A 65053-nucleotide genomic window follows, 5' to 3' on the forward strand; every position below is an offset into this window, starting at 1 on the left:
CTATTTTCTGTGAAGATAGCATCTAGGCTCACAAATACTTTGTGATCCTTTGGGACGAAAAGTCGTATCCTAATGACTCTTTAGGATATCCTATAAAACGAGCATTAATTGTCATCGTAAGGGAGGAATATTTTTGTGTTGTATATAAAAAAAGGACTTTCGATTTAGCGTTGTAATTTTGACTAAGTTTTAGATATTCCTCGGGGGGAGTTGTTTGTTCCGAAGTTTCTCCGATCGGAGTTGTGTCGGAGAAACTTCCTTCCCTATCCCTATAGTTTATAGTCCGTTCCTCTAGCTTGTCTGCCTATAGTCGCTTGACATGGGCCGGACATCCCCAAATCTTGAAATGACCAAGACTTGGTTTCTTACCATGTCATATCTCATATGGTGTGGTAGGAATGGACTTTGGAGGGAACTCTATTCAATAAGTAAATAGCTGAAAATAGGACATCTATCTAAAGAAACAAGGGTAAATCAGTGAAGCTCATCATGGACCGGACTACATCCAATAGAGTCCGATTCCTCCTCTCTGATACTCCATTGAGCTGAGGTGTACCAGAAGGAGTCCATTATGAAACTATACCATTCTCCTTGAGATAATCACGAAACTCTCTATTAAGGTGTTCACCTCCTCGATCTGATCGAAGAACCTTAATGAGTTTTTCTGTTTATTTTTCTACTTCATATCTTAACTCTTTGAAACTTTCAAAAGTTTCAGATTTGTGTGTCATACACATATCCATACCGTGAGTAATCATCGGTAAATGAAGTAAAAATTACAACCCCTAACTTGCACATCGAATGGGCCACACATATCAGTGTGTACTAGGGTAAGTATTTCAGTGGACCACCCTGTGTCCTACAAAGGATAATTTGGCCATCTTTCCTTGAAGGCATAATTAACAAATCGAATATGACTCGAAAGTCAATGAGCCCAAAAGTTCATGTTTCTCCAATTTGTTTATTCTGTCTTCTCCTATATTGCCAAGCCTGAGGTGCCACAAATACTTTAGATTTATCTCATTTCTAGATCTATTAGATCCTATGGTATTCACTGTTTGCTCAGATGCATTCACAGATACATTCATATGTATGTGATAGAGACTGTCAATCATAAAACCACATTGAATCAATTTATTTCTCAAATAAATGGAACAGTAGTCTTATAAAAATCTTTCTGTGCCAAACAAGATACATAAATCAAATTTCTGCTAGCAACAGGTAACAGTCCCTAAGTATCCTGAGCATATCTGACATACCTTCTGAAGGTCTGTCACCCTTCATGTTTTTATGCTTTCCGTGTATGTAGGACAGTTCCTCTTCCAATGGCCGTCCATGATGCAAATGAAAATATTTTTCCTTGCAATTGGCCTTTTTCTTGGAACTTCCTTACTTGGCATTTTCTCAGTCTTCTGCTTCTTCGCAGGCTTCTTCTTCTTCCAAATAGACTCTCTCTTGGAATGAGAAACCAATTCGACAGCGAGAACGATGCCCCTTGAACTCTTCAAGGTCCCTAAGGTAGTTACCAATTTATTTAACAATTCTGTTTTAGTGCATACAATCTTGTTCATATGATAATTTACTATAAACTGTTTATATGAAGCTAGAAGGGATTGTGGGATCAAATCCGTTTGCAATTCCTTGTGCATGGTCATGCCGAGCTTCTCAAGCTTCTCTAAGTCCTTTATCATGGTCAAACCATGATCATGGATAGACTGCCCATCACGCATCTTGGCCTTGAAGAGCCTCTTGGACATTCAAACCAAGCTGCGTGACTCTGATCACCATACAACTCTTGCAGGTGTTTTAATGTATCCTTGGCAATCTTCATGTTCTCATGCTGGCATTATAATTTATTGGACATGGATGTCATTATGTAGCACCTAACTTTATTGTCATCGTTCGTCCACTTGGCATGCATCTTACGCTAATCAGTGATCGGACAGATTGGTAATACAGGGATTCCATGGTCTAGCTCATACCCTAATTTCTCACAATTCAAAACTATTTTGAAATTTGCTGAGCCAGTCTTTATAATTGGGTTTGGTCAAACGGTTGTTCTATAGGATATGAGTTAAAAATCTAGAAGCTGACATTATAATTCTCATAGAGTAAAGATTCTAGTTAGAATTTTGTACTTGATCCTTATTTGTTCTAGGGTCTTTTAGAACAAATGTACCTCCCACTATTTTCTCGAATTCCTCACACTCCCCTGGTAGAAAAACGGAAATCCTACGCGACTAGGGTTTCTAGTAGGTACTGCGGTCTCACCAATCTACATGGCACCTCACCTAACAGTTATTGGTGACATATAGATGGATGAGTGTACAACTCTTGTACAATGCTTCTCAAGCATGTTGCAGTGCAACTTGGTCTCTAAGCCATGAAGACCTCACCTAACAGTTATTGGTCCCATTTCTTAGTTAAGTCAGACCCACTGTATAACCGTAGGAATAAAGTCGTCATTGGGTCCTCACCTAACAGTTATTGGTGCCCAACCCCACCTTTACCCTACAACATCTCATGTCTATAGAGAGGTCCAGCCCCCCGATGCAACTTGCCCACTGTATCCAGCTGAGACAAATCAACATCAGAAAGACCTTAGCAGCTCTACTACAGTGGAAGACCTATTGACTTAATATTGGTTAATCAGGTCTTAGTGTTTGTAACTTGAGCTCTTCATAAGAGGTAATCGAACAATTGGCCAGGTAAGCAGGTGGGAGGCTCCCCTAGTAAGGTCCTAATTAAGTAACCACCTTTCATGCTTTCCTAGACAACAATTAGATCAATTAATCTAATATGACTTGCTCATGTTGGTTCACTCTCGACTTGATTGAGGAGGTTTTAATTTAGTCTCATTGGGTTTGCTACATCACATGTAAACCTATCTACCCGACTCATTCACATCACATGCAAACGGCACATCACAGGCAGTTATAATCGCAGCATCAAATAAAGCTAAACTTTAAATAGGTGATGATCATGGATTCTAATTAGGTCATATTACAAGCACATGCACGTCAATCGATCAACTGGTCTTCAACTCTTAAATTGGTTCCAAGCCTCCTTGATTCGATCCTTGACCAACTCTTGATCCAATCACCATCAACCGCTCAGATCGCCGTTCATCTCATGCACTATCTTCAACTTGATCGTTGACGTACATCACATCACAGAAATACAACCAGATATTAAATAAAAATAATAATAAATTACATCCCCTTTTAGTAGGCACGCAGGCCTCTCAAAACATCAAATAAGATGCATGCAAGCATCTGAAAAATTACATGACATTACAGATCACATCGCAGGTCATTACATTTGATACCAAAAGGGTTTGAATCTTATGATCATCACCACATGCAGCAATTATACTTTTCAGATCTGAAACTTAATTGATTATGTTATGACATAGGTTGCTGATCATGCTAATCATGATTCTAAACTTTGTAATCCCATTAACAATGCAATTAGAATCATCAATTTATCACATAAAAATCAGAATGCAAAAATCAGCAACCCTGAAAACTTCTACATGCAGAAAATTTCAGCATACATATCCTTTTATTTCAGATTTATCAAGCTTGTTTATAATTAATTCTAATCTTAATCTATGAAGCCTAAGCTCTGATACCACTGTTGGGAGCCTGCCCATGTCGCAGAAAATTTCAAAAAATTTCAGATGCAGCGGAAGAGGCATAAGTGGGATCAATCATTCATCCTATGAACGTTGTTCAATAACCGTTCGTAGATAGATTAGAATTAAAAACTTTTAAACTAATTATGAAGATCAGATCTTCACCTTGTGCGGGTAGATGATCACCGCAAACTGAAGTTCGTGGTTTAGGATGAAGGTTCGCTTGAAGCCGTTCACGCGTCCGGCCTCTACGGGTATCCACACGAAGTAGAGATCCGATCAAAGCTTCCTTGTCTCACCGGGGTGCTAGCTCCCTTGCAGAGACTTCTTTTAATGGCTGATGTCCTCCCTTTGAATCAACCTTTGATTGTGCTTGGGAGGAGGAAGAAGAAGGATGAAGTTTGAAGAAGAATCAAAGCCCCTGCAGCCTACTTCCTTTTCCCTGCGTTGGAACCAAGGAGGAGGGAAGAAGATGGCCGTCAAGCTTTCTTTTCTTCTCACCTTGCTTGCGGCTGAAAAACAAGGGGAGAAAGGGTGGCCACGAATTGGAGAGGGAGAGGGCTTCTAATCCAATGCCCTAGGTGCCTCCCATAGCCCTTTATAAGCAAGTGGAGCTCCTAACTTTTAGGAGCTCCTTGATAACCTTCCAAGAGGGGCGCCGACCCCTCTTGTTTGCCGCACCAAGCAAGGAAAAGGAGGAGGGGCGTGTGCCCCTCCTTCATGGTTAACCTAATCCTCCTCTAAGGAGGATTAGGAAGGTCACTCATGGTTAGGTCCTAATCTAATTAGGCTTGGACAAAGGATGAACCAATTTGGGTTTAATCTAGGTAAGTCCTAATCCAATTAGGACTTAAAGCAATTTTGACTCAATTGAACTCTTCAATCCTAATCCAATTAGGAGTCTTGTTAATTCATTAGATTAATAATTAATTAGGACTTAAGAAATTCTAATCCAATTAGGATTTATTCAATTTTAATCCTAATCCCATTAGGACTTTAATTTGAATCCAAAGTCCTAATTCAATTAGGACTTCTAGGAATCCTATTCTAAGTAGGAATCCAAATTGAATTCAAAATCCTAATCTAATTAGAATTGTTGGAATCCTATTCTAAGTAGGATTTCTAGTCCTACTCCAAGTAGGATTCCCAGTCCTAATCCAATTAGGACTCCCAAAATCCTACTCCAAGTAGGATTTGTGTTTAAGTCCAATTAATTAATTTCTATTGTTCCTTCTTCAACTGTTCATCAATCAAATTGATTACTCGTGATTCATAATCACATTTCAACCATCGGATCGGTCAATACTTCTAGTGTGTGTGACCCCATAGGTTCTATTCTGACTGGTAGTGAGATATATTGCGATCCCTATCACAATATCATTGAAAACTCATTTCAATGGGTTGGAACGATTCCAACTCAACTCATTAGGGTTTATCGATCATCGAGATATTCCCTATGAGTCTCACCATCCTCCAGTGACACCTAACAGCATGTAGTGGCTACCCAGCAGAATGGAATAATGAACCTCTAGGTGTAGTTATCGTATGATACAGTCCTACTATCGTGGATCACTACAGGACGGATGTCATGGATAACTCGTCAAACCCCTTCGTCTGTCATATGTCAAGATTTATTAGACTTAAGTTCGAGAGTGGAAAACTCTTTGTCCACTATGCAATCTGCCCCGGCCGAGGTCTTACGAACTCAGTCTTATAAATCACATAGGATCTCCCTTATCTATCAAGGTCGATGGATTCCTTATAGGTGATACCCTACTCCTACAGTGAACCTACTGCATCCAATCTACACTGCATGGACCCATATGGCTAGAGACCATGTTTGTGTGCAGTCAAACTACAATAACTTCACTGTGAGTAGCCGAAGCACCGTAGGTCAAAGGACCAGTCACACTACTGCAACATCAAGCAAGTCACTAACGAGTGGATAGACATCCAAGTGACTTCTTGTATTGGTCACGCTCAGTACCCTTGTTCTTAACAAGCACCTGCACTATTACTTCAGTGTCGCTACACTGTGGACTCGAGTCTCGTCCATCCATAAGGAAAGCAATGTGTGCACTGATCGGATCGATCACCATCCTCGTGATGATCCATTGATCAGGAGCATTCAGAAATTAATCATCAATGATGCATGGCTCAAATTCTTAACTCTTAAGAATATGCATCATCATCTTATTAATTTCTTGAACGATTCACAGACACATAAACAATATGAATGAAAAAGAATGCCCAAGTTAATAATAAGGTCAAGTACAAATTTATGTTTCAGAATAAAAATGCGTCAGCCTAATTGGCTTCTAGGGCACACTTCTAACATCCATCCAGCTCGGCTCGGTCTCGATGCAGAGGGCAGGCGCATGCTCCTTGGTGTTAGGCAGTTGGAGGTACTCGAGCATTGTGGTCCTCAGGAGCTCGCTCATGCGGAAGGTCGCCAGCTTTGATAATTGGTCTGCCCTCGCATTCTCTGCCCTGGGGATGTGTTGAATGTCGAAAGAGCCAAGTGAGGAGGTGATGTCTCGCACCTTTTGGAGGTACTTTTGCATTGATGGCTCTCTTGCCTCGAAGTTTCCTAAGATCTGGCTCGTGACCAGTTGGGAGTCGCTGAAGGCCTTCAAGTTCTTGACCTTCAGCTTCTTTGCCAGCCTCAGCCCGGCAATAAGTGCTTCATATTCCATCTCATTGTTCGAGGCGGGAAACTTAAGGCGTAGGGCTCGCTCTGCAACTACCCCGTCCGGGCTGGTGAGGATGAGGCCTGCTCCGCTACCCCTCCGAGGTTGAGGAGCCATCTACGTGTAGAACCCATGGCTCCCCCGGAGTCTCCTTTGTTGGCGTGAGCTCAGGCTCGGGATCATCAGGTAGAGTGCATTCAACAATAAAGTCGGCGAGCACTTGGGCCTTAAATGTCGGCCTCGAACGATATTCGAGGTCAAATTTTTCGAGCTCGACCGCCCACTTTGCGACCCTTCCCGCGTGATTTGACCATCGCAAAACTTGCTTTATGGGCTGGTCGGTGAGTATGGCTATGGTGTGAGCTTGGAAGTAGGATCAGAGCCTTCGGGCCGAGAGGACCAATGCATAAGTTGTCTTCTCCATATTGGAGTATCGGGTCTCGGCATCCCTCAAAACTCGGCTGGTGTAATATACTGGCCTTTGAAGTTTGTCTTCTTTCCGGACCATGACTGAGCTTACCGCTACAGGGGAGATAGCCAGATGTAAGTAGAGGAGCTCGCCTTGTTAAGATTTTGTAAGTAATGGAGGGGAGGCAAGATGACATCTGAGCTCCTCGAAGGCTTGCTGGCATTCCTCCGACCATAGAAAGTTCTTCGGCTGCTTAAGGACCTTGAAGAATGGAAAACACCGTTCGGCCGACTTGGAGACAAACCTCCCTAGGGCTGCGACTCGCCCGTGAGTCGTTGTACCTCCTTGATCGTCTTTGGAGGCGTCATCTCTTGCAGTACTCGGATCTTGTCGGGGTTCGCCTCGATTCCGCATTAGGTTAGTGTTAGAAATATGCCCTAGAAGCCAATTTGGCTGACGCATTATTTTGTTTTGGGACATAAATTTGTACTTGACCTAATAATAAATTTATTAGGATGGGCATTCTTTTCATTCATGTTCTTATGCATCCATGAATCGTCCAAGGAATTAATAAGATGATGACGCATATTCTCAAGAGTTGAGAATTTGAGGCATGTGTCATTGGTGATTAATTCCTGAATTGCTCCTGATCGATGGATTCATCACGAGGGACGGTGATCGATCCGCTGAGATTAGTGCACAGATCACTTAGTCAGATGGATGAGTCTTGAGTCCACAGTGTAGGGACACTGGAGTGATTGTGTAAGTACTTGTTAGAGAACAAGGGTACTGAGCGTGACCAAAGCAAGTAGTCACTTGGATGTCTATCCACTCGTCAGTGACTTACTTGATGCTGCAGTTGTATGACTGGTCCTTTGACCTGCAATGCCTCGGCTATTCACAGTGAGGTTGCTGTAGTTTGACGAGCACATAAACATGGGCCCTATCCATTTGGGTCCTTGTGGTGCAGATTGGCTGCAGTAGGTTCATTGCAGGAGTAGGGGTGCATCTAGATGGAATCTATCGACCTTGATAGATTAGGAGAGATCCTATGTGATTTATGAGACTGAGTTCGTAAATCCTTGGCCAAGGTAGTTTTTGGAAAAAGAGTTTTCCAATCTCGAACTGGAGTCGAATAAATTTTACATATGACAGATGATGGGGTTTGACGAGTTATCCATGACCTCCATCCTTGATGAGAGCACAAAAGTACAATTTTCATACCAGCTTAATTAATATTATAGCTAATAATTATTGATAAATTTGATTAATTAGTGTTTTATTTGTGTTTGAGTGCAAGTAATCCAAGAGACCCAATAATATTGGGTTTAAGCCCAAATGAGCAACTCCCCATTTCCCTCTTCACCGAAGAACAACAGCATCAATCCGTGAGGAGCTTCCCAGCATCTTCAAAACCGTCCGTGTGGCTCTCCAAGCGGCATCCGATCGTTTCATCTTCGAATTCCCTTCCCATCAAAACAAATTCCCAACGGCATCAAGGGAATTCCGAAGACCAAACCGTCCGCATTCAAGCTATCAGCCCATGTCGCTTCCACGTTCAACGTTTCCAGCATCCTTCGGTCTTCCCAGCCACACCGCTAAAGGTGTCTATAAAAGGAATCGGGAGGAGGAAGGAGGGGATTCATTCCTACACAGCCGACGGAAGAGGACGGGCGGCCAGCAGGATCCATTCGGGAGCATCTCCTCTTCCGATCCATCTACTCAACCGAGCGTGTGAAGAGGAGGAGGCCCGCAGCCGTGCGACGGAAGAGGAAGAGGCCAAGGGAACCAGCGAAGCAACCATTTGCATCTCCTCTTCGATCTTCCCATCCGGTGGAGGAAAGGGAGAGAGGAGGAGGCCACTCGGGAAGGAGGAGAGGCCAACGGAACCGGCGGAAGAGGAAAGAAACAAGAAAAGAAAACAGAGCACTCTGTTTTCTTAAGAGAAGAAAAAAAAAAGAAAAAAAGCAAAGGGGATTTATGTTTTATTTTATTTATTCTATACTAATCCCTTTTATAAAATTGCTTGCATCTCATATGGATAGCTAAATTTTTTTAAGCTAAGGCTAGAGAAAAGCCTAGCATTTTCTTCATGTATTTCCTTTAATTATCAATTGGATTTTAATGTTTTTGATTTGATTTATGGTGCAGTAGATTGATAGAAATTATTTCAAACTTATATATTTTCTTTGATTTGTTATTTCCTTCGGGTATAACAGATGCTTAGAAATCCCTGTAGTTTAAAATAGAATTACTGTAATGCTGCCCATAAAACTAAATCTATTTTACTATGATTAATAGGTGATTTTAAGAAAAGCATGATGAAATGCTAGGCTGAATCCTGATGCCTTAGTTATATTTTTGTCAATCCGAATATTATTCAGCCTTTAGTTTTTGTTCACTGTCAAATCCCTGTGGATTCGATCTCGGACTCACCGAGAATATTACTTTGCTACACCCTATACTTGGGGTATTCTACATTTAATTTTCCTTTTTAAAAGAGCAAGATTAAAATCGTAGCAAGTTTTTGGCGCCATTGCCGGGGATTTGCAACGTGCAAACGAGAACAAGGCTAAAAATTTCAAATATTTAATTTCTAGTTCTTCAATTTTTCTTTATTTTTAACACAGCTGAAATTTTAAATCTTTTCAGATTCAAGGACGACAAAGCAGGACCAGTAACGAGGAAGATCAAGATCACATTTTTGGATTCCCGGAGTGAACGAACTCCGGCCGTGAGTATTTAAATTAATTTTCCTGTTTTGCTCAGACTAGTCCTATTTTTCCTAGATTAGAATTTTACTTTTGTTTTAAAAAAAATTAAAAAAATTATTAATTAAAATAATAAAATAATAAAAAAAATAAAAAAATAAAAAGAAAAAAAAAATTAGCTAGTTTGTTTGATCAACTATTCAAATGCAATTTAATGTCATGACATAAAATGCTAAAAATCTTCTTGATTGTTGCATATAGTATAAAGCATTTGCATAAAATAATCTAAGGGTTGAACCCATTAAAAAGATAAGGTCGGGATTTCATCACTCGTCCTTAGCCCAAAAATCATCCCAGTGCATCAATATCCTAAGCTTAATTAAAATCAACTAGACGTTGGCCCCTAAGGATAATCGAGCTCAATAGGACGAAGACCATTGAAAGTTGCACCAATTTCGCTCTATGACCCCAGTCGATGTCTAGGCAAGCTTTGTCCCTTTAAGTGATTAAAGGGAGACAGTTTCTGTTCGAGGAAAGTGGGTTTTAAGTGGGACCTTTGCTATACGCATCGTGACCCCTCCACTTTCCTGGGAGCTTACCTGGTCGACTAGGTTATTAGACCGGATTGGAGGCTTAAGTGTACTCTTCAAACCAGTTAGGAGCTGTCTAGAAATTTTTAGGAAAACATTAGAAATAAAGGTGCTATGCTTTGATATTGTTTGATTGTAAATAATTTTAGTAGCAGGGTGTCAATATTCATAGCTTTAGGTAATATTCATACTCATCCAAAACTCTAAAAATATATATATATATATACAAAATAAATAAATAAATAATTAATAATAATAATAATTAAAAAAAAATCGACTGGTTAATTGGTCAGTATATGCGGTTGTGGCAAAGGGATAAAATGAAAAGATTATTTCGAGTTGAATCAAGGGATAAAAGTTCAAATAATCAAATGGAAGATAATGGTAGTAATCAGGGAGATAATGAATTTCAAGATGACTTACCTATTAGAACGCTTCGTGATTATCTACAACCCATTAGGATCAGTACCCCATCCTGTATGGTTATTCCTACTGCTGCGGGAGCCTTTGACATGAAACCAGGAATAATCCAATTACTCCCAAAGTTTCATGGACTTGATTCTGAAAGTCCCTATTTGCACCTAAAAGAATTTGATGAAGTGTGTTCAACACTTCAATTTAATAATATCAATGAAGAGGTAGTGAAGCTTAAGTTATTTCCTTTTTCTTTAAAGGAAAAAGCTAAGTCATGGTTACATTCTTTAAGACCTAGGACCATAGCTACCTGGCAAGAGATGACAAGGGAATTTTTAAAGAAATTCTTTCCAACACATAAAACGAATACACTTAGAAGAAATATCATGAACTTCGCACAAAAAGATGGAGAAACATTTTTTCAGTGTTGGGAAAGATTTAAGGACCTTCTACTTGCTTGCCCACATCATGGATATGAAATTTGGAGGGTCATTAGTTTCTTTTATTATGGTTTGTCCTCCAATATGAGACAATTTGTAGAAATGATGTGTAATGGTGAATTCATGAGTAAGGAACCAAATGAAGCTTGGGATTATTTTGATCTTTTAGCAGAAAATGCACAAGCTTGGGATACAACAGATAAAAATGAAAAATCAAAAATAGCACCTAATGCAAAAGGAGGAATATATCTTATTAAAGATGATAATGATGTCAATGTAAAAATTGCTAATCTGACTAGGAAGGTTGAAGCCATGGAATTAAGCAAAGCCAATATAGGAAAAGCACAAACTATTGTTGAAAGTATATGTGGAATTTGTGAGAGTAATGCACATGTAACCAAGGATTGTCCTACAATCCCTGCTTTTCAAGAAGTGTTGCATGATCAAGCAAATTTCACTAATACTTATAAAAGACCATTTCCAGAAACATATAATCCTAGTTGGCGAAACCATCCTAACTTTAGCTGGAGACATGGACCCACTGCCAATGAATCTCAAGGAAATTCTGTTCCTACTCCTTATGTGCCACCACATAGGAAATCCCTTGAAGATACTTTGCAAACCTTCATGCAAGGGCAGACTCAAATAAATCAGAATACAATGCAATCACTCCAAGAACTTAAAAATTCTGTAGGTAGAATTGAGGCTCAACTCAATGTTAGGGAAAAAGGGACATTTCCAGCCCAACCTCAATCTAACCCAAAGGGTCAACATGAGGTCCATGAAGCAAGTTCATCCCAACCTAGATTTGAACAAGTTAAGTCTGTTACGACCCTTCGTAGCGGAAAAATAATTAACAAAGAAATTCCGACAAAAGATGACAAACCTGAAAAATCTATTGAAAAGAAGGATGAAAATAATACTGAACAAGATGATCCAATACCTCATCATAAGATAGTTGCTCCATTTCCTCAGCGCTTGCTTGCAGCTAAAAAGGGAATACCTGACCAAGAAATTTTGGATATCTTTAAACAAGTAAAGATTAACATTCCTCTATTAGATGCCATTAAGCAGATTCCATCTTATGCAAAATTTTTAAAAGATCTTTGTACCATAAAGCGAAAGCTTTACGTACAAAAGAAAGTTTTTCTAACTGAACAGGTGAGTGCTATTCTCAAACACAACACCCCACCTAAGTATAAAGATCCTGGTTGTCCTACCATATCTTGCATCATAGGAAACTTCAGGATACAACGAGCCCTTCTTGATTTAGGTGCAAGTGTTAACTTACTGCCCTATTCAGTTTATGAACAGTTAGGACTTGGTGAATTAAAACCCACCAAGGTTACTCTCCAACTTGCCGATCGATCTATAAAGATACCTAGAGGAGTCGTCGAGGATGTACTTGTCCAAATTGATAAATTCTACTTTCCAGTCGACTTCATAGTATTAGATACCCAGCCGGTCATAAATTGTACCACTCCAATACCTGTTATCTTAGGCCGCCCATTTCTAGCTACTTCCAATGCTTTGATCAACTGTCGAAATGGAATAATGAAAATGTCATTCGGGAATATGACTATAGATTTTAATATATTTAACATTTGCAAACAACCCGATAATGACAACGAAAATGATGAGATTCATGGAGTTAATCTGATCGACTCCATTGTAGAAGATGCTCTTGTTCCATCTCTTTCTTCTGATCCTTTAGAAACATGCCTAACTCATTTTGGACATACAGAGATAAACCAAAACTTTAGAGAAATCAGTGCTATATTAGATTCAGCTCCTTTGTTGGATACAGATAGGTGAAAATCTCGTTTTGAAGAATTGCCCACATGCAACAATAGTCCTCTACCATCTAGTGTTCAAGCACCTAAACTTGAGCTAAAGCCTTTGCCATCTGAGCTCAAATACGCATACCTTGGTCAAGAAGAGACTTTTCCTGTGATCATATCATCCCAACTCGAACAAAGTCAAGAACTAAAATTATTAGAAATTCTCAAGGAGCATAAGGGAGCAATAGGGTGGACAATTGCTGATATCAAGGGAATTAGTCCCTCAATTTGCACTCATAGAATCCACTTAGAAGCTGATGCCAAACCTTCCCGTCAACCTCAACGTCGATTAAACCCAAACATGAAGGATGTGGTTAGGACAGAAGTTCTGAAACTTCTGGATGCGGGTATGATTTACCCAATTTCAGATAGTAAATGGGTAAGTCCAACCCAAGTGGTCCCGAAAAAATCTGGTGTTACTGTAGTCAAAAATGCCAACAATGAATTAGTTCCAACTAGGGTCCCCACTAGTTGGCGTGTATGCATTGACTACAGAAAACTTAATTCTGTCACTAGGAAGGATCATTTTCCTCTACCTTTTATTGATCAAATCTTAGAAAGGTTGGCAGGCCACAAATTTTATTGCTTCCTAGATGGCTATTCAGGATACAACCAAATTGCAATTGATCCTGAAGATCAAGAAAAGACCACGTTTACATGTCCTTTTGGCACTTTTGCTTACAAGAGAATGCCATTTGGATTATGTAATGCTCCTGCAACCTTCCAAAGATGCATGCTCAGTATTTTTTCTGACATGGTTGAGCGCTTTTTGGAAGTATTCATGGATGATTTCTCTATTTTCGGCTCCTCTTTTGAAAACTGTGTGAACTATTTAAGGCTAGTCTTAATTCGGTGTGGGGAGAAGGATTTAATCTTAAACTGGGAAAAGTGCCATTTCATGGTAACTAGGGGAATTGTTCTCGGGCATGTCATTTCATCTGAAGGAATTGAAGTAGACAAGGCTAAAATTGACTTAATTGCTAATTTACCCAACCCAAAAACTATCAAAGACATACGCTCATTTTTGGGTCATGCAGGATTTTATAGGAGATTCATTAAAGATTTTAGCTCAATATCTAAACCCTTATGTAATCTCCTTCAAAAGAAAACCCAATTTGTGTGGTCTGAAGAATGTCAAAAAGCTTTTGATAAACTTAAAAGCTTACTGACCTCTGCTCCCATCATGCAACCACCCGACTGGTCACTTCCTTTTGAAATTATGTGTGATGCTAGTGAATATGCAGTTGGGGTAGTTCTAGGGCAAAGAAAAGAAAGGAAGCCTTATGTTATCTACTATGCAAGTAAGACTTTAAATAGTGCACAAAAGAATTACACCACTACGGAAAAGGAACTACTTGCCATAGTATTTGCACTAGACAAATTTAGGTCTTACTTGATTGGATCCAAAATCATTATCTACACTGACCATGCTGCCCTTAAGTACCTTCTTTCAAAAAAGGATGCTAAAGCGCGTTTGCTTAGGTGGATCCTTCTGCTCCAAGAATTTTTTCTAGAAATAAGAGATAAAAAGGGGGTAGAGAACGTAGTAGCTGATCACTTGTCCCGTCTCACTCTTCCAGATTCCATAGACAATTCACCCATAAGAGACACTTTCCCTGATGAGCAACTCTTTGAGATCCAGTCGTCACCCTGGTTTGCAGACATTGCAAATTTTCTTGTCACGGGTGAACTCCCGATTCATTGGAATAAACAGGATAAAAGAAAATTTCTGACCGAAATAAAAAATTTCTTCTGGGATGACCCTTATCTTTTCAAATACTGCCCAGACCAAATTATTAGGAGATGTGTACCTAATGACGAATTTATTAGTGTCATTTCCTTTTGTCATTCTGAAGCTTGCGGTGGTCATTTCTCTGCTAAGAAAACGGCTGCAAAAATTTTACAGTGCGGTTTTTATTGGCCCACCTTGTTCAAAGATTCCCATAACTTTTGCAAAGCTTGCGAGCGTTGTCAAAAGTTAGGTGGGATAACTCGTAGGAATATGATGCCCCTCAACCCAATTTTAATTATCGAAATATTTGATTGTTGGGGAATAGATTTTATGGGTCCATTTCCTCCTTCATTCGGAAATTTATACATCTTAGTAGCTGTAGATTATGTCTCCAAATGGATTGAGGCAATTCCTTGCAAGCATAATGACCATAAAACTGTGTTAAAATTTTTAAAAGAAAACATTCTTTCTCGATTTGGAACGCCTCGAGCCATCATCAGTGATGGGGGTTCACACTTCTGTAATAAGCCTTTTGCGGCCTTAATGCAAAAATATGGGATCACCCATAAAATCGCCACCCCTTATCATCCACAAACAAGTGGACAAGTTGAAGTATCCAATCGATCAATTAAGAATATTCTGGAAAAAACGGTTAACCCAAATCGCAAAGACTGGTCTTTGCGTTTAACTGATGCACTTTGGGCTTATCGTACTGCTTTTAAAGGCCCGATTGGTATGTCTCCGTACCGTCTTATTTTTGGTAAACCATGTCACTTACCTGTGGAATTGGAGCATAGGGCCTACTGGGCTATTAAGAAATTTAATTTTGACATGAATAAGGCTAGTTCACTACGCAAACTTCAACTTAATGAACTAGAGGAAACTCGGAATGAAGCATATGAGAATGCTCAAATTTATAAGAACAAAATGAAAGTCTTTCATGATAGAAATATTATGAGAAAAACATTTGAGCCTTCCCAGAAAGTTCTATTGTATAATTCAAGACTTCATTTATTTCCAGGAAAATTGAGATCTAGGTGGACTGGCCCGTTTATAGTTAAAACTGTTTATCCGTATGGAACCGTTGAGATAGAGAATCCAAACACCGGTAATATTTTTAAAGTAAATGGCCAACGTTTGAAGTTATTTTTGGACAACTTTACCCCAGAGGTTGAATCGACCAATCTGGGAGATCCTATTTACCAGGATTGATCTCTATATCTGCTAGAGATCCTCTGTTTGTACATAATTTTTCTTTCTTTCATATGACAATTGGAGAGCAACAACAATATGCAGTCATTCTATCAGGTAAATTCTAACCTTCAGCCTTATTATTCTTCATACAAACATATTTAATGCATTCATGTTGCAACATTGGGGACAATGTTGAATTTAAGTTGGGGGGAGAAATTACTGTATTTTTCTATATATCATACCAATTGTCATATATTTTTTTTTTTAAAAAAAAACAATTCTCTATTAAAAAATAAAAAAATTTCTATTTAAACATATATTTTGTTGCATTTAATTACCACTATATTTTCAAAGAAATAAATATGTGCAGCTATTAAGGCAAGGAGCATATTATGACTTATTAGAGACCTATTATTAGATCCCCACACAAGTATTCAATGACAATAGGAAAGCCTCAGAAGTTCACTTGTGTTACCTATTTGTTTGTTGACCTTATTCGCAAGAGAAGTACGAGTGTCCTTGTCTTAAAGTTCATGATTTGGTTTTCACATAAAGATTGAGTTTGAAATTTCCGGCTAGATCACCTGGGTGCCTTATGTTCTGACCTTGGTTGACCTATAGTCACAATACAGTTACGTTACATAAAAAAAAAATAAAAATAAATAAATAAAAAAAAGAGAAATAATACTGTTTGTCTTCATTGAGTAACCGGGCCTCTTGCCTACAAAGCAGCGAGTGTTCGCGTAAAAAGGTGAAAATGACTGAAATAAGTGACTAGTCTGGCCTCGTGGCGTAGTCTGGTTCGAGTAATTAAGTCCGAGGGGTGTTTCACCTAATGCCTTGAGCCAACTGGATCAAGAGTCATTGACCCAAAGCTCGTTACATGGACCTTACTAGAGCCTAATGGAGTCGGACTGTTGTAGTCACTATGCGAAAAAAAAAAAAACAGTGTGCGAAAAAAATAAAAAATGAGTGGGTTAGTAAAACTAAAACCAAGTGACATGTGGATGATTGGTTTGACTCCATTGTTTTAGAACTCTGTGTACCTGGGATGTCTAGTTAGGGATTGATAGCTTCATTTTTATATGCGAACCATTCTGGACAAATAACATGTAATATTCGGAAAATTTAGTGAATCAGGAGCTAACAAATGGTAGTTAACACTTGTGAATTTGAGTAGTGCACCTAGAACTCAAGGGGTACCTAATTGTGGTGGAAGTATAGGTATTCTGAGACGTCACATTTACATTTGCCTTAAGGGTTGCTATATTTTAAAGTATCTTTTAACTTAAAAAAAAAAAAAATGATGTTTGTGGGTAACATCACTGCAAACCCTCACGAGACAACACTCGTCCACTAGGGTAACCTAGGGGTTTAACGGCTTGTTGCACGTGCTAAGTGCAATCGTAATGCTCTATGAAAATGAGTATTTATTTTAATTCATGCATATTAATAAACAATACTTTTGCACCCTCATTTTTTCATTTTCACACTAAATTGCTAGAGACTAGCAATAAGCTAGTTGGGGGGTGTGATGAGAGCACAAAAGTACAATTTTCATACCAGCTTAATTAATATTATAGCTAATAATTATTGATAAATTTGATTAATTAGTGTTTTATTTGTGTTTGAGTGCAAGTAATCCAAGAGACCCAATAATATTGGGTTTAAGCCCAAATGAGCAACTCCCCATTTCCCTCTTCACCGAAGAACAACAGCATCAATCCGTGAGGAGCTTCCCAGCATCTTCAAAACCGTCCGTGTGGCTCTCCAAGCGGCATCCGATCGTTTCATCTTCGAATTCCCTTCCCATCAAAACAAATTCCCAACGGCATCAAGGGAATTCCGAAGACCAAACCGTCCGCATTCAAGCTATCAGCCCATGTCGCTTCCACGTTCAACGTTTCCAGCATCCTTCGGTCTTCCCAGCCACACCGCTAAAGGTGTCTATAAAAGGAATCGGGAGGAGGAAGGAGGGGATTCATTCCTACACAGCCGACGGAAGAGGACGGGCGGCCAGCAGGATCCATTCGGGAGCATCTCCTCTTCCGATCCATCTACTCAGCCGAGCGTGTGAAGAGGAGGAGGCCCGCAGCCGTGCGACGGAAGAGGAAGAGGCCAAGGGAACCAGCGAAGCAACCATTTGCATCTCCTCTTCGATCTTCCCATCCGGTGGAGGAAAGGGAGAGAGGAGGAGGCCACTCGGGAAGGAGGAGAGGCCAACGGAACCGGCGGAAGAGGAAAGAAACAAGAAAAGAAAACAGAGCACTCTGTTTTCTTAAGAGAAGAAAAAAAAGAAAAAAAGCAAAGGGGATTTATGTTTTATTTTATTTATTCTATACTAATCCCTTTTATAAAATTGCTTGCATCTCATATGGATAGCTAAATCTTTTTAAGCTAAGGCTAGGGAAAAGCCTAGCATTTTCTTCATGTATTTTCTTTAATTATCAATTGGATTTTAATGTTTTTGATTTGATTTATGGTGCAGTAGATTGATAGAAATTATTTCAAACTTATATATTTTCTTTGATTTGTTATTTCCTTCGGGTATAACAGATGCTTAGAAATTCCTGTAGTTTAAAATAGAATTACTGTAATGCTGCCCATAAAACTAAATCTATTTTACTATGATTAATAGGTGATTTTAAGAAAAGCATGATGAAATGCTAGGCTGAATCCTGATGCCTTAGTTATATTTTTGTCAATCCGAATATTATTCAGCCTTTAGTTTTTGTTCACTGTCAAATCCCTGTGGATTCGATCTCGGACTCACCGAGAATATTACTTTGCTACACCCTATACTTGGGGTATTCTACATTTAATTTCCCTTTTTAAAAGAGCAAGATTAAAATCGTAGCAATCCTGTTCGAATCCACGATAGAGGGACTGTATCATACGCTAACTGCACCTAGAGGTTCATCTATTCTACTCTGCTGGATTGCCACTACATGCTGCTAGGTGTCACTGGTGGATTGTGAGACTCAGAGGCATTCACTTGATGATCAGTGAACCCGAATGAGAAGAGTTGGAATTGTTCCAACCCATTGAAAGGAGTTTCAATGATATTGTGATAGGGATCACAACATATCTCACTACCAGACAGAATAGAACCTATGGGGTCACACACAATAGAGGATCTGATCGATCTAATGGTTGGATTGTGATTTGGAATCACAATAGTTTGTAATTGTCAATTTGATTGATAATTAGTTTAACCCACTAAGAGTTAGTGAGTTGAAGAAGGAATTAATTGTAATTGGATTGCAATTTGATTGAATCAATTGGACTTAATTAATTGTGCTCGATCTTATATGATAAGGTTCAAGAGTCCTACTTGGAGTAGGACACCTAGAGTTCTAATTAGATTAGGACTTCAAATTATTAGAGTCCTACTTGGAGTAGGATTGGTAAAGTTCTAATTGGATTAGGACTAAAATTATAAAGTCCTAATTGGATTAGGACTAAAATTATATGAGTCCTAATTGGATTAGGATTCCTAGAGTCCTAATTAATTTTGGTCCAATAGATAAAGATGACTCCTAATTAGATTAGGATTCATGTGAATCAAATAGGGAGACTAATTGGGTTCTACTTAGATTAAGATTCAATGAACCAAGGGCCACCTAATTCCTAATTTGATTAGGATTAGAAGGGAGGGGCAAGAGCCCCTCCCTTCCTCGGATGCTCCCGGGATCCGCATCCCGGATGATCGGGATGCGCGACCCGGATGGACGGGACTCGCGTCCCGGATGCCCGGGACGCGAGACCCGTTTTGGCCAAACATTGGTGCGGCTCCTCCTAACTTCTAGGAGGAGTCCACACCTAGGGCTTCAAAGAAAAAGAATAAAAAAGGGGGCAGCCCCCTTTGGGATAATTCTTGGTGGTTCTTTTTAGGCGAGCGGCCTCCATCTCTCCCTCTCTTCCTTCTTCCATCTGCAAGGTAAAAGAGGAGCAGCAAGGATGTTTGATTCTTCCTCCTCTTCATCAGATGCATGGAAGAAAACAAAGAGAGAAAGGTGTTTCTCTCTTCCTCCTTCTTCTTCCATGGTAAAGAAAAGAAAAGAAAGCGTTTCTTCCTTCTCCTTCTTTCTCCTCTTGGAAACAATCAAGAGTTGATTGCTTAGAGAAGTTCCAACCATCAAAAGGGATCTCTGCAAGGGAGCTAGCACCCCGGTGAGATCGCAACCTCGATCAATCCAGATCTTCGTGTGGATACCCGTAGAGGCCGGACACTTGTGCGGCTTCAAGCGAACCTGATTTCCACGATCATCAAATAGCGGTGAAGATCTACCCGCTCAAAGGTAAAGATTTGATCTTTATAATTTTAATTGTAGATCTGAAAATTAATCAAGTAATTAATTTTAATCCTTTCCTTCAGATTTCATGATCTTCTGAGTTAGAGAACTCAGAAATTTTTTGAAATCTACGTTCCTCTGGACGTTCATGAGATGAACGACCCCGCGCGCGTCTTTCCGCTGCGATCGTCGCAACGCGTGTGAGGGTAAACCGACAGTTAGTACGAAACCGAGAAACTTGCCCGAGGTGACTCCGAAGGCGCACTTGGCAGGGTTGAGCTTCATTTGATACTTTCTGAGGGTGGAGAATGCTTCGTCGAGATCAGCTATATGATGCTTGGCCGCCCGGCTTTTCACCATCATGTCGTCTACATAGACTTCCATGTTGCAGCCTATCTGATCTTTAAAGACCTGGCTGACCAACCTTTGATAGGTTGCTCCGGCATTCTTTAACCCGAACAACATCACTTTGTAGCAATAGAGGCCTTTGTCGGTGATGAAGGATGTCTTCTCCTTGTCCTCGGGCGCCATTCGGATTTGATTATACCCCGAGAAGGCATCCATGAAGGTCAGCAGTTGATGTCCCGAGGTGGAGTCGACGAGCTGGTCGATGCTGGGAAGAGGAAAGCTGTCCTTTGGACAGGCTTTGTTCAAGTCGGTGTAGTCCACACACATGCACCATTTTCTGTTAGCTTTCTTCATTAGGACTACGTTGGCAAGCCAATCTGGGTAGGAGACCTTCCAGATGAAGCCGGCCTCGAGAAGTTTGTCCACCTCCATGGCCGCTGCTTGTTGTCATTCTGGTGTGGAGCTCCGTTTCTTCTGCCTTACAGGCTTGCAAGTCGGTTTTACCTGGAGTCGGTGAACCATGACCTCGGGGTCTATCCCTGGCATATCCGTGGGCGACCAGGCGAAGACGTCCATGTTGGACCGGAGGAACTCAATTAGGTGATCTCGTTCATGAGAGCTCAGGCCAGAGCTGACCTACACGGTTAGTTCTGGGCAATTTTCTCTTAAGGGGATTTGGATGAGGAGCTTACCAGGTTCTACCCGTTCTTTCTGGTGCTCGTCCCGCACTTCCAGGGTTTCAATGGGTAGCGCCTGGTCCGCAACTCGGGCCTGCACCTCAATTGTTTGCTCTGCTCGGCTTGGTGCTTTAGCCGGTTGCTTTGCTTTAAGGACTGTCATGTAACATTGTCTGGCAGTCATTTGGTCCCCACGAACTTCGCCTACTCCTTGTTCGGTAGGAAACCGCACGAGCAGGTGATATGTCGAGACCATAGCTCGGAGAGCATTGAGCTCTGGTCGTCCAAGGATGACATTGTAGACCGAGGGCAGACGGACCACTAGGAAGTCCATCCTCATAGTGCTCTCTCGAGTGGCGAGCCCGATGGTAACAAGTAGGTTGATCTCGCCTTCAACCGGAACTGTGTCTCCGGTGAATTTGACCAGTGGAGCATTCATTCTTCGGAGCTGGTTTTCTGTCATTCCTATTTTTTGGAAAGCATCATAATACAGAATGTTTGCTGAGCTTCCATTATCAAACAAAACATGCTTTATATCAAACTTGTTCATGACCATGGAGATGACCATACCATCATCATGAGAAGTCTCAACTCCTTTTAAGTCCTCGTCCGAGAACGAGATGGCTTCAGAAATGCGTCTACGCTTCGAAGGGGTCCTTCTCCTGGTTAATTCTCCGGCCGAGCTCCCTTCGGCCAGGCCTCTTCCTATGGTGTTGATGGTGTCAGCGATGGGTCTGTTGTCATTTGGATTTTCGGGTGGAACAGCATTCCCTGTCGACCTCCTTTCCTCCCATTGGTTCTATACAAACCGGTTAAGCACCCCACGGCGGATAAGTGCCTCGATCTCGTCTCGGAGTTGGAAGCACTCCTCTATGTTATGGCCGTGGCCCTGATGGAAGCGATAATACTTCCCAGAGGGGCATCGGGCCCCTGACTCCTGCATCGGTGGTGGAGGTCGGAAATAATCCCTGCCTTCTATCTCCATAAGATTTTCTGCTCGGGGCGCGTTGAGGGGAGTGTAGTTCTTGTATCTCCCCGGAGGCATCCGTGGCCGAGACGGAGATCTCGGCCGAGGCAAGGATCTCGGTCGAAGCTATGCCCGCTGTCGAGGTGGACTCCTTAGGCGGGGTAGAGTCTTCTCACGGCGGGGTGACCGACTCCTCGGACGGCCGTGCTCCTCACGGCATCTTTTTTGCTTTTTCGAGGCCTGCTCGGTCGTGCCTCGTCTGGAGGCGATAGCCTTCTCGGCTTTCGCATACTTTCGAGCTCGGGGCAGCATCTCAGTAAAGTCGGCGGAAAAGTTCTTCTCAATAGAGAAGAGAAACCTGTAGGACCGAGCTCCAGTCTTTAGCACTGACATGGCTATCGACTGATCGAGCTCGCGTACCTTTCAGATTGCGGCGGTGAAGCGGTCGAGGTAGTGTTTGAGAGACTCTCCCTCCTTCTGCTTAATGTCGAGGAGGGAGTCCGATGTTCGCCGCTGACATGGCTGGCAGCAAAGTTGGTAGCGAACTGCCTGTCGAGCTACTCGAAGGAGGACACGATACTCGGCTTTCGCCCAGAGAACCAAAGCCGAGCTGTTCCTCGGAGTGTAGCTGGGAAGGCTTTGCAGAGTACGTCCTCCGAGGACCATTGCAGTGCCATGAGGGCTCGGTAGCTCTCTAGATGGTCGAGGGGGTCGGTAGTCCCGTTGTAGGACTCTACCTGGGGTATTTTGAATCGAGGTGGGACCAGTTCATCCTCGATCTGACGGAAGAAAGGCGAATTGGTGGTGAACTCAAAATCGCCTTCATGCCTTGCCTTCTGGCTGTGGAGCGCCTCGATTTGACGCTCGAGCTTCTCGACCTTCCTGTCAAGCTTTCCTCCCTGGGGGATTGTTACGGTGGTCTGCTCTAGTGCTGGTTCGCCTGAGGCTGACTCGGCCTCTGAGGGCTGCGACCATCTGTCCAAGTTTCTCCCTAGCGACTCTCTCCGGGGAGACACCCGGGTTGAACCCTGGTAGCCGCGTCGTTCCCCATTATTGACCTGCGAGGAGTCATGAGGATCCTGGCCATGGAGAACTGGTTCACCTGGACGGAGCACCGATTGGATCTGAATCTGGAGAGGCGTAGGAGGGGCCTCCCTCTGCTGCAGGCCTTGGACTACCGCAGCCAAGGCTTGGACTTGATGCACCAGAGTGTTGAACTGCTCTGGTTGGACCTGAGAGACTGGGTCCGCCGGGGGTCTTGGCAGTGAGTTTTGGACCGAATGTTCAGGACTTAGTGCGGGACGCCGGAAGGCGTTGGAGGCTCCTTTGCTTCTTAGCTTCATGGTCACGACTCGGGCCCTTCCTCTAGCGCCAACTGTTGCTAGAAATTAGACCCGAGGGTGGCCACTTGGCTGAGAAGGAGGAGCTCTGGTGCGGGCAGTATGTCGGCAGGCTGCATCCTCTGGGGGACCTGCAAGAAGCCGGTGGCCGGGGTTTCCGACGCCGATCCTCCGATGCTTAAGTCAGAGAGGGCTTTTGTGGAAAAAGAGAGAGAGACTGCCGATAAGTACTAAATAATGCATAAATTAATATCTTATTCATAGCACCTATCATTATTTTAATTCACATATTTTGTAAATTCAACTAAAAAAATATATTTTCCTTCAACATTGCATTCTAATAATTTATCAGAAGTAATTTAGGTTTGTTTGATTTTGGTTGAATTCAACGTATGCAGGTCGGGTCGAACCCATCATTTATCTGGCTCATAACCATGAAAACTGATCACACTAGAGCACACGTGGCAGCTATCCCGAGTGACACATGCCTGTATGCCAAAGTACATGGGATTTCAAAAGGAGGATCATGAACACTTGGATGGCAGGATTACTTTGCAAACAAATTATCCATCTAATCCTTCCACGTATTAGAGTTCCCTCAAGTTCCTTTCTCATTCGGGATAAGCCCCTCATACACCCACATCCAAGTCCCAGGCACCCATTCTCTTCGTCACAGACATAACCCCGTGTCGAAGCCTTCTCTATTTTAGCTTCAAAACAAAGTCATTCCCCAACTCTTCCGACATTCCACACGGTCGTGAGTATCACCCGCGACGGATTCCTCCCGAGTCTATCCATAGCTCCAAGTCCAACAATTCCACATCATATTCCCTTGCTCCGAGTTCATCCTTATTTACAAGCTTCTCAGCATTCAGCCGGATCAAATCCAAACCTCCACGTCCAAAGAACAGAACCGGTGGCCTATTCCTAGTTGAATAAAAACTTCAAACGCTCCTTCCAGATCATCTCCCAGCATCCCATCTCCTCCCACAACCGGTTATTCAGCGATTCATCTTCATCTTCTGAACCAACCCGTCCTCTTCTCCGAATCACATCCAACATCTTCCCAGATTTCTTCTCCGCCATATCCAGCCAACGGCAACACGTTCCAGCTCCCTTGTTCGTGATCTATCTTCATCCCGTATCCAAACAAAATCCCTTGCTCCCAGCTGCTTCATCCTCCCGAACTCTGTGTTCATCTTCCAGCCTTGCATCCGTTCCCAGCTATCAGCCGAGATCCCAACTTCTCTCCCCTGTTTCACGTTCAATCCCGTTCAAGCCAAACTCCCGAGCTTCACGACATCTGAACAGAGCCAAGACCCCCCCTCCGCATGATCCACGGGATAGAATCAAACCAATCTTCTTCCGGAGTGATCCCAATGTCCCACACTCCTTCGTTTCTCCCGCTAGATCCTAGCTTATCCACGGATAAGGTCACACATCTTTTTCTGATTCGGAATTATTTCCCAGCTTCATCCCGTTCACATTCCATCTCCACGGGATAAATTCAAATCCCCTGTTCCGTGCGGATGAGAACCAACAACCTTCTGCCGGATTACTCCCATCCTCCCAAGCTTCCCGAACTTCCTCTCGTTCCAGATCAACTTGTATCCCAGATTAGCAGGGGATTTTCAGCAACCCCCAAGCACCGCGTCCGTGAATGGCGTCCTCCCGTCGATCCCGCAGCATCCCCAATCTCCCGTCGATCACGCTCCCAGCAGCCAAGAGCCCGTCGGCATTCATTTCAGCGCGTCCCCATGATCCCGCAGCATCTCCCTTCCGGATTCAAGACCCCCCTACCTCCGCCACTACTCACGCCCGTTGATCGCGAAATCCCAGCCTCCCGCGCACGACCCAGCCTTCCATTCCACCCTCCTGCTTCTAATCCGGCGTCCACGAAGTTTCAGATGGCTCCGCATCTCTTCCGGATTTGAAATCCCAAGCATCCGCCCTCTCCTTCCTCCCATGATCAAGCCATCTACAAGCATCCCGCCGTCCGAGCTCCACGGATCGCGCAATCATCCCGACCGGTCCAGCCTCCTCCGCATCCAAGCACCCGCAGCGCCCTTCATCCGGATCCACCTCCCGATATCACGCATACGTTCTTCCTCCTCTCCATGCGAAATCATGTGGCTGATCTCTGGTGGGGATCTATAAAAGGGAGGGGAAAAGAAGAAGAAAAGAGGGAGTTCTCGGTTGGGGGCTGGAGGGTGGTCGGCTGGTTCAAAAGGGGGGAAAGAAGGGGAGCTCGGGTTCAAAAAGAAAGAAACAGGGGAAGAGCCCTATTTTCCGAGAAGAAGAAGAAGAAGAAAAAAAAATATTTTATTTGTTTTAGGTTCCACCGGGAGGGAGAAGCTTCTTGTTTTGTTTTCTTTATGTTATTTGCAAAAGAGAAGAAACATTAGGCTTCCAATCTCCATTTTTATTTGTAATCAATTTTCTTTTTATGAAATCTATCAATTTTCTTTTATACAATCCGTGTTCTAGGTTTAGTTTAATTTTTGTTTTTTATGCAATACATTAAATTTTTTTTATGCAATTTATGTTCTAGGCTTTTGATCTTCTTAGCACTGTTTTTCATCCATTTTAATTTATGCCAAAGCTCTTCTTTGATTAGTTTAATATATAAATGCTCTTTGAATCTAAGTACATGTCTTTAGTTAATTTCAATTTAAAAAATATTCTTTGATAAACAGAGAATCATTTAACATCCTCAAAATAATATTTTTCTTCTATCATTCAAAAATTGATTTCGAATCCGAGTGAATGTTTTAATTTTTATGCACCTCCAATTGCCTTCCTGTGGATCGACCTCTTACAACCCCTATTCTTCAAGTAAAACAGATAAGAGTAAAACTAATTTAAACTTTGTTTGTCGGTTCTAACAACGATCTGTTTAGCATATTTTTAAGTAAACAGGAATCGGACAATAAAATTTTGGCATCGTTGCCGGGGAGGCAAATCGAGAAGCAAGAACGATCACGAATATCAAATCGAATTTTGGATGCCCGGAGTGAACGAACTCTGGTAGTAAGTTTTTTTTTTTATTTTTATTAATTTCTCTTGTTTTGATTATTTTTAGTTAACAATTTTGTAGTTATTAAATTCTGAAATTTGAAATTTGGAATTTAAAATTTTGAAAAAAAATTCAAAAAAAATAATAATTTAAAAATTAAAAAAATTTCAAAATTCTAAAATTTAAAAATTTAAATTCAAAATTTGAGTTCTGAAATTCAAAATTTGAAATTAAAAAAAAGAAAAAAAAGCTAGTAATTGATAGGGTGCAATCCTCTAAGGTTATCATACCTCTATTGGGGCTCCTCACGGAGTAATCTCTAGAGCTTATTCAATGGGCATTCGAAGATTGACTGATGCATTAGGATTAGTTTTTAGTTTACATTCAAGTTATTCCTATATAAAAATTTTAAAAAAATATATAAAATAAAAAAAAGATTTAAAGAAAAATAAATATAAAAATTAAAAAAAAATATTTTTGCTTGCTCATTTAATCAGTACAACCTAATGACATTCCATAAACTTTAAAAAAAAACATTGATTATTTGCTGCATTTAGTATTAAGCATTTGCATAAAATAATTTAAGGGCAAAGCCCATTAAAAAGATAAGGTCAGGAAGTCATTACCTGTCCTTAGCCCAAAAATCACCACCTTGCATACATATCCTAAGCCAAATTAAATTAAAATCAATTAGACGTTGGCCTTAGAATTTTCGAGCTCAATTAGGCTCTTGGAAAGAAGCGGCTGAAAGCCACTCTAGTGAGAATTTAGTAAATGGTGATGTCTAGGAAAGTTTTACAACAGTGAGAACTGTTACGGATATTGTGGTATCGGTGTATCCCTTCTGGCACCATCACACACCACGGGACTTTCTTGGTTACTGGTTACTGGATCGCTTAACTGGTAAGCTCAAGCTTAATCTGAAAGGGAGATTAGGAGCTGTCTAATCTAGAGAGAATTTTAGGAACTTTTTAACCTGATAAATCTCTGTGCAACTAGATTTAAAAAGCTACTAAACCTCACTTAATTCTAAGACTAATAGGGTCAAATTGTTGTGTGGTGTTGGTTGTGGTCATCTATGTCTAGCCCTTCTTTTCTCTTAGAATTTCGTTCATTTTAGGAGTCAAATCTAATGAATTGTTGATAATGCATGCATGGTAGAAGGTCATTAAGGAGTAAGTTAACACTATTTGATCCTGAGATTGATAGAACTTTTCATCAATCAACGAATTATAAGCCAACCGTCAATCTCTACAATGGGTGAACATATTAGAACTTTGAATGAGTTGTTCGCACCCGCATCCGCTAGTCCCCCTACTTGCATAGTATTACCAATTAATAATGCAACCCAATTCGAGATTCAGGCTACAACAATAAATATGATACCCAAATTTCATGGATTTGAGAGTGAACAACTGTATATTCATCTAAACAAATTTTTGACAATCTGTCAAACGTTTAGAAATCAAAACTTAGATGAGGAGGGTATTAAATTAAGGTTGTTTCCCATGACTTTAGAGGATCGTGCTGCTGCATGGCTACATTTCCTTGCTTCAAATTCCATCACATCATGGGAACAACTATCTAGGAAGTTTATGGTTAAGTTCTATCCCATGGTAAAAACTGAAAAAATTAAGGATGCCATCAGAACTTTTAGAGAAAAATCTGAGAAAATTTTTTTCCAACTTTGGGAAAGATTTCATGATCTTTTGGTCAAGTGCCCGCACCATAGGCTTGACAAGGCTGATCTAGTACATTTCTTTTATAAAGGACTACCTCCGGCACATAGAAACATGATCGAGTCTATGCACAAGGGTAGGTTCATAAACCAAACCCCGAATCAGGCCTATGAATTTCTTGTTGACTTAGCCGAGAACGTCCAAAATTGGAGTAGCTATGGTGAAGAAGTAAATAGAGATGAGTTCGGGTCTAGAAAACCAGGTAATTATGAAATGGAAGCAGACCCAGATATCAAAAATGTTATATCCAATCTGGTAACTAGAGTAAACAATTTAAGTAAAAAGTTTGATGCTTTCACTGTGTCCACTGGTTCAAGTTCATATAAAGAGTCAAATCCCATCATGAAAGTGGATCACGAGTCATATAGTTTGTGTGTCTTGTGTAACAGTCTGGAGCATCTAGTGGAGTGCTGCCCTAATCTGCCCACCATAAAGGCCGAGTAAGCAAATGCTCTAAATTCATATAGTGCCTTTAAGAAGCCCACTCCCAACTCGTTCAGCCCAGTTTACCTTCCTGATAATAGGTTCCACCCAAATTTCTCATACAAGCAGAACGAAGCTATTCAGCGTCAAGGTGGTCCACCAGGTTTTCAGAACAACTTCTCCAGGATAGGTCCATCACAAATGAACCAACCTTTCGTTCCATCTGTACCTCCTTACAATATCCCTATCCCACAGCAACCTTCACCATTAGAAACCATGATGGCTAATATGATGAAACAACAATAAGATTTTATCAAGCAACAACAACAGACCAATACAGCCCAAGCCCCAGACTAACCAATTTCATATGCAAGCAATTGCAAAACTTGAAATTAGTCTGAGCCAAATAGCAAACTCTCTAGGGGATAGGAAGAAAGGTGAACTACCTAGTCAACCAGTGCCTAACCCTAGTAGACAACAAAATCGAGGTCAGAGAGGTCAGTATCAAATCGATTCTAATAGAAATCCGACCTATAAAGTCCAGGCAATTACCACTTTAAGGTCTGGCAAGCAAGTGGACAATAAAGTCCAACTTTCTGAACACGTAAAAGAAAATAAGAATGAATCCAATAAGAACCCTATTCAAAAAAGGGGTCAAGAACAGGACAAAAAGTAAGAACCCATAGAAACATACAAACCTAAGGTTCTCTTTCCCAGTAGACTTCAGGACAGGACTCTAAAAAAAAATCTAACTTTGATGAAATAATGAAAGTCTTTAAAAATATTCAAATAAATATACCTTTTCTCGATGCCATACGACAAATTTCCTCCTATACAAAATTCTTGAAAGACCTCACCATAGTCAAAAGAAAAACCAGCATTCCTAGGCAAGCTGTTATGGCTGTACAGGCTTCATCTCTCATTCAACAACAGATTGCCCCAAAATACAAAGATCCTGGTTGCCCCACCATTGAAATAAAAATAGGAGAGACGATCATCCAGAGAGCTCTATTAGATTTAGGAGCCAGTGTGAACATACTTCCCTACTATATGTACCAAAAGTTAGATTTGGAGAAATTAAAGCCCACAAATATTACCCTTTCCTTAGCAGATAGGATGGTGAAGTACCCCAAGGGGATTGTAGAGGATGTAATAGTGAAGGTAAACAAGTTTTACTATCCTGTGGACTTCGTTATCCTTGAGACCGAACCTGTAATACATCCAGATAGTCATACACCTATAATTTTAGGTAGATCTTTCTTAGCCACAGCAAATACTGTGATAAATTGTCGAAATGGCATGCTGAAGTTATCTTTTGGCAACATGAAAGTCGAGCTTAATGTCTTTAATATAAATAAACAACCACCAGACGATGAAGAAATCAATGAAGTTGACATGATTGAAAGTCTGGTTCAGAAGACTTTCTTACAAACTTATAGTAAGGACCCTTTAGAGGCTTACCTTGCCCATTCCGAGGAAGGGGTCGAGCATGCGCTCCCTGATTCTGTTCCCCTTATGAGCATAGGTCGTCATCAGCCGACTGTTCTTCATCGGACTCTTCCAAAATCTTCTTAGATAAGGTTGAAAAAAAAAGAATCTACATTTTGTCTAGCTGAAGACATAAAACTTAGCGCTCTTGGAAGGCAACCCAACATGTAAATATTATTAAATAATAATAATAATGATAATAAATATATACAATAAAAAATGCAAAATTTTACTAACATGCAGGTTTGAGGGTTTTTAGCCCCAATTGTCAATTTGCCTACCCATATCAGGTAACTTCTTCTCTATCCTATTACTGCTTTAAAATTTCTTTAACATTTAGGACAATGTTAGATTTAAGTATGGGGGTGAGAATATTTTTGATTTCTCTAACTAAAAAAGATCATTAAAAAAAAAGATTTCAAATTTTTAACTCAAATTCTAATCTTTTTGGCTGTACAAACTAGGAATTGCTTTGACAATAGCTTTGAGTTAAGGAATATGATAGCAGTTCTAGCTTGAGTTTTCGTCCCACCTATCTTCTGCTAACATGATAGAAGATGATTTAACATCTACACGTAAGCACATGAATAGTGGGGTATGTAAACTTACAACTAATATGAATACTTTTTCTGGATAATTAAAATATATATGTGTGATGAACACCTTATTATTAAAAAAATAAAATAAAATAAAATAAGAGAAGAAAATAAAATGAGTTCATTTTAAGTCTTCTCACTGAGTAACCGGGTCTCTTGCTTGGCAAGCAGCGAGTGTTCGCGTAAAAAGGTGAGGATGGTCGAGATTAAACTCTGAGTGACTAATTTGGCCTTGGAGCCTAGTTGACTTGAGTTATTAAGCCTGTTAGGGTGTCTTTACACCTAGTGCCCTGAGCCATCTGGATTAGGAGTCATTGGCCTAACACTCGCTACATGGGTTAACTAGAAAGCTTAATAAGGCTAGATATTGCACAAGTCATTCTTCTTAGCATTCATTCTGAATAAAAGATAAATTTTGGGTGTTCATTACCATTGAACTCTAGAAAGTCTTAAAAATTAGAGTGATCATGTTGGAAGTAAATGAAAGCCACTCATTTATATGATACTATCTTGCACCTCACTACATTCTCGACTTGTTAGCAGATAGATGGGGTGTAATGGAACTTGAGTTAGAGTCTGCTTAAATATGATAGCAACAAGTCTCTATTGTCCTTGCAATTCTAGTTTCATACAGTAATACTTGTTCAAATTTCAAGTTGAAAATTAAAAATCCCTGACTGATGAAGTTTGTAGGTAACTTCACTGCAAACCCTCACGACACAACACTCGTCCATTAGGGTAACTTAGGAGTTTAAAGGCTTGTTGCACGTGCTAAGTGTAATCGTGATACTCTACGAAAGTGGGTACATATCTTAGTTTGGTGCTTCAATAAAAAGTCATAGGTTAGACTACATCTTTTGTGCCCTCATTTTATCATTTTCACACTAAATTGCTAGAGACTAGCAATAAGCTAGTTGGAGGGTGTGATGAGAGCACAAAAGTGCAATCGTCATACCATCTTAATTAGTATTATAGCTAATCATTAATAAGAAAATTAACTAATTAACGTTGTATTTGTGTTTGAGTGCAAGTAATCCAAGAAACTTAATAACATTGGGTTTGAGCCCAATGCCCGGCAGCCCGAGCTCAAGTCAAGCCAGCAATTTCACGTGATGGAGCTCAGCCCGCGATGAAGGTCCCAACCGGAGTCCCAGTAATCACCCATGATGCATCCAATATCCAGTGTCCAGCCCGCGTCTCCTTCGACCGAGCAATCTCCCAGCGCCCATCAAGCCGTGATCGGCTCCTCCCAGCAACTTCTTCCATTTCCAGTCTCCCATGTGCATTCCACATCCTCCAAAGTTCCTCTCCCGCGATCAACACTCACACGTCCGTTTCTTCTTGAGCCAGCAAATCCCAAATCCCAGCAGCCCAAGAGTCACAGGCGTCCATCTTTAGCGTCCCATGTCCTGTCCGTATCCATCTTCCACGGCACCCTCCAAGTCATCCCGTCGATCCTGCGGCCAGCCCCTCTTCACTGCGTCCGTGATCAACGTCCCAGCCGCTCGTGAAGCTCCTGTGATCGCATCCAGCCGCGTCCAAGCATCTTCCGTGATCAACGCCCACAGCATCCCGTATTCATCTTCCGCTTCATCACCGGCATCTTCCCAAGTCCGTGATCGGCTCCTCCCAGCAATCCCACGGCGTCCTCCCGTCGATCTTGCGGCCAGCCTTCCGGATTCGAGGCGTTCTCAGCGTCCGCCCTCTCCCTCCTCCCGCTTCCAATCCAGCACCCAAAGAAGGAAACCCATCTCATCTTCTTCCGTTCACGCCATCAATCCCGGAATCCCAGCCATCAACAGCCACCGTGCCAGCAATGTTCGCGTCCAAGGATTCCAGCTTTCCGATTCTTCTCCGTGATCCAAGATTAGCAGGGGATTTCAGCAACCCCCAAGCACCGCGTCCGTGAATGGCGTCCTCCCATCGATCCCGCAGCATCCCCAATCTCCCGTCGATCACGCACCCAGCAGCCAAGAGCCCGTCGGCATTCATTTCAGCGCGTCCCATGATCCCGCAGCATCTCCCTTCGGGATTCAAGACCCCCTACCTCCGCCTCTACTCACGCCCGTTGATCGCGAAATCCCAGCCTCCCGCGCACGACCCAGCCTTCCATTCCACCCTCCTGCTTCTAATCCGGCGTCCATGAAGTTTCAGATGGCTCCTGCATCTCTTCCGGATTTGAAATCCCAAGCATCCGCCCTCTCCTTCCTCCCATGATCAAGCCATCTACAAGCATCCTGCCTCATAGATTGCGTCCGAGCTCCACGGATCACGCCATCATCCCGGCCGGTCCAGCCTCCTCCGCATCCAAGCACCTGCGGCACCCTTCATCCGGATCCACCTCCCGAGATCACGCATACGTTCTTCCTCCTCTCCACGCGAAATCATGTGGCTAATCTCTGGTGGGGATCTATAAAAGGGAGGGGAAAAGAAGAAGAAAAGAGGGAGTTCTCGGTTGGGGGCTAGAGGGTGGTCGGTTGGTTCAAAAGGGGGGGAAAGAAGGGGAGCTCGGGTCCAAAAAGAAAGAAATAGGGGAAGAGCCCTATTTTCCGAGAAGAAGAAGAAGAAAAAAAAATATTTTATTTGTTTTAGGGGTTCCACCGGGAGGGAGAAGCTTCTTGTTTTGTTTTCTTTATGTTATTTGCAAAAGAGAAGAAACATTAGGCTTCCAATCTCCATTTTTATTTGTAATCAATTTTCTTTTTATGAAATCTATCAATTTTCTTTTATGCAATCCGTGTTCCAGGTTTAGTTTAATTTTTGCTTTTTATGCAATATATTAAATTTTCTTTTATGCAATTTATGTTTTAGGCTTTTGATCTTCTTAGCACTGTTTTTCATCCATTTTAATTTATGCCAAAGCTCTTCTTTGATTAGTTAAATATATAAATGCTCTTTGAATCTAAGTACCTGTCTTTTAGTTAATTTCAATTAAAAAAACATTCTCTGGTAAACAGAGAATCTTTTAACATCCTCAAAATAATGTTTTTCTTCTATCATTCAAAAATCGATTTCGAATCCGAGTGAATGTTTTAATTTTTATGCACCTCCAATCGCCTCCCTGTGGATCGACCTCTTACAACCACTATTCTTCGAGTAAAACAGGTAAGAGTAAAATTAATTGAAACTTTGTTTGTCGGTTCTAACAACGATCTGTTTAGCATATTTTTAGGTAAACAGAAATCGGACAACAATAAACTCCATAAAATCTTGTGACCATGGTCTGAAAATAAATTGTCGAACACCTCCATAGTCATTTCCCTCTTCACATCTTCCCTATGTGTTCATCCTTGGTGGCTAGAGTTGGAATACTTCTTTCTTTCTCTCTTTTTTTCGGGTACCATAAATCAAAGATTTTATTTTTCTTTTAAATACTTAGCAAGAGAAGTAAGAGAACAGGTGCGACTCTTGCTTGGAAAGTGGAAGAGGAGTCATTGGTCAAAATTAATGTTTCTAAAAGGTTCCTTGTCAACGTATTTTATGAAACTTGAGCTAAAAATTGAAGTTCTTATTATTCATTTCTATCTGAACCTCTTTTTGTCAGAATGTTTTTTTAAGATTATATTATATATTTGTCATACCGTTCATGATGTGTTTTTTCTAGAGTTAATTAAAAAAGTAAATTATATTTCAGATTTGAGGTTTTTCACACTAAATATCAAATTCAATAACAGCTATTTTCTTTCCTTAACTGCATTAAAATCAGAAAAAGAAAAGGGAAAAATCAATAATGCAGTTTAATGGACACGATTGCAATGGAGACTAGTCTTTAAACGTTAAACAAAGAAAAGACACTGTTACCAGCATCATTTCCACTGGCATAGGAAAATAAATATAGAAATAAGAAAAAAGTGGAAAGTGGTAATGGACTGATAAAAATAACAGAAGCATCCCATAATTCTATTGAAGACCTTAACAAAAAGCATCAAGAATTGCCCAAGGAAAAAAAAACTTATAACAAAAGTGATTCATAATTTTGTAAAATATAGTAAGCAGATCATCGTTGGAGTTCCATTCGGATAAAAGCCAACTGTGGTATTTGTCATTTGATTCTATAGATGCTTAATAAGAGTAAGATTGTTATATCATTGTGCTAATTTTAGATATACCAAATACGGGAGAGATGATAACAATTGAATTTGGCATTTTTCTCAAAAGAGAGAAGATGCATTCCTCCACTGGCAAGTGTGATGAGCAAGAATTGAACCCCAAACTATTCTCAGGTTTAAACAAATATAACATACTCAATCGTAAGCAAAGAAAGCATGAAGTTAGATTAGATCAATTGGATAACATCTTAGGTAGCCATAGTTGGCTGCATGAAATGCTCTATGATGCAAATGAACATCGGTGAGGACTCAGCTAAGTGATGCTGGTGAACAAAATTTACAACCCGAGGTGGACAAGTTAACCTTGTAAATTTTAATATATTGCTGAACATAGGCCTAGGGGATATCGGACTAAACATAGACAGCTACAAAAAGATCAAAAAAAGATAATCCCGCTAAAATCTCAATGAAGATATGCTTTTAATCAAAAGAGAATTTTTAAATGATATGAAGCTTGGCACTTAACATCCATAGCTAACCTCTTCCTCAAGTTCTTTTTGGTCTGCATGGAGAAGGTCCATGCCCCTAGAGTTTTCAAATTTGAATTTAACCAATTAACCAGATAAAAATGCTCTGATCTTTCTTGGTAAATCTTCAAATCTTCTTCTTTATCAGTTACTATGCGCTCTGCACCCCCTTCCGCCACCTCCCCGCCCCACTCCGCGCATGCTGGGGCCGGAAGGCTCCATGTGCTGGGTCCCACAGGGGGGGGGGGGGGGGGGCGCATGCATCGATCCACTGGATCTCACACTCTTGTGGCTCTCGGCCTCCCCCGCCCCCTTGTTTTGGAAGACTAGTATTTGTTATGTAACCGAAAACAACTACTTAGTTTTTTTAGTCTTTGAGATTTAGTTCGTGCCTTGTGATTTTTTTTCTTTCTGCCTCCTTTGAGGCTTGTTGCTCTTCATTATTTATTGTTTAATAAATTTGGGTGCATTCTACCCTCTCTTCTACTCAACAAAAAAAAAAGAGAAAAAAAAAGTTATGAAGCTTAAGAAACTTCTTGACCTTGTGAGCCAGATTCACAAGAGGACCCTTTATGATTCTTGAACATGTAGTATCAATCTTTAACAACCTTAGAAAACTAAAGGCAACTGTTTCTATGGAAATGCCAGACTTTGGCATGAAATTTAAGGCAACAAAAGAGAATTTCCTAAAGTCCTGATGATATCAACTTTGGTAAGAAAATTTTTTCCAAGCGCAAGACAAATTAAGTTCGGATGGCCAGATAGAGACCTATAAGCCAAGGTTAGTGGCGAAAGGTTATAGTCAACGCAAATGCATTGAATATCAGAAAACCTTTTACCTGTAGCCATGCTGAAGTCCATTCGAACATTGCTAGCCATTGTAGTATATCATGATTATGAGATATGACAGATGGATGTAAAAACTGTATTCTTAAATGAATATTTTGAGAAAGATATCTATATGAAGCAGCCTTTGGGTTTCACTTTCCGTAATGGTGATCACAAGGTCTGCAAACTACAAAGGTCGTTTATGGACTAAAGCAAGCGTCTCAAAGTTGGAACACTCGTTTCAACGATGTAATCAAATCATTTGATTTCATCAAAAACGAAGAGCAACTATGTATTTATAAAAGGGTTAGTGGGAGGGCTGTTGTATTCCTCGTATTGTACGTGGATGATATTCTCCTAATTGGGAATGATATTCCTATGTTTACTTCGGTCAAGGTTTGGTTGTCTAAAAAAATTTTCATGAAAGATCTTGGGGAAGCATCCTACATTTTGGGGATTAAGATCTATAGAGATAGATCTAAAAGATGCTTGGCCTGTCATATAAAATATACATAGAGAAAATACTGAAGAGGTTCAGTATGGAAAACTCTAAAAGGGGATTGCTACCCCTTAGGAATGAGATTCATCTCTCCAAGAAGATGTGCTCCAACACATCTGAAGAGATTCAACGCATGAGCAAGATCCCTTATGCTTCGGCTATAGGGAGCATCATGTATGCCATGCTATGTACACGACCTGATATAGCACATGTGAGTGTCACGAGCAGATATCAGTCGAATTCAGGTGAGGAGCACTGGACAGTTCTAAAAAACATTCTTAAGTACTTAAGAAGAACTAAGGATATGTTCTTGGTCTTTGGAGGAGGATCAGAATTAAAGGTAGAAGGATACACATATTCAGACTTTATGATTAACATTGATGATAGAAATTCTATATCAGGGTATGTGTTCTTGTGCAATGGTGGTTCGGTAAATTGGAAGAGTTCCAAACAACCGATCATTGTAGATTCTACCATAGAAGTTGAGTACATTGCCGCCTCTGAAGCAGCAAAGTAAGCATTATGGTACAAAAAGTTTATTGAAAAGTTAGGCATGATGTCATCAGATGCCATCACACTGTACTGTGACAATAATGGCGTCACAACACTGGCTAAGGAGTCGAGGTCTCATCAGAAGTCCAAGCATATAGAGCAGCGATATCATCTGATATGTGACTACCTCGAAAAAAGTATGTAGAGGTGTAAAGAGTAAACTCCACAGACAACGTGGCGGACCTATTCACTAAGCAGCTGAGTCAGCAGAAGACAAAAGCACATCTTGAGAAGATGGATCTTAGATATATGTCTGATTGGTTTTAGTGCAAGTGGGAGATTGTTAGAAGTATGCTCTAGAAGCCAATTTGGCAGACACATTATAATTGTTCTGGAACATAAAATTTGTACTTGACCTTTTCATTGGTTAATAAAATTGGGCATTTTGTTCATTCATGTTATTATGTGTCCTTGAATCGTCCTAGGAATTAATAAGATAATAACACATATTCTCAAGAGTTGAGAATTTAAGACATGTGTCATTATGTAGTAAATTCCTGAATTGTTCCTGATCGATAGATCATCACGAAGGATGGTGATCGAACCGATAAGATTAGTACATAGATTACTTTTCTTGATGGACGAGTTTTAAGTCCACAGTGTGGAGACACTGGAGTGATTGTGCAAATTCTTGTTAGAGAACAAAGGTACTGATGAGAGCACAAAAGTGCAATCATCAGACCATTTTAATTAGTATTATAATTAATTATTAATAATAAAATTAACTAATTAACGTTGTATTTGTGTTTGAGTGCAAGTAATCCAAGAGACCCAATAACACTGGGTTTGAGCCCAATGCCCGGCACCCCGAGCTCAACAAATTCTCCAGCTACCATGCAAGCATGAAATCCCGCACCGTCCATCAGATCACCTTCCAAATCAGTCCCGTATCAAGGCCCCGCGATCAAATCCTCCATGCCATCAACGCAATCAAAGCAACCATCCACGTGCAAACCCAGTTCATCCCACGCACACCCCATTCCGTGCGATCACGAGAGATCCCAGTTCATCCCACGCGAGTTTCCTCCTCCGCACCAGCAGCTCTCCGCAATCCACCCAGCAAGCCCGTGATCCATTTCTTCCGCGTCCGCCTGCTCCAGCACCCGTCCGCGTTCATCACGGACCCTGCATCTGTCCGTGGGCCAAAGAAGAAGATCCATCTACTTCCGTCCGTGATGCACTCCTGCCTTTCAACGCCCAAATCCCAGCACACCGTCCGCATCTCCGGTGATCCCGCAACGTCGTAGCTTCATTCCATGGCAGCCTCCGTGTCCGGACATCCCGCAACCAGCCGGGAAATGAGCGCTCGCCTCCTCCCAGTAAAACTTCTTCCATTTCCGCATCATGCACGACATTCAACCTTCAGTCTGTGATCACGATGCCCTCCGCCCCATCCGCCCGCGATCAGCGTCAAGCTCCGTCGAGTCAAGCATCCCAGCTCCTCCCAGCATCACGCGACCGTGAATGGTGTCCTCCCGAGATCCCGCGGCCAGCCCTTCATCCGAATCAAAAGTCTCAGTCCCTCTCCCGTGATCCAAGCCTCCCACGGCCGCTTCTTCCATGAGCTCCAGTGATCCCACCTCACAGATCGCGTCCAAACCTCGGATCACGCCATCAGCTCCCGATCCAGCCTCCTCCGCCTTTGCTTCCGCCATGGTGCAGCCGAGATCCCGCACACGACCGTCGATAGCGCCCTCCTCCTCTCCCGGGATCCATCGGTCTTCGGCAATCTATAAGAGAGGACGGGAGGAGAGGAGGAAAGGAGGAGGGTGGGGAGCTCGGGGGGTGGTGCTCGTTTGGGCCAAAGAACAGGGGAGAAGAGGGTGGTCGGCTGATCCGGGAAAGAAGATGAAGAAGCTCTGTTTTTGAAAAAAAAAACAGAGCACGTTATTTTGTTTTTTTTTAGTTCTTCTTTTTCTATTTAGTTTTATTTTAATTAAGAGCAATGTTTTATTTTTAGTTTTATTTTAATTAAGAGCAATGTTTTTCTTTAGTTTGAGTTTATGAGAGCAATGTATTTTTTTTTAGTTTAATTGAAAGTTTTAATTGAGAAGTTATGTTTTGAGTTTCAGAACATGTTGTTCTTATTTTTAGTTTTATTTTAGGTTTTTCTTTGAGTTTTAATTTTTGAGAGTTTATTTAGGTAGAAAGTTATATTTATTCTACAATTTTAATTTCTGTTCTGCAATACATTAAATTTTCTTTCATTCAATTTATATTCCAGTCTCCAATTTTTCTAGCACTTTTTTTATCCATTTTCTGCCAAAGCTTTTCTTTGATTAGTTCAATATGTAAATGCATTTCGAATCTAAGTACCTGTCTTTTTTTCAATTTCAAGTAGAAAACATTCTCTGGTAGCCCAGAGAATCATTCAAACATCATCGAAATAATGTTTTTCTTCTATCATTCAAGAATCGATTTTGAATCCGAGTGATCGTTTTAATTTTTATGTAACTCTAATCGCCTCCCTGTGGATCGACCTCTTACGACCACTATTCTTCGAGTAGGAAAGGTAAGAGTAGAAATTAAATTTAACTTTTGTTCGTCGGTTCTAACAACAATCTGTCTAGCATATTTTTAGGTAGACATGAATCGGACGAATAGAATTTTGGCGCCGTTGCCGGGGAGGCAAATCGAGAAGCAAGAACGATCCCGAAGATCAAATCGAATTTTGGATGCCCGGAGTGAACGCACTCCGGTAGTAAGTTTTTATTTTTATTTTTATTACTTTTTCTTATTTTGATTATTTCTAGTTAAAAATTTCGTAGTTATTAAATTCTGAAATTTGAAATTCAAAAAAAAAATAAAAAAAATTGAAAAATATTTCCAAAATTCAAAAATTTAAATTCAAAATTTGAATTCTGAAATTCAAAATTTGAAATTTAAATTTTAAAATATATATATAGAATTAAAAAAATAAAAAAAATAAAAAAATAAAAAAATGGAAAAAATTTCCAAAATTCAAAAAGTCAAAAATTTAAATTCAAAATTTGAATATTCTAAAATTCAAAATTTGAAATTTAAATTTTTTTAAATATATATATATAGAATTAAAAAAAATAAAAAAAAAATTGTTAGTAATTGATAAGGTGCAATCTTCCGAGGTTATCATACCTTCATTGGGACTCCTTATAGAGTAATCTCCAGAGCTTATTCAACGGGCATTCGGAGATTGACTGACGCATAAGGATTGTGTTTAGTTTACAGTCAAGTTATTACTATATAAAAATTTAAATAAAAAATTAATTAAAAAAATAAAAAAATAGTAAATATAAATATAAAAAAATTTGCTTGCTCATTTAATCAGTACAACCTAATGACATTGCATAAACTTTAAAAAGAAAAATTATTGATTATTTGCTGCATTTAGTATTAAGCATTTGCATAAAATAATTTAAGGGCAAAACTCATTAAAAAGATAAGGTCGGGAAGTCATTACCTGTCCTTAGCCCAAAAATCACCATCTTGCATACTTATCCTAAACCAAATTAAATGAAAATCAAATTAGACGCCTTAGGGTTTTCGAGCTCAATTAGGCTCTTGGAAAGAAGCGGCTGAAAGCCACTCCAGTGAGGATTTAGCAATTGGTGATGTCTAGGAAAGTTTTACAACAGTGAGAACTGTTACGGGTATTGTGGTATCGGTGTATCCCTTCTGGCACCACCACACACCCCGGAACTTTTCTGGTCACTGGTTACTGGATCACTTAACTGGTAAGCTCAAGCTTAATCTGAAAGGGAGATTAGGAGCAGTCTAATCTAGAGAGAATTTCAGAAACTTTTTTAACCTGATAAGTCTCTGTGCAACTAGATTTAAGAAGCTACTAAACCTCACTTAGTTCTAAGACTAATAGGGTCAAATTGTTGTGTGGTGTTGATTGTGGTCATCTTGGTCTAGCCCTTCTTCTTTTCTTTTAGAATTTCGTTTAGGAGTCGAGTCTAATTAAGTTGTGGATAATGTATGCACGGTAGAAAATCATTAAGGGGTAAGTTAACACCATTTAACCCAGAGGTTGAAAAAAAAAGTATCGTCACATCCGACGAATTATTGATCAACCACCAATCTCTACAATTGGTGATCATATTAGAATCCTGAATGAATTATTCGCTCTTGCATCCGCTAGTCCACCTACAGTGTTGCCAATAAATAGCGCAGCCTAAATTGAAATTCGGGCTGCGACAATAAATAAGCTACCCAAATTCCATGGGTTTGAAAGGGAGGCAACCCAACATGTAAAAATTATAATATTATAATAATAATAATAATAATAATTAATAAATTACTAACATGCATGTTTGGGAGTTTTTGGTCCAAATTGTCACTTTATCCATCCATATCAGGTAACTTCTCCTATGTCCTATTACTGCTTTAAATCTTCTTTAACATTGAGGAAAATGTTAGATTTAGGTATTGGGATGAGAATATTTTTGATTTTTATGCAAAAAAAAAAATAAAATTAAAATTAAAATTAAAATTAAAAAAAAAATAAAAAAAAGGAGTTCAAATTTTTAACTCAAACTCCAATCTTTTTGGCTGTACAAACTAGAAATTGCTTTGACAATAGCTTTGAGTTAAGGAATATGATAGCAGTTTTAGTTTGAGTTTTCGTTCCACCTATCTTCTGCTAACATGATAGAAGACGATTTAGCACCCACACGTAAGCACATGAATAGTGGGGTATGTATACTTGCAACTAATATGAATACTTTTAATCTTCGGGATAATTTAAAGTTATATGTGTGATGAACACCCTAATCCAAAAAAAAGAAAAAAAAGAAAAAAAAGATAAAATAAAATAAAATAATGAGTTTATTTTAAGTCTTCTCGCTGAGTAACCGGGTCTCTTGCTTGGCAAGCAGCGAGTGTTCGCGTAAAAAGGTGAGGATGATTGAGATTAAACTCTGAGTGACTAATTTGGCCTTGAAGCCTAGTTAACTTGAGTTATTAAGCCTATTAGGGTGTCTCTACACCTAGTGCCCTGAGCCATCTGGATCGGAAGTCATTGGCTTAACACTCGCTACATGGGTTAGCCAGAAAGCTTAATAAGGCTATATATTGCACAAGTCATTCTTCCTAGCATTCAGTCTGATAAAATAAAATAAAAAAATAAAATAAATAAATAAATAAATAAATCTGGGGTGTTCATTACCATTTAACTCTAGAAAGTCTTGAAAATTAGAGTGATCATGTTGGAAGTAAGTAAAAGCCACTCATTTATATGATACTATCTTGCACCTCACTACATTCTTGACTTGTTAGCAGATAGATGAGGAGTAATGGAACTTGAGTTAGAGTCTGCTTAAATATGATAGCAACAAATCTCTAATGTCCTTGCAATTCTAGTTTCATACAGTAATACTTGTCCAAATGTTGAGTTAAACATTAGAAATCCCAGACTAATGAAGTTTGTGGGTAACTTCACTGCAAACCCTCACGAGACAACACTCGTCCACTAGGGTAACCTAGGGGTTTAAAGGCTTGTTGCACATGCTAAGTGTAATCGTAATGCTCTACGAAAGTGAGTATCTATCTTAGTTCATGTATATATAATAATACTTTTGCACTCTCATTTCTGCACTAAATTGCTAGAGACTAGCAATAAGCTGGTTGGGGATTCAACGCCCAAATCCCAGCACACTGTCCGCATCTCCGGTGATCCCGCAATGTCCTAGCTTCATTCCATGGCAGCCTCCGTGTCCGGACATCCCGCAACCAGCCGGGAAATGAGCGATCGCCTCCTCCCAGTAAAACTCCTTCCATTTTCGCATCATGCGCGGCATTCAACCTTCAGTCCGTGATCACGACGCCCTCCTCCCCCATCCGCCCGCGATCAGCGTCAAGCTCCGTCGAGTCAAGCATCCCAGTTCCTCCCAGCATCACGCGACCGTGAATGGTGTCCTCCCGAGATCCCGCGGCCAGCCCTTCATCCGAATCAAAAGTCTCAGTCCCTCTCCCGTGATCCAAGCCTCCCACGGCCGCTTCTTCCACGAGCTCCGGTGATCCCACCTCACAGATCGCGTCCAAACCCCGGATCACGCCATCAGCTCCCGATCCAGCCTCCTCCGCCTTTGCTTCCACCATGGTGCAGCCGAGATCCCGCACACGACCGTCGACAGCGCCCTCCTCCTCTCCCGGGATCCAAGAGAGGACGGGAGGAGAGGAGGAAAGGAGGAGGGTGGGGAGCTCGGGGGGTGGTGCTCGTTTGGGCCAAAGAACAGGGGAGAAGAGGGTGGTCGGCTGATCCAGGAAAGAAGATGAAGAAGCTCTGTTTTTGAAAAAAAAAACAAAGCACGTTGTTTTGTTTTTTATTTTTTTTAGTTCTTCTTTTTCTATTTAGTTTTATTTTAATTAAGAGCAATGTTTTATTTTTAGTTTTATTTTAATTAAGAGCAATGTTTTTCTTTAGTTTGAGTTTATGAGAGCAATATATTTTTTTTTAGTTTAATTGAAAGTTTTAATTGAGAAGTTATGTTTTGAGTTTCAGAACATGTTGTTCTTATTTTTAGTTTTATTTTAGGTTTTTCTTTGAGTTTTAATTTTTGAGAGTTTATTTAGGTAGAAAGTTATATTTATTCTGCAATTTTAATTTCTGTTCTGCAATACATTAAATTTTCTTTCATGCAATTTATATTCCAGTCTCCAATTTTTCTAGCACTTTTTTTATCCATTTTCTGCCAAAGCTTTTCTTTGATTAGTTCAATATATAAATGCATTTCGACTTTAAATACCTGTCTTTTTGTCAATTTCAAGTAGAAAACATTCTCTGGTAGCCTAGAGAATCATTCAAACATCATCGAAATAATATTTTTCTTCTATCATTCAAGAATCGATTTTGAATCCGAGTGATCGTTTTAATTTTTATGCAACTCCAATCGCCTCCCTATGGATCGACCTCTTACAACCACTATTCTTCGAGTAGGAAAGGTAAGAGTAGAAATTAAATTTAACTTTTGTTCGTCGGTTCTAACAACGATCTGTCTAGCATATTTTTAGGTAGACAGGAATCGGACGAACAGGTACTGAGCATGACCAAAGCAAAAGTCACTTAGATGTCTATCCACTCGTCAGTGACTTATTTGATGCTATAGTTGTATGACTAGTACTTAGACCTACGATGTCTCAGCTAATCACGGTGAAATTGCCGTAGTTTGACGAGCATATAAATATAGGCCCTAAGGGTCCTTGTGATGCAGATTGGCTATAGTAGTTCACCGTCGGATTAGGATTGCATTTAGATGGGATCTATCGATCTTGATAGATTAGGAGTGATCTTATATGATTTATGAGACTAAGTTTGAAAGACCTTGGCCAGAGCAGTTTTGTAAAAAGAGTTTTTCAAACTCAAACTTGAGTCAAATAAATTTGACATATGACAGACAATAGGATTTGACGAGTTATTCATAACCTCCATTATGTCGGGATCCACGATAGAGATACTGTATCATACGCTAATTGTATCTAGAGGTTCATCCATTCCGTTCTGCTGGATTGCTATTATATGCTGTTAGGTATCGCTAGTGAATTGTGAGACCGAAGGCATTCACTTGATGATCAGTGAACTCTGAAGAGAAGAGTTGAAATTATTTCAACCCAATGAAAGAAGTTTTCAATGATATTTTGATGGAGATCACAATATATCTCACTACTAGACAGAATAGTACCTATGGGGTCACACACATTAGAGGTTTTGATCGTTCCGACGGTTGGATTGTGATTTAGAATCGCAATAGATCTTGATTGTCAAGTTGATTGACAATTGGTTTAACCCACCAAGAGTTAGCGAGTTAAAGAAGAAGGATTTACAATTAGATTGCAATTTGATTGATTCAATTGGGCTTAATCAATTAGAACTTGTTATTAGATAAGGAACTTAATTCATGAAGACCAATTTGGATCCTAATTGGATTAAGATTCACATGAATCAATATGGGGACACATTGGGTCCTACTTAGATTATGATTCAATTAATCAAGAGGGACCAAATGTTTCCTAATTGGATTAGAAAATTTAAGCATGAAAGAAAGGGAGTATTCCTTCCTTCATGCGGGCCATAGCAAGGGAGAAAACAAGGAGGGGCATCCTTCTCGTCACACGCCTAAAGGAAGGAGGGGGCGTCCCCCTCCTTTCCTTCATTGGTTCCACACACCACATGGAGGGGCATCCTTCCCTCCTCTTTCTCCTCTTCCCTCGGATTGCCACACGGCTCAAGGAGAGCCCTTGATCCTCTCCAATTCCTTTTAAGTAAGGGGTGTGAAAGAATTAAGTAAGGGGTGTGTAAGAATTAAGTAAGGGGTGTGGTAGAATTTGGAGGGATGAATCAAGGAGTGATTTCTCATTGAAATTATTCCTTGTTTAGATGGGCAAGAGATGCCTATAAAAGGAGGGGTGGCGTGAGGGCTTAGAAGCATTGGATGTGCATCAATTTTAGCCACCCACCCTCTTCCTCCTTCTCCTTTCAGGCGTGAGCAAGAGAAGAAGCAACGTCTTCGTCCTTCTTCTTCCTCTCAAATCAATCAAGGAGTTGATTGAAAGAGAGAGAAAATCAGCCATCAAAGCGATCTCTACAAGGGAGCTAGCACCCCAGTGAGATCAAAGAGCTTGGAATGATCTACCTCGTGTGGATACCTGTAGAGACCAGAAGATTGTGCGGCTTCAAGTGAACCAAATTTAACGATCATCAGATAACGGTGAAGTTCTACCCGCTTAAAGGTAAAGATAGGATCTTTACAATCCTTTACAATTCTAAATTGTAGTAGATATGAAATTAATTTAGTCTTTAATTTTAATCTTTCCTTAGATTTCATAATTTTCTGAGTTAGAGAACTCAAGAATTTTTTTGAAATCTACATTCCCTAGGACGTTCATGAGATGAACGACCTCGCGCGTGCCTTTTCACTGCGCTCGTTGCAACGCATGCAAGGGTAACCCGACAGGTAAAATATCAAGTGATTAGATATTAGATAAGCGCCTTCCTTGCATGGGATGGGTAGGATGTGAACCCTGACAAGGCCAAGCAGGTGATCGAAGATTTTGACTCGGATGGCGATGGGCTAATGGACTATCATGACTTTGTTAGGCTAATGGAGAGGGACAATGATAGAGGGGATGAGGATATGAGGAAGGCATTTGAGATGTTTGAGTTGGAGAAGGGGTCAGGGTGCATTACACCTAAGGGAGTGCAGGGGGTGCTGAGTCCTTCAGGGGACGTGAGGTCTAGTGAGGAGCATTACTAGGCTTATAATCAAACTGATTAAATTTTCTCAAGATTTTCTCAATATAATGTGTTTGAGATAAATTTATTTTACCATCATGTCAAATTATTTTAATACCTAAAATTACAAAAATCTAAACAAATCATGGAAGAAAACAATACTAGTATTGGTAATTCTCATAATAATGAAAATAATAAAACTAAAGTATGAGTCAACGAGTCATTTGGGTCAGGTTGGGGTCAAGTATTTGTCAAATCCAACCCATAACGTGCAAGCTTGGGATGGGATCAAGCTAGGTTAGGTTTGCAGTTTCAGTCAAGCATTTAGCTAATTTTTTATAGCTACAATATAATAACTAATAGTTATACAAAATATCACTAAAAAATTATATAAAACTAAAAATAGCCAACACAAAGTTAATTTTTTTAATCAAAAACTTTTATATTCATTGATGTAATTGATCATTATTAAGTTTACATACTATGGTTTTTAAAATATCTACATGTATGTGCCTATATAGTTGGGGATATTATAAATAAAATTCTATCAAAACAATTAATGAAATATATAAATTTAAATATAATCAAGTGAAAAATAGGTGAGAGAAGATTTAAGATTGAGAAAGAGGAATTAATGTAAATGTTAGGTCATTTAATGATTATGGAAAGATATTTAGGACTCGTTTGGCTCACGGAAAGAGTCTTTCGTCACTAAATTATTTTTTTTTGGAAAATTGATATCTAGGTATATAATGCCTAAAAAAGTTATTTTTACATGTTTGGTTGATCATAGCAAAACGATATATTTTGGAGTTGCTTATTATATTTGGTTGAGCATCTACTTTTTAGAAAAAGTTATGTAAAATATCTATTATATCTTTAATAAAGAAAAAAATATTATCCATTTGATCTAAAAGCTTAATGACGCATTTGTAAAAAAAAATTACACTATTTTTCAGCTCATAGAAAAGTAACTTTCCGATATCCTACGTGGTTTTTTTTATATAATATGAAAATCTTATTCTCATGAAAAAACTATATTCTCTTTCTTTTAAATTTCAATAAAAAATGAGGCATTTTTTTAATTTTTCTTTAACTATATTTTCGTCGTGATTGAAACAAGCCCTTGGAGTGAAAGATGAGGTCTATATACCACTGAGGTGGTAGCCCAGTGGAAGCGTGGCCTTACTTTCAACCAAGTAGTTCTGAGTTCGAAATGTACGGGCGTCGATTAAATTGTGGAGACCGGATGCTCCCTGCTCGGACACGGGGTCTAGAAGGGCATACCGCTCTACTGGTAGCTTTGGTGGTGCCAGGTGTGACGTACTCCACGTGGTATTCGTGCTGGAGCCCAGAGGGGTAACCGAGCCGAGCCCATGGGTGGGGATGATATGAGTAAAACTGGCCGGGGTGCCCAACACACGGTAATTTCTGCCCGCATCGAACATTCTCCTGGTGGGGTGGGAGCCCAGTAGGGGCTGCTACATGGAGGTGGGCTTGTCCCTTTCTCCCCTCCTTCCCCTTTTTTCTAAGCAAAAAAAAAAAATAAGGTCTATATGATTTGGGTTCTTGATTGGGTCGGATCAAGTTTGGGTCTAAGTTTGGCCATTTTTTGTTTATCAAAATTAGACCCAGTGATATACATGCGAGGCAGGTTGAAAATATAAGATATTTCTACCCAAAAGAAATATATAAGATATTGATCTGATCGAAGATTTAAATCTGGTATAATTTTTGAATCTGATCCAATACATGAATGTTCAAATATCGATCGAATTTAGTTGGATGGGGACCGGATCGGATGATGGGTTAATCCGACCCTTTTGCTGCCCTAAATACAATTGGTTGCTTTCCTTGTTTCACAGGTACAGGGGAAACGAACGGGACCACCTCAGTCAGCGACAGTCCCGCAAAAGTCCCGCCTGAGTCTCGCATGAGAGGCGGCGTCAATCGGATAACGGAATCTCCCATGGCTTCGGTGGCGCCGCCGGAACCCTTGTTGAAGGTAGCCGATCTCCCCGGACGCGGCCGGGCACTCGTCGCCACCCGCCCCATTAAACCCGGCGAGGTCCTCCTCTCCGACTCCCCCCTCCTTCTCTACCCTGCTACCCTCCCCTCCGCCGCCGTCTTCCCCTTTTGCTCCCGCTGCTTCCGTTCCTTCCGCTCCGTCGCGACCTCCTCCTCCGTCTCCACCGGAGGAGGCCCCCTACCGTGCCCCTCCTGTGCCTCCCTCTCTCTCTTCTGCTCCCGCCGCTGTCTCTCCCTCGCCGTGACCTCTTCCCATTCCTCCTGGCTCTGCCGCGCCCTCCTCCACCTTCCCTCCCTCCCCGTCGACCTCCACGCCCCCGCCCTCTTCCTCCTTGCCGCCTACAACCTCGCCGCCTCCTCCCCGTCCGACTTTCTCCGCCTCCTCTCTCTGGAGGGCGCCCTCCCAGACGCCCCCGAGGCCGCCGCCCTCCACCCCTTCGTCGCCTCCCTCCTTCCCCGGCCCCTCCCCTCCGGCTTCTCGCCGGAGCTCACCGCCGCGCTCCTCGCCAAGGATAAAAGTAACGCCTTTGGCCTGATGGAGCCGTTCCGGGAGGAGGACGCCGGGGAGAGGAGGGTGAGGGCTTATGGGATCTACCCTAATGCCTCCTTCTTCAACCATGACTGCCTTCCGAATGCTTGCAGGTTCGATTATGTCGATGGTGATGGGGATCGGAACACTGACATTGTGGTGAGAGCTATCCATGACATCCCAGAGGGGAGGGAGGTGTGCTTGAGTTATTTCCCTGTTAATTGGAGCTACGCTGAGAGGCAGAGGAGGCTGACAGAGGACTATGGGTTCCAGTGCGAGTGTGATAGGTGTCAGGTGGAGAAGAATTGGAAGGATGATGAGGAAGTGGAGAGCATGGAAGAGGAGGAGGAGGAGGGAGGTGAAGGGATGGAGACTTTGGAGGAAGAGAATAATGAAGGAGGAGATGGGGATGGGGATTTTCCTCATGCCTATTTCTTTGTAAGGTATCTGTGTGATAGGGAGAACTGTGGAGGAACATTGGCCCCTCAGCCACCATCGCCTCATGGTACACTGTCGAATGTAATGGAGTGCAATGTCTGTGGCCAGTTGAGGATGGAAGATAACATCAATGAAGATGTTGCTGAAGATGGTGATGGTAGTATGATCGATGAATGAACTTGATTGCCAGTTTTTGCAGGTACGCAACTTCTCTCTTTCCTTCTGTATGTAAGTGCCTTGACCTCAGTCCTTGATTATTTCTCACTTTTCCACTTTTTGGAATCAATTTTAGTATCAATCTCCAAATGCATACTATCTATGAGTGGACTTTTTTTTTTTCCTTTATACTGTTCATTAACTTTTCATGGAATTACTTTAAATGTACCTAGTCCAATTTTTTGTAACAATTTAGTGACCTTATTCCTATATTTCAAATTATTGTCAATTAATTAAATGATTATACTGCATTAGGAAATTCAGATTTCCTTATGAATAAGATGATGAGGTAATGAGAAGTGATATAGTGATAATAAATAAAAATAGTGATATAGTTGAATGTTCAGTCCTGTCACAAAAGAAATGTTTTGCAAGTGTTTTGAGAGAACTAAAAGTCAACAAACTCTATATTCTTATAAAAGATTCTTTGAGATGAAAACTGAAGTAATTTTTTATGCCCATAAATGCATCATTCATGGCTGCCCTACTTTTATAGTGTGTTCATCATGGTTGCCTTTAGTAGGAGGCCCTCCTAATTCCAATAGATGAGCAAAGCTTAAATGCATCACTATGTAGCATCTATATCATGCTTCTAGCTTATATTTCAGTCATATAATATGCTGGGCTCAAGGATGTATATGACAGCTTGGAGATGTGTCCTCCACTGATATGGCATTAACCTTGGGCTTAAATTAACATGAATTGTTGTAACTGGGCATAGACTATAATATATGGAGACATTGTTTGAAATCTTGGAAAATTTGTTTTCTATTATCTTCGTAACGAAAATTTGTGCATGGAATTGGGCAATTAAAAGGTTTCAAATACCGGTATTGTGTCTCCTACCAGTTTTTGCTGGAACAGTACATTACTAGTCCTGACACATGGTATGGGATTGCATTCCATACTGATACGTATTATACCGGTCTAGAAACCTGCCGGAACTATACAATGCCATTTGTACCACCCAATTCTGTTGGTATTTGAAACCTTGGGTAGTTATATAACTATGGTATTGCCCGTAGGATTAATGTAGTTATCTATCAGAAGTTGATATGCAGATGTAATGCTGATACATTAAAAAAGAGGGCCATCAAAGGGCACTCCTAAATTGTGAACATGAGCACACGGAGATCTCCAAACCATAAATATAGCTCATGTGGTTGCATGGGCTTAATGATGCACCATCGCTTGATGAGTTGGTTCAGCAAATACTTGTGTTACAAATTTGCTTAGTGGTTATTTAGAAGGAACCAGTTACATGAGAGTACAGTGGTGGTGTCCTAAAGTTGCCTTAAGTACTAGTGTATAGAGAAAGCATGATGGGTCCTATCTGGTGAATCAGTCCAAAAAAAAGATATTGTTACCAAGAAAAGTCAGAGTGGGATTTTGATATTCTTAGTATCAACTACTGTGTTTCATGGACATTTCAGTTGGAGATGGAATACGAGGACGTATTTAGGACTAGCGGCCTATTCATGCTATAAGAACTAGAATAAAACATAACTTTTGTTTTTTTGACAAGCTTCTGTGCCTTTCAGTGGAAAAATTCATATTCACGAAACTTCAGATAGGTGGGAAGAGTGTTGTTAACAATTACTAGCTAGCATCGAGGTGCCCTCCTTTCTGAGAAAGGCATATGAGCATCTGGAGTTGATTTATTGTATGTTTATATGCTTAAGGACATGTTGAAAGATATTGGATAATGCACTATGAGTTTGATGAACTGAAAGTAAGTTTGTACTGTACAAACCTAATTCTATGTAGATATGATATAAAAAAGCATTGAAGCAACTGACTAGAACTTGATGATGTATCAATGAAAGACAACATGCCATGTCAATACACCTTGAGGATTAGTTTTAGTTTCTTACAAATAGTGTTAGGCATTAGTTTGTAACCAGATTTTACCAAACTTTAGCATTGTCATGGTCAAAATTAAAGAGTTATGGGTCTGCAATATGCCATGAGATATTCCATAGAGATAAATAATTTTTTAGGGTATTTAGGCAAAGCAAATTAGAAGTCTCTTTGTTTTAATGGTACAAAAATATAAGCGGTATGAGACAATTTATTTTAAACGTTGGAATTATAAGCAATTTTTATATAGTTTAAGGGGCCTTGGAATCATATGTATTTTTGTTTATAGATATTTAGAAATTATAGATCATATTTAATGATTTAGATTTTTATTTTGAATCCCCTTTTTTATTTTTGAAAATGAAAACATTGGGAAATTAAGCAACTTTTATATAGTTTAAGGTATAAATCATATATATGCAATTAATATGCATACATGTGCACACATAATACATACATTAACTCATACAAACACACGCACCCACCTCATTTATATACAAATGTATGTATGTAGACATGATATGTACATGTATGCATGTATAGATATATATGTGTGTATGGATACACAACTCTACATGTATATATGTATATATATCTGTGCGCGCGTATGCGTATATGTGCATGTGTATATGTGTGTGTTGTTTGTATGTTTCTGTGTATATATGTGCATATCTATATACATATGTACATACATGTACACATACATATGCTATATGTATGTATGCATATGTATAAATGCATGCATGTATTTATGTATGTATTTAAGTATATAAATTCTAGACATGCCTCGCTTCTTGCCTTGATGAAGGGTTGCCATGTGATATTCATTTAGGCCAATTATTTTGCCATTGCTAAGTGGAACAAGTTTGTGATGGCCACCCATTTTGAGCTTGTGAAAAGTGCTCTTTGTTCGATTATTTCACTCCAAGAAATATGTGTTCCTATAGGTTCTACTTGACTAGGTCATAGCATGCTTAGTTTAGCGGTTCTTCATGATAAGATAATATAAAAAAAGGCAAGATTACAATATGACATAGTGTATGATTTATCCAAGTTAAATAATGAATACAAAGGGAAAAATGATATGCACTAGATTGGATTCGGTTAAGGAGATAGGTTATGATCTCACCCCTCCTGCCTAAAATTTTGAAACCCCTTAATCATTCAGGAATGTTGAAACAATGCGTTAAATGCACAAGAAGAATGCAAGTCTAAGTTAATTGAAATTACAACTAAAAAGAGAAAAAAAAGAAAAGAGAGAAGGTGAGATAGAGAAAACGAAGCTTGAACCTGGTGAAGGATGTCTAAAGTTTGCAAAAGTAATACTCCATTTATGAATGGAGGAAAAGAGTGGGTTCTAGGGAGAAAAGTTGGGTCAATAGTATATACTGGATCATGGATGAGTGTCCCTAGGTTAGGCGTGGACATGTGAAAGTGGAACATTTAAGAAGAAGAATAGAAAGATTTTAGAAAATATGAAATATAAGAGCTCAGACAAAAGGAGGAAAATGGAAGATAATGATGGAAGAGCAGTCTAGAAAGGAAGGTTTAAGTTATCTTGTTTTGGGGCTGAAAAGGAAAAATTTTCAATCGGATGCATGTGCTAATATGTGTCCAACTATTTGGACACATAAAATCTATGCATGAAGCTGTATCATCTTTAATAGCGACATGTTAAAAATCAAAAAAATAAACCGCATGCGTCTTTTCAGTCAGAAGCATAAACACCATACATCTGATAAATAAGAATTTTGAATTTCAAAATTGGGCACATGGACAAAATCCTTTTTGCCTAATCAGACACATAGAAAATGCATCAATAAAGAGAACCTTGGATTTTGAAGAAATACAAAAAAATAGAGCACATTGAGAGCAAAATCTGATAGCTTAAAAAAATTCTCTGTGGTCATAGAAGGATGGAAAGCATGTTGTGCTCTTATGACACCTAGGTAGCCCTATAGAATGCTCCAAAGTGGGTTGTCTCCAACTAAACACCCTGCTTCCCTCCTTGACTGCATGCTGCGAAATGGAGGGCCAATCAAAAAAGAAGATAATACTTGCAAATGGTGTTCATTTGCAAAGGCATTTCTAATATCCAATTCTGATGGACTTTTATGGAATTACTCAACATAAATAATGGGAGAAGAGTATTATTGAAAAAAATAACTTTGGTGCAAGTCAGTTTTCTCTCATGTTTGGTCCCCTGGCTGTGGAATTTCAGCTGTTAAGGGAGCTTGCTTGAATTTAGCTTGGGATCACAAGTGTCTGCCAATTGAAGTTATTGACTAGCAACCGCCAAACAGGGACAGTTCTTACAAAACTTTGAAATCTAGACTTGTCAAAGCTCTTTGAGAATGAATACTTTGAAATTAAAGCATGTTTTAAAAGGAATGCCATGTTTGATTCTTGAAACATAAGCATTAAATGAAGAATTTAAGTTCTTCATGACCTCCTATATGCTTATGCATGTAGTTTTCAACAATCAGACCTATATGCATATGCATGTAGTTTTCAACAATCAGAGCCTAAAGACGGAAAGAACCAAAACAGGAAAAAGGCTTATCAATGCTTATTCCTGAGCAATGTTTAATCAAGAGTCTAGTGGAGTCTGTCATCTTATTAGTGCTTTTTTGTGGGCATTGTCCAGTCAAGAGTCTAGTAGAGTCTATCATCTGGAAACTTGTGTACTCATTGATGGCCATGCACTATGCATTACCTTGTAGGATTTTGCTCATATCTTATGCTTACGTGCATTTGCTACTTCTATGAGACTGTCAAAAGGCCCTAGAAAAGTATATTTCATGTTTTCTTTATTTCTTGTTCAATGTGCTTATTTACTCTTTTATTCCTCTTTTTTTTTTTTGTATCAAATGCATCATTTGTTTGTGTGTGATTAATCCAGCATGTCTATGTCTGGTTTATGTGCCTGATTTGTTGGATCAAAATCCTCTTGGTTTTACTGACTTTGGCGATTTTCTCATATAAAAATGGTCTCCCTTACCGTCAATGCATATAAGCCTTCCCCTCCTCCTTGTTCATGTCTACCCTCAGAAATTCTTGAGATGGCATTATCATATGTGATCAGAAACAGTTTTGGTGAGGTGCCACTTGCATTATTGTAGCAAAAAGGTCATTATGAGAAAAGGACATTATTCCCAGTTACAACTGCTGGAAACTAATAGATTATGCAAGGTGCAAGGCGTCCAATGGAAAATCATGTTGATTTTAGGAAATTATATGTCAATTGGGTTCTCTCGCCATCTTAGTTTTCTCTTTTCTTTCTTGTGACCCTTGGGCTCATGCGCGATGTTCATTCTTTGCTTCTCTCTCCATTTTAGGTCATGGCTTCTCAGCTTTGCAAAGTGGATGAGAGATTTTAAGAATTCTCCAGGATCTCTGGGGGATCCCCACATCAGGATATTAGTGCCAGTGACATCACATTGCCTCTTTTAATCCTTTGTAACTATGTTGACTGGACTTTGATTGCAGCAATCTGTGAGATATGGAACCTAGTGATTCTTAAGCCTGTAGAGATGGTTCTCAAGGAAGTGGGTTGTTTTCTTGAGATCACTCTCTCCCAAGGAAAAGGCTGTGATGTTGCATAGGAAGGTCGGGTTGTCACTAATTGATCAATCTGTTACCTTGACCATGTCTTATGAAGGCTTACCTAGAGTTGCTGACATGAGGATCTGATTAAGAATAATAAGCTCAACTTGGAGTCTCTAGCACATGTGCTCGAGTTGGGTGAGGATTGATTGGGCAAATCTGCAATCAACATCTTCTAATATGGAAATGAAACAGGATATTATACATACATACGTACTTTCATGCATACATATTATAGGTATATGCATGTAATATATGTATATATATGTATGTATGGATGTTTATGTTTGCATGTGTGTACACTCCAAGCAATGGTTCTACAAAATAAATGATTTTTGGTTTGTAGGTAGTTTAGATGTGGCATATCATATTCATTTGTTAGATCTTCTTTTTGGAAGGCTCCATCTTCATATTTCACCTACGCAAATCTAGCTTCAAATCCTATCGACCTTATCATAGTCCTCTCTCTCTCTCTTATATATTTGTATGTGTGTGTATTTACATACATGCATATATATTATGTATGTGTCTATGTGTGTGAACTGGAAAAATTGACCTACCCAACTACTTTTTGTCATCTGTATAAAACAGCAATACGGATTCTAGAAAATATGGAGGAAGCGTTTGATTGTGGAATAAATTTTAGAAGCTTGTGCTGTTAGTTAGCGGGATAGGCCTATTCAATGCAATAGGGGTGTTTTGGTGTTTGGTTGGAGGAATAGGTGTAGGTAATAAGTGGACAGAATAAGGTGCATTTCTTGTACATTGAATTACGAGATGTTGCTGATTTTATCACAAAGATGAAATTTCCCTTCTACTTGCTTTATGTATTTATAGAGTGGATAAAGGCAAAATGGTAATTGGAGGGAATAGGGGCAAGCCTATTCCACGGTATAAGTCTATACCATCAGAATGGTGGATAGAGTATACCATGCGAGCCCACTTATACCCCCACATGATATAAGACCTTATTTCTGGGCCTTTTTTTGGTGTTTGGCAAAGATATCCTTTCTTGTACTTATTTCACATCCAAATAGGCCCGAAGAGCATCTTTTTGGTACTTATTCCTTGTTAGCTCGGTTAAAATTGTGGAGGGGATAGCTTTTTTGATTAAATGGGAACAAATGCCTGAATAAATATATTTTTTTTGTTAACATGTTTCACTGAATGTTATTCAGGAACAAAAGCAAACTTTATGGTTCTCATATTTTCTTCTTTATGCATAACCTTTTTGCTCTAAAATTATAAGACCACCATGACCTGGACCCTAGCATTAAACTACCTCTGGTACCTCTTTCCTCATCGCAAGTGACATCCTAAGGCCCTTTTTGGTACCATTGTAGTTTTTGTATGTTAGCTTTTCAAACTAAAACATGAAACTTGAGATAAAATATTTGTTTGGTAGGGGAGTTTTCATTTTTGTTTGCTTAAAAAAAATTAATATGGCTTAGAAAAAAGTGAAAGCTTGAAATAAGTGGCTTTCTAATTTTTTTGAAAAGAGAAACAAGTTCTATTTTATCTCTAATATTACTGCCGCAACCACCATTGTTCTCACCATTTTTACTGCCACCATCGTCATCGTCATATTTGCCATAGTAATCATCGTCGCCACCTTCGCCACCCCCATCATTGCTGCAACTATGGCATCTTTGCTGCCACCACCATCACCACTAATATTGCTGCAATGCTAACACCATCATGATGCCATTGCCATCGCTACCACCTTTACTACTATTGCCGCTATTGCCACCATTATCAGCGTCATTGCCAATGCAATCATTTAAAAAAGTTTATGTTTTTAATAGGGGTGGAAATTTACTGTCTCATTGGGGTACTCAACTCGACCTGAATCGGGTGCATTTTACTCGACCCACAGTGGATCCAGGTAGTATGAATAATGGTAAAATCCATCTCGAACCTATCTTGGATATGCATAACTCTTTACAAATCACCTTCCTGAGGTAAAAAAAAAAAATGATTTGCATGTAAACAAATAGATTTTGTAACTTTACCTGACTCGATATGTCCAACCCATCCCTTCCCCCTCCCCCCTCATCGCCCTGAGGCAAGTATAGAGCAGGTAAGGGTAATGGACCACCTGACCTATACTCAGCCCATTGCCATCCCTAGTTTTTAAAATAAACGGCTATACCTTTGTATTGTTAGATAGGCTAGCATGTATTTTCCATTTGCCAGGTTTGCAATCTTAGTATTGGACCTCGTACTTGTACCATCTTGGTACAATATTGGTATGCTAGTATGGGGGTTGGTTCGGCATATTGACACTCAGTATACCTCTTGTTCTACTTATAGTTTGGTACTCTGCGCCAATATGCACTCGTATATACCAATGTTACATACTGTTGCCCAGCGATGCAACCCAAAAGGGTGGTGAATTAGGTTTTCAAAAATTTTATAATTATGTGCAATGGAAAAACAACCTTTAAAGTGTAAGTGAGGTGAACTACGACAAGTATGTGCAGATATAAACTTTAAAGAATGAATGCAGCAGATGAAAAGATTACAAACACAATAAATACCAAGTTTTATAGTGGTTCGGTGTCAAACTCAGCATCTGCATACACTTCCCAAGATACCCCTTATGAGAATTTCACTATAATTTATTTCAAGAGCTCGATTGTTTTTCACGGGCTCATAATCAAATGCAATTGATTTTCTCTAGAAATCAATTGAAATCAACCAAAACCAACCCAATCGCAGCCTTCCCTAGGCTTGGTTACCCTTTACAATCTAATTACAAGTTTAGATAATCTTTCCCCCAAGTTTCAAGCCTTTTGAAACTTGTTACACACAAAAATAGAAAATACAATCAATAAAATAGTAAGTACAGAGCTCCTTAATGAGCAAAGTGAAAAGCCGTTGAAGCACGAGCTGAATGCAGTAGAAGCCCTTCTTTAAAGCTTGGTTGCCTCACTTTGAATGCTCAATTAACTGCTCTCAAGAGTATCCGGATGTATGCTTGGGGCCCTCTCTTGAATATCACTTAATAGCACTTAATATTTTCTTTCTTCTATCCTCCGATTTGTTTTGAATGCATGTATACCTCAAGGAATTGTTGGAAAAGAGATGACGAAAAGAGTCATTGGAGGGGTGATTTTCCATTCTGCACTCGCATGAAAACTAGCCGCTTGAGCTGTCAAATGTAGAGCGGTCGACTCGTAAAAGTCTTGGGTCGACTCAAGAAATGGCTGTTTTTCACTGCATTTTGTCTTTCGCTCGAGATCATTCTAAGGTCGACTCATGATCGGTAGGGGTTAGCTCTTGTGCTGCTTGGGTCGACTTGTAGAAGACCAGTTTTTCACTGCGTTTTGTTTCACCCTGAGACTGTTGCTAGGGTCGACTCATGGAAACATGCTAATCCTCTTCAGCATGCTTGGGTCAACTTCTGAAACCGTCCAAAGATTTGGCTTAATGCCTAAGCCTGTGGTCATTTAATGATCGGCTCCACTTATCTTGGCGTCAACTCCTCTACTCCAGAACTTTAACAAAACTTGTAAATTTTTCTCCAACTTGGGCAAATTGAGTTAATTACTTCTCCAACCAATCAAGTTTTTTAGGGATTGTTTTTGCCTCCTACATCCAACCTTAAGTATTCCAAAAGCACACGATTAGTAGGCTTATAATCAAAAATATTTTGTATTCATCAAAATCAAACCTTTGGGTCAACAGATACCATGTTCCTTAGTGATGTTACTCTTGTCATTTGCATATATTCAAAATAAAGAAAAAAAACAATTGACTATACAAAACATGTTTATGTTTTTAAAAATTAGGGAGCAGGAAAATATAGTTTCAGTTTTTAGGTTAAAAACAAAAATAGAAAAATGACAGTCATGTCAAATGCAACCTAAATGTTTTCTTTTAAGCTTATATTGCTTTGTCACCACCATTTAGGTTTGAACCTGAGACCTCTCACTCAGACGGAGAGAGGTGTCAACCAATCGAGCTTAGGCAACCTAAATGTTTTGTTGGTGAATATGTGGCAATAAGGGTTTGTGTTACCAATGGGAAATATCTATTATCTATGTCATGCACTTTGGCCTCATAATAGGGTCCTTTTTGCAAATTCTAGTTTTGCAGGCAAGAGAATGGGAATACGCCAGTTGGTTTTTGTTTTAACCTTGTAGAACTGCCTCCAACTTTGGTTGCTAGATAATCTATCTTCTTTTTGTAGTATAGTATCATCAGTTTTGTCTCTTCTTTTAGTATAGTATCTATTATTTATTATCTATGTCATGCAATTTGGCCTCATAATAGGGTCCTTTTAGCAAATTCTAGTTTTGCAGGCAAGAGAATGGGAATACGCCAGATGGTTTTTGTTTTAACCTTGTAGAACTTCTCCAACTTGGTTGCTAGATGATATATCTTCTTTTAGTAGTATAGTATCATCGGTAATAGTTTCTCTTCATCCCATTTGTGAGCCAATGCTGAAATCTTATAATAATTTCCACTTCATTAATTTCCACATGCATGGCTTTTCATGGTTCCAACTCAATAATTATTCAAAAAACAATTTTAAATTATGAACTAGAGCAATTTGCTTGAAATCCTTAAGGCTTTTCTCCCCATAATCTCATATGGTTAATAGTTCCATAGCCTGGACACTTTCAGTTTGTTAATGATCATATACCATTTTTTCCCAAAAAAATTGAAGTTCGTTTTCGGTTGCATCGACAGTTTAGCCTCCCTTTTTTTGTTGATTGGTTACTAAATCACTGTTAGGCAAGATTGCTGATATTGAAGTTCTCACTTACTGATATTGAAGCTCTCACTTACCTCAGTACTCAATATGCTAATTTTAGCCACAGAATTTGTGCTACTCTTTTTTATGTGCTGACATTTTCTTGAATGTTTGTTCTTTGAGCTCAGGGCAAGCTCATAAATGCTGCAGGAGGTAGAATAGCTGATCTTTTAGATCTTCCATTTGAGATTCGAGTAGCAGCACTGTTAGTAGGGTTTGGAGGGACCCAGGGCAGAGTTACAAATTCCAGTCCTGTGACAGCAAGCATTTGGGATTCTGGAAGACTGAGATGCAAAGCTTCTTCAGGTTTGCAAATATTGTTGTATTGAAGGCTTGGGATGAGGTCGCCATGGCACCTCGTTTGGAAGTTTCTCACAACGTTTTGGGTTCTCTTGAGTGCATCATCAAAAGTATGAGCATTGTGTTTTGATGTACTGGCTCTAGATCCGACATCATAGTTATACTGCAGTCATATAATACAGAGTCAAAAACCACTACAGCTGTTTTACCTCATTGTGTGTGATGTTTCTTGTTCTTCTCTGATGAGAAGTATTCAGGTGATGGCCATAATACCATCTGGTTTGGGGTCTTTAGCGTTTATTTCATCTTTAGGAATTCTCAGACCGTCCTGGCTGGCCACAATTCACCGTCAACAGTGCACCACAGAAACAATCCGAGATCAGGTTGGGAGGCCCCAATGCATGATGAATAGGATCCACATGAACTAGAACTCTGATTGGTGTAGTGCCCCGCTGATGTGGTGCACCTGGTGTATAGTATAATTTCTCATCTACATGGAAGACACGAAGCCATGTCATCTTTTACAATCGCGATTTCAGAATAAAATAATTAGTTACACTGTTTGTCCCAGGTCCGCTTATGATTATTACCCAACTATTGCATGCAAAGCTGTAGATCCAACCTTGTTTGCGGGACTCGGACTTCCAAATTCTATATGTAGAGATTTGTGTGAAGCCTTCCACCTCTTTTTGGAATGACTGCTGAATCAGGAACCTCGAATCCAGTCCATCCCCAGCCTCTTTGATAACTCTCTCCACCCTGTTGACTCGGTGGCTAACTTACTAGATCGCGGTAACTGATACTTTCTCTCGACCTTTCGGCAAAGCAACATCACTAAGGTCACCAGACTTTCTGCACCACTCCACAGTGTAAGCCTAACTCAGTCGGATGACAATGTGCTGTGTAGGTCCAAAGTACAATTCCACTGTGAATAGTGCTTGCAAGTTCCCGGTAGATGATGGATGCCGATCAAATTCGTTTGAGGTGCTCTGGAAGCTCACCATCCTGGAGAAAGTTAAGATTTTCGTTTGGCTTGGTTTTCATAACAAAATACTCACTGCTGAAAACCTCAAAAAGAGAAGTTCGAATGCTCCCATTCCTTCTCTTTTTCGCGAGGCAGAGAAAAGGATTGACCCATGTATTTCTAGGCTGTTGCTACTCTAGATGGGCATGAAGTTTCTTCATTCGAAAGCTTGTGATCCCATCCCTGACACGGAAGAACAACAGGGTTTTCCATTTTGAAGCTATCACTGATGGACATGGTGATACATCAAAGATGTAGCAGTGAAATTTTAGATCTTTGTTCATGAATCTATGCTTAAAACATGTTCAAAGGGTTTAGATAATCTTACCAAGCTATTACAGTGATCTTGGAGTTGAATATCTTGTCACAAGAACATGCTAAGACTATTAAAGTATATGATCCTTCAGTCCTTACCATCTGCAGTTGCAACAGTTCAGGTGCACAATTCAAGGAACCAATGTTTGCCGAACTGTACTGGATAATGTATCGGTCTAGTATAGTACACTATCGATTTAGTACCCATGCCGGCAAACAGTACAGCATGGTAGTCACTATCTCCTTTATTTTTTGTTTTTATTTTTTTTGTTTTCAATCTATATTGTTTTCAATTATTATTTTAATTATTGGATTTATTTAATTTAGGACTTTGATATCCTTATTTGTCATCAAATAGACAATTTAAGAATATATAATTGAATATGCATATAACATAATAAATAGACTGAAAGTACAAAACACATATTGACATCTAAAATTTTATGCAATGCCTATATCCATTAGCGCAAAGCTTTTCTTCCCGTTTAGGGATGGACATTCCAGAAAGTTTGCTTGAGAAGTCTGACAGCAAAGGGTAGATAGATGGACAAGTGTGCCCACCGCTGTTCAAATAGCTAGAAAGAGGATAATTGAAAGGAATATGATTCGAATAGCGTGGATCCTAGTGCCTCGACCTTCAAAACTTTTTGCTACCATCATACCACCGATTCAATGGTTTATGGATAGAATAGTAATAGGTGTATTTGGAGCTATGATAGAAGAAATCTTCGTTACCGCTACTCCTAAGGCAGAGTCCTAGTGGTAATTTAAGAGTAAGATTATGTAAAGCTAATGCAAATATAATTAAAGATAAAATATGATTGACTGATGCGTCCAAGATCTCCTCTCAAAGTACAGTTCATTTACTTATACTAGAAAACAATCCATGTATAAATGCCCACTCTCACTAACAATTCATATTTGGCCTCCACCTCTAGTGGTTTTGATAACTAATGCTGGCTATCCTTTCACTGCTTATGTTCATCAAAACAGCCAAACCATACCCTAGTAGATTGATAATTGTACCTGATCGGCCCTGTATTGTTGTTAGCCTCCATTTGGCTTCTCCCAGATAGCTTGCTTCGGTCGTCTTCCTTTAATTGGCATATAGCATGGTCTTTTGCATTTGGAAGTACCTTTGAACTGATCAGTTTGCTACTTCCATATAGTAATTCTTCACTTTGGTCCATCAAATATTTCTTTTACTAGCCATCCAGGTGACTACACAAGCTTTTGGTCTTGGCTCATGGCTTGGGAGCCCCATGTGATCCTACTTTACGGCCTATTTTTTGGAGAGTAAAAAACTTATACAAAAATCTGTAATTTTTTCGACAAGTATTTTCTAGCAATACTTAGATTAAAAAATAATTTACTCATATTCTTTTATGCATCGGAAAATAGCTCTGGAATCTATTACCCATGTTCTTTTGCATTACTACTTTCACGGGTAGATGGCCAAGATCTATTATTATATATAATAATATAATATATTATTATATAATATATAATGTCTCTTATTTTATATAATATAATAATATGATAAATTATTTTATTTCATTATTATTATAGGGTTAGCGGTATTTTAGGAATAAAATAGAAAGGTCATTTTACCTGCTGGTGGGACAATAACTTACCCTAGGTGGGTAAGACTTTTCTTCCATTTTATGGATAAATACTACACGTGAAAAAATAGCTTGTCCACCTAGTGAAGGATGACGATATTGGTAAGTTGGTCAATAGAAAAGTTGACCAACTTTTTCATGATATTTTTCCATCCAAGAATGAGCCCTTATAGCCACCACATGTATTGTGATCCCCAGACATTAGGATGTGGTAGAAATAATGCCTCCCATATCTTGTCAGCCGTCGATTAGGAGGGTGATGGGATTACAATATCCACTGCAATAAGTAAGACGCTCAGAAGTTTGAAACCCTTGTGCCTTTCGGAATTCCTGCACTTCTAGGGATATTCTACGATTATGACTCTAGTCAATATGTATTCCTTCCTTCTGAGGATTGTCTATGTGACTTGATGAGATGACTCTTCCCTCTGATTAGATCGCATCTTGTAAGACCGCAATCAATTAGAATCCTTTTAGGACACGACGATGTATGATGGAAAAGTCTTTTTAAGGAGCCTAGGGGTTTATCTTTCACCATCATCCTTTGAACCTAGGGGCTTATCTTTCACCATTGCCCTTTGTAGTTCTTGCTCCCTTTGCCTTCTTCAATCTCTTTCATCTTCTGTACCAAGATGAGGTAAGATCCTACTTCCCTCCATATTCTCGCCCATGAGGAATAGAAAGAGCTAGAGCGTTCTAGGGTTCTACAGTCAATATTTCCTCAGATACTAATTCAAAAGCACTTCAGCCTTTGCCCACCCCAAAGATACTTTCCTTTAAGAAAGGTAGAGGTTTAAGACCTTAATGTGGAAGAACCCCCAACTATCACTGACCATAGCCCCTTCGATGTAATCTCTAGAACTAGTGGCTCGACTGTTTATCTCGGAGAAGTCATTTGTTTGGACAAAAATAGTCTTTATGATATCATGGCCTTTTCTCATTCTCTTCTTGTGGCTAGTTGATCTTTGCTCTTTGCTAATATGTATTTGTAGTCTTCTTGACCAATACTTTTCATCTCAACCATAGCATGATCAGCCCCATCCTTCTAGACATCCCAAATGATGATTTGACCTATCTCTAAGCAAGACTATCTGTTATAATTTCTATATGCAGACTTATCACCATCTGTGGGCCGATATCACATCAAGAGTTCATTACCTTCTTTCGAGTTGGGTCTGTAGATACCTACTTTGCTTCTAGCCAGTTTAAATGGTCAAGGCACACCTTAGATTGGTCACGGTCCTTGCTAAAGACTATCTCATAGCTCATGCTTGTCTTATTCTAGACTATCTCAACCAGAGTTTAGAGAAATCACTTTTGGGCATCGAGGATGTGGAGGTCCTCTTTGGATGCTCCAGATCTGGCTATATGCTTACTTCCCGATGATTTGTTCATCTGTGAATGATGAGACTAACCTTGTTCCTATCAACCATAAATATGTTTACTTAGAAGGTCCATTCCTTCTCAAAGTACTTATGGTTCTTCAATGACGACCCTCCTCGTAGAGGCATAGCCTCCAGTTTGCTTTCTTCCATTCTCTGAAGCTTGTCTGACTCGTATTCCTAAAGGTTGATATGTCTCTAGTAGGGACCAAAGTTGTGGGCTTTTTTATGGAGAGACTTTTTAGTTCCTAGAGTTCTCCATGTTGGCTCCATTGTTGATAGATCAGTCAATAATAAATGGTGTATTAAGAATTACTATCTCAATTTATTTGCTCACTAATTTGGCCAAGGCATCTCGTGTCTTCCCCTTTATACTCTGAATACCTCGCTTGCTAATCAGCTACCTATCTTTGAGTTACATCGGATTGTATTGATGGACTTCTTATATGAATACTTTGCTTGGACTATCATTTTGTTCCTCTTGACCTTCAACCTGGCATGATCAAAGAGTTTATAGGTTGGTGGGATGCTCAAATAACCAACATTTGGTTTGAGATTTCTACCTCCTCCCTCTTGATCCAGCACCTGATACTCCTTTTGGTTTATAGCTGACCAACAGTAAGTTTCCAACATCTACAAGGAAGATTCAAGTCCCCATCAAGGGCAAAGGTACTCGTATTCTTTCTAACCAAATTGAATCTCTTTTTTTTTTCACTACATGGTTTCAATCATTTTTAACTAATCACTTTCCTTGTAGC

At 39.8% G+C, this 65053-nt stretch overlaps 2 protein-coding genes and 1 non-coding gene across 3 annotated transcripts; 1 reads left to right on the forward strand and 2 right to left on the reverse strand.

Moving 5' to 3' along the window:
• Window positions 1-10819: 10819 nt before the first annotated feature.
• LOC120112073 (small nucleolar RNA R71) lies at window positions 10820-10926 on the reverse strand. Its single transcript, XR_005513571.1, has one exon. It is a non-coding gene; the product is annotated as a small nucleolar RNA R71 (small nucleolar RNA).
• Window positions 10927-20937: 10011 nt separating this feature from the next.
• On the reverse strand, window positions 20938-22023 carry LOC148700404 (uncharacterized). The gene is made up of 2 exons (XM_089926614.1): window positions 21788-22023; window positions 20938-21712 (listed from the first exon to the last, which is right to left on the reverse strand). The coding sequence occupies exons 1-2, from the start codon at window positions 22021-22023 to the stop codon at window positions 20938-20940; spliced, it is 1011 nt and encodes a 336-aa protein (XP_089782740.1).
• Window positions 22024-48069: 26046 nt separating this feature from the next.
• Window positions 48070-60165, forward strand: ASHR2 (ASH1-related protein 2). Its single transcript, XM_008777858.4, has 2 exons — window positions 48070-49407; window positions 59781-60165. Exon 1 carries the CDS (start codon window positions 48147-48149, stop codon window positions 49383-49385), a length of 1239 nt encoding a protein of 412 aa, XP_008776080.2. The 5' UTR covers window positions 48070-48146; the 3' UTR covers window positions 49386-49407; window positions 59781-60165.
• Window positions 60166-65053: the final 4888 nt, after the last annotated feature.

Source organism: Phoenix dactylifera, chromosome 12, assembly GCF_051530095.1.
Source record: "Phoenix dactylifera cultivar Ajwa chromosome 12, Ajwa_hap1_PhDact_Kaust_v1.1, whole genome shotgun sequence".
Taxonomy (NCBI): Eukaryota; Viridiplantae; Streptophyta; class Magnoliopsida; order Arecales; family Arecaceae; genus Phoenix; species Phoenix dactylifera.

What these genes read in the sequence shown, in the direction of transcription:
- LOC148700404 (XM_089926614.1), bottom strand. Translation starts at nt 22,023, where the DNA reads ATGCCTCCGGGGAGATACAAGAACTACACTCCCCTCAACGCGCCCCGA. An exon ending in CGCCGTGGGGTGCTTAACCG is followed by an intron (nt 21,713 to 21,787) that starts GTTTGTATAGAA and finishes AAATGACAACAG; the next exon opens with ACCCATCGCTGACACCATCA.
- ASHR2 (XM_008777858.4), top strand. Translation starts at nt 48,147, where the DNA reads ATGAGAGGCGGCGTCAATCGGATAACGGAATCTCCCATGGCTTCGGTG.